At 43.2% G+C, this 72,089-nt stretch overlaps 1 long non-coding RNA gene across 1 annotated transcript; it reads right to left on the bottom strand.

The window, feature by feature from the left end:
• Nucleotides 1-53,379: 53,379 nt before the first annotated feature.
• LOC117520660 lies at nucleotides 53,380-69,946 on the bottom strand. Its single transcript, XR_004563723.1, has 3 exons — nucleotides 69,936-69,946; nucleotides 68,760-68,764; nucleotides 53,380-53,461 (listed from the first exon to the last, which is right to left on the bottom strand). It is a non-coding gene; the product is annotated as an uncharacterized LOC117520660 (long non-coding RNA).
• Nucleotides 69,947-72,089: the final 2,143 nt, after the last annotated feature.

Here is a 72,089-nt window from a genome sequence, read left to right as displayed (position 1 = left end):
TCGTCTTCGCACAACGTCCCATCATGTACGCGTCAGATGCTAGTAAAATAGCTTATGTGATTGCTCTGCTTCGGGGTAAAGCACGCGCCTGGGCTACGGCGCTCTGGGAACAGAACTCACGGTTGTTATCAGCATACACTGGGTTTGTGAGGGAGTTCAGAACAGTGTTTGATCACCCTAACAGAGGAGAGACCGCTTCAACTGTGCTGCTGTCAATGAGACAGGGACTTGAGAGCGCTGCCGCTTATGCAGTCAACTTCCGCATCGCGGCTGCGAGGTCCGGCTGGAATAGCGTTGCGCTCCGCGTCGCCTTCATAAACGGACTGTCATTGGTCCTGAAGGAGCAGCTGGTAGCTAAGGAGGAACCGCGGGATTTAGACGGGCTTATCGATCTCCTTATACGGTTAGACAATCGGTTGGAGGAACGCCGTTGGGAGTGAGGCGAAGGACGTGACCGGATACGCGCCGCCCTCCCTTCCGGGTTCGAAAAGGGGCCGCCCTCCCCACGCTCCACAGCGCAGCGCTCTGTGGGGCAACAGCTCCCCCTGCTGATGTTGTTAGGGAAACGCACAGGGCCAAAATGAGGAGGCTGATCCGCGGGAGTGTTTTCTCTGCAGCTCAAAGGAGCACACACAGAAAAACTGCCCCAAACGGCCAAAACAACAACCGCCCTCAGAGACTGGGCTAAGGGGGGGTCAAAACATTCACATGAGACACACACAGATTGCCACACAACTCCCAGTTAAAATTTAACCCTTCAAGCCCCAGCACTGGTGGACACGGGGTCAGAAGGGAGTCTGCTAGACAGCAGATGGGCAAGGGAGGTAGGGCTCCCTCTGGTGGCGCTTCCTTCGCCAGTGCAGGTGCGGGCACTAGATGGCACCCTCCTCCCTTTAATCACACACAAGACACAACCAGTAACTCTGGTGGTGTCTGGAAACCATCGGGAGGAGATTGAGTTTTTTGTAACTCCTTCTACCTCCCGCGTGATTTTGGGCTTCCCATGGATGTTGAAGCACAATCCCCGGATTGATTGGCCGTCTGGGGTGGTGGTTCAGTGGAGCGAGACCTGCCATCGGGTGTGTTTAGTTTCCTTCGTTCCTCCCGGTTTACATGCTAAGGAGGAGGTCAAAGTCCCTCCCAATCTGACAGCAGTGCCGGTTGAATACCACGATCTTGCTGACGTCTTCAGCAAGGATCTGGCACTCACCCTTCCCCCGCACCGTCCGTACGATTGTGCCATTGATTTGGTTCCAGGCGCTGAGTTCTCGTCCAGCAGGCTGTACAACCTCTCACGACCTGAGCGCGAATCAATGGAGACCTACATCCGGGACTCATTAGCTGCCGGGCTGATCCGGAACTCCACCTCCCCGATGGGGGCAGGTTTCTTTTTTGTGGGCAAGAAAGATGGCGGACTCCGTCCATGCATTGATTACAGGGGGCTGAATGAGATTACGGTTCGCAACCGATACCCGTTGCCATTGTTGGATTCCGTGTTCACCCCCCTGCTTGGAGCCAAAATCTTTACTAAGCTGGATCTTAGAAATGCGTATCACCTGGTTCGGATCCGGAAGGGAGACGAATGGAAGACGGCATTTAACACCCCATTAGGTCACTTTGAGTACCTGGTCATGCCGTTCGGCCTCACCAACGCCCCCGTGACGTTCCAAGCCTTGGTTAACGACGTGTTGCGGGACGTCCTGCACCGATTCGTCTTCGTATATCTGGACGATATTCTCATCTTTTCTCCGGATCCTGAGACCCATGTCCAGCATGTACATCAGGTCCTGCAGCGGTTATTAGAGAACCGACTGTTTGTGAAGGGCGAGAAGTGCGAGTTTCACCGCACGTCTTTGTCCTTCCTGGGGTTTATCATCTCCTCTAACTCCGTCGCCCCTGATCCGGCCAAGGTTGCAGCGGTGAGAGATTGGCCCCAACCAACAAGCCGTAGGAAGCTGCAACAGTTCCTCGGCTTCGCTAATTTCTATAGGAGGTTCGTTAAGGGCTACAGTCAGGTAGTTAGCCCCCTGACAGCCCTGACCTCTCCAAAAGTCCCCTTCACCTGGTCGGATCGGTGCGAAGCCGCGTTCAAGGAGTTGAAATGACGGTTCTCTACTGCGCCAGTTTTGGTGCAGCCCGACCCTAGCCGCCAGTTCGTGGTTGAAGTGGACGCCTCTGACTCAGGGATAGGAGCTGTGCTATCCCAGAGCGGAGAGACCGATAAGGTTCTTCACCCGTGTGCCTACTTTTCACGCAGGTTGACCCCGGCTGAACGGAACTATGACGTCGGCAATCGAGAACTCCTTGCGGTGAAAGAGGCTCTTGAGGAGTGGAGACACCTGTTGGAGGGAGCGTCTGTGCCATTCACGGTTTTCACTGACCATCGGAACCTGGAGTATATCAGGACCGCCAAGCGGCTGAACCCCAGGCAAGCCCGCTGGTCACTGTTCTTCGGACGTTTTGACTTCCGGATCACCTATCGCCCCGTGACCAAGAACCAGAGATCGGATGCCTTGTCCCGGGTACACGAAGATGAAGTCAAAACGGTGCTGTCGGATCCACCAGTGCCCATCATTCCAGAGTCCACTATCGTGGCCACCCTCACCTGGGATGTGGAGAAGACCATCCGGGAGGCCCTGGCACGGAGCCCGGACCCCAGAACCGGTCCGAAGAACCGCCTGTACGTCCCACCAGAGGCCAGAGCTGCAGTCTTGGACTTCTGTCACGGTTCCAAGCTCTCCTGTCATCCAGGGGTGCGAAGGACCGTGGCAGTTGTCCGGCAGTGCTTCTGGTGGGCGTCTATGGAGGCCGACGTCTGGGAATATATCCAGGCCTGCACCACCTGTGCCAGGGGCAAGGCAGTACATAAGAAGGTCCAAGGACTCCTCCAGCCGCTGCCGGTGCCTCATCGCCCCTGGTCCCACATCGGCCTGGATTTCGTCACGGGCCTCCCGCCGTCCCAGGGCAACACCACCATCTTCACGATAGTGGACCGATTCTCCAAGGCGGCCCACTTCGTGGCCCTCTCGAAGCTCCCAACAGCCCAGGAGACAGCAGACCTCCTGGTCCACCACGTCGTCCGTCTGCATGGGATACCCTCCGACATCGTCTCTGATCGTGGTCCCCAGTTCTCCTCACACGTCTGGAGGAGCTTCTGCAGGGAACTGGGGGCCACCGTGAGCCTCTCGTCCGGGTACCATCCACAGACGAACGGACAGGCAGAGCGGGCCAACCAAGAACTGGAGCAGACCCTCCGCTGCATCACATCTGCGCACCCGACGGCCTGGAGTACCCATCTGGCCTGGATCGAGTATGCGCATAACAGCCAGGTGTCTTCTGCCACCGGCCTCTCCCCATTTGAGGTGTGTTTGGGGTATCAGCCCCCGTTGTTTCCCGTGGTGGAGGGAGAGGTCGGTGTGCCCTCGGTCCAGGCCCACCTGCGGAAGTGCCGTCGGGTGTGGCGCTCCGCCCGTTCTGCTTTGTTGAAGGCCCGGACGAGGGCGAAGACCCATGCAGACCGCCGGCGATCCCCGGCCCCTGCTTACCAGCCTGGGCAGGAGGTGTGGCTTTCCACAAAGGACATCCCCCTCCAGGTGGACTCCCCGAAACTTCAGGACAGGTACATTGGCCCCTTCAAAATCCTCAAAGTCCTCAGTCCTGCCGCAGTGAAGCTCCAACTCCCGGCTTCACTGCGGATCCATCCGGTTTTCCACGTGTCCCGCATCAAACCTCACCACACCTCACCCCTCTGTGCTCCCGAACCGGCGCCGCCTCCTGCTCGGATCATCGATGGGGAGCTGGCTTGGACGGTGCGCCGGCTCCTGGACGTGCGTCGGATGGGCCGGGGGTTCCAGTACTTGGTGGACTGGGACGGGGTATGGACCCGAAGAACGCTCCTGGGTGAAGAGGAGCTTCATCCTGGATCCGGCACTCCTGGCCGACTTCTACCGTCGACACCCCAACAAGCCGGGTCAGGCGCCAGGAGGCACCCGTTGAGGGGGGGGTCCTGTTGTGTGTGGGCCGCCAGAAGAGGAGGTACTGCTGGCCCACCATCAGAGGGCGCCCTGCCTGAAGTGCGGGCTTCAGGCACGAGAGGGCGCTGCCGCCAAGAACGCAGCCGGGGGTGACAGCTGTCACTCATTACCTCTTGACAGCTGTCACCCATCTACTCAACGTCCTCTCACTCCATAAAGACCAGACGTCATCTCCACCTCGTTGCCGAGATATCATACTTCATTGGAGGTAATATCCTCAGCCATTTGTTTTACAATATATCTGTATATTGTGAGTGTTTGCAGGAGTACCGGTCCTAAGTTTGTGGAGGCTGTGCAGGACGGCACTCTTTTTCCTCTGAGGGATCGCTGCAGCACGTATTGAGTGAGAGGTGGAGGTGGCATTCCCACCGCTGTTGTTACTGGGTGTACACACAACCACACTTGACTGTCTTTGTTCTCGCCAGCAGTACCAGATCCGACAGTCAGGGAAGGTGATCACCTGGGAATTCGGGACTTGGCGGCTCCAGTATTCACCAGGTTCTGTGGAGGCGGAAATCGTGTGGTTCCGGCTCTTCTCAGGACAGACGTCTTCTATCCTCGAGCCTGCCCACACGTCACCTTGTGGATTGACTGTAATTATATTCTGAGATTGTCTGTATGTTCATTGTGCACATTTCACAACATTAAATTGTTACCTTTTGGCTCATCTATTGGCCGTTCATTTGCGCCCCCTGTTGTGGGTCCGTGTCACTACACTTTCATAACACCTTCTGTCTGATCATTTCTTAATAACATTTACATTTACTCTGATGGACCAGCCAGCAGTGGGGAATAAGTTTCATTACACTAGAAGTCTTTCAGAAAGCGCTGTTACTAGGTTTAAGGATATGATTCCTTCTTTATGTTCTCTAACGCCATATACCAACACAGTGCAGAGTAGCTACCTAAACTCTGTAAGTGAGATAGAGTATCTCGTCAATAGTTTTACATCCTCATTGAAGACAACTTTGGATGCTGTAGCTCCTCTGAAAAAGAGAGCTTTAAATCAGAAGTGCCTGACTCCGTGGTATAACTCACAAACTCGTAGCTTAAAGCAGATAACCCGTAAGTTGGAGAGGAAATGGCATCTCACTGATTTAGAAGATCTTCACTTAGCCTGGAAAAAGAGTCTGTTGCTCTATAAAAAAGCCCTCCGTAAAGCTAGGACATCTTTCTACTCATCAAAATAAGAACAACCCCAGGTTTCTTTTCAGCACTGTAGCCAGGCCGACAAAGAGTCAGAGCTCTATTGAGCTGAGTATTCCATTAACCTTAACTAGTAATGACTTCATGACTTTCTTTGCTAACAAAATTTTAACTATTAGAGAAAAAATTACTCATAACCATCCCAAAGACGTATCGTTATCTTTGGCTGCTTTCAGTGATGCCGGTATTTGGTTAGACTCTTTCTCTCCGATTGTCCTGTCTGAGTTATTTTCATTAGTTACTTCATCCAAACCATCAACATGTTTATTAGACCCCATTCCTACCAGGCTGCTCAAGGAAGCCCTACCATTATTTAATGCTTCGATCTTAAATATGATCAATCTATCTTTGTTAGTTGGCTATGTACCACAGGCTTTTAAGGTGGCAGTAATTAAACCATTACTTAAAAAGCCATCACTTGACCCAGCTATCTTAGCTAATTATAGGCCAATCTCCAACCTTCCTTTTCTCTCAAAAATTCTTGAAAGGGTAGTTGTAAAACAGCTAACTGATCATCTGCAGAGGAATGGTCTATTTGAAGAGTTTCAGTCAGGTTTTAGAATTCATCATAGTACAGAAACAGCATCAGTGAAGGTTGCAAATGATCTTCTTATGGCCTCGGACAGTGGACTCATCTCTGTGCTTGTTCTGTTAGACCTCAGTGCTGCTTTTGACACTGTTGACCATAAAATTTTATTACAGAGATTAGCGCATGCCATAGGTATTAAAGGCACTGCGCTGCGGTGGTTTGAATCATATTTGTCTAATAGATTACAATTTGTTCATGTAAATGGGGAATTTTCTTCACAGACTAAAGTTAATTATGGAGTTCCACAAGGTTCTGTGCTAGGACCAATTTTATTCACTTTATACATGCTTCCCTTAGGCAGTATTATTAGACGGTATTGCTTAAATTTTCATTGTTACACAGATGATACCCAGCTTTATCTATCCATGAAGCCAGAGGACACACACCAATTAGCTAAACTGCAGGATTGTCTTACAGACATAAAGACATGGATGACCTCTAATTTCCTGCTTTTAAACTCAGATAAAACTGAAGTTATTGTACTTGGCCCCACAAATCTTAGAAACATGGTGTCTAACCAGATCCTTACTCTGGATGGCATTACCCTGACCTCTAGTAATACTGTGAGAAATCTTGGAGTCATTTTTGATCAGGATATGTCATTCAAAGCGCATATTAAACAAATATGTAGGACTGCTTTTTTGCATTTACGCAATATCTCTAAAATTAGAAAGGTCTTGTCTCAGAGTGATGCTGAAAAACTAATTCATGCATTTATTTCCTCTAGGCTGGACTATTGTAATTCATTATTATCAGGTTGTCCTAAAAGTTCCCTGAAAAGCCTTCAGTTAATTCAAAATGCTGCAGCTAGAGTACTAACGGGGACTAGAAGGAGAGAGCATATTTCACCCATATTGGCCTCTCTTCATTGGCTTCCTGTTAATTCTAGAATAGAATTTAAAATTCTTCTTCTTACTTATAAGGTTTTGAATAATCAGGTCCCATCTTATCTTAGGGACCTCGTAGTACCATATCACCCCAATAGAGCGCTTCGCTCTCAGACTGCAGGCTTACTTGTAGTTCCTAGGGTTTGTAAGAGTAGAATGGGAGGCAGAGCCTTCAGCTTTCAGGCTCCTCTCCTGTGGAACCAGCTCCCAATTCAGATCAGGGAGACAGACACCCTCTCTACTTTTAAGATTAGGCTTAAAACTTTCCTTTTTGCTAAAGCTTATAGTTAGGGCTGGATCAGGTGACCCTGAACCATCCCTTAGTTATGCTGCTATAGACGTAGACTGCTGGGGGGTTCCCATGATGCACTGTTTCTTTCTCTTTTTGCTCTGTATGCACCACTCTGCATTTAATCATTAGTGATCGATCTCTGCTCCCCTCCACAGCATGTCTTTTTCCTGGTTCTCTCCCTCAGCCCCAACCAGTCCCAGCAGAAGACTGCCCCTCCCTGAGCCTGGTTCTGCTGGAGGTTTCTTCCTGTTAAAAGGGAGTTTTTCCTTCCCACTGTAGCCAAGTGCTTGCTCACAGGGGGTCGTTTTGACCGTTGGGGTTTTACATAATTATTGTATGGCCTTGCCTTACAATATAAAGCGCCTTGGGGCAACTGTTTGTTGTGATTTGGCGCTATATAAAAAAAAAAATTGATTGATTGATTGATATATCTTGTAAAAGCTAGCAGCTTTCATTATCTTGTTATTATGTAAAAAGATCCCTGCTTTCACGTCTTTAAAGTTTGACCTAGTTAGCCACATGGCCTAAACATGACATGGCATTTTTTGATCACGTAAGCACATGCACTTCTTTAGCAATGATGTCAATGGATGTCAATAAAAACCTTACTGTAAACTGTGTCCGGGTCTCATTCCTGAAGAAGCTGCGTGACCTCATGATGGTGAGAACCCCAGATCTGGTATAATTAACTTCACATAAAATGAATAAACTGTCCTTTTTGTAACAGAGTCTCATTGATCCGGGACAGACCCAAAGAATCCAGGGTCGAACACACACAAAATCAATCAAATCAAATCAATTTTATTTATATAGCGCCAAATCACAACAAACAGTTGCCCCAAGGCGCTTTATAGGCAGTCTTGTGCTGGGACTGGTTGGGGCTGAGGGAGAGAACCAGGAAAAAGACATGCTGTGGAGGGGAGCAGAGATCAATCACTAATGATTAAATGCAGAGTGGTGCATACAGAGCAAAAAGAGAAAGAAACACTCAGTGCATCATGGGAACCCCCCAGCAGTCTAAGTCTATAGCAGCATAACTAAGGGATGGTTCAGGGTCACCTGAGATAGGGTAAGAAGCACGGTCATCCATGGGGAGCTCGGAGTAGAGTCGCTGCTCCTTCACGTTGAAAGGAGCCAGTTGAGGTGGTTCGGGCATCTGGTAAGGATGCCCCCTGGGCGCCTCCCTAGGGAGGCATTCCAGGCACGTCCGTCTGGGAGGAGACCCCAGGGAAGACCCAGGCCTAGTTGGAGGGATTATATTTCCACACTGGCCTGGGAATGCCCTGGAGTCCCCCAGTCAGAAGTGGTCAATGTTGACCTGGGAAAGGGTAGTGTGGGGTCCCCTGCTAGAGCTGTTGCCCCCGCGACCCAATCCCGGATAAGCAGTTGAAGATGAGTAAGTGAGGGAGCATCGGTAAATGTACAAACTTCCGCATTTGCAAAAAAACAATGACAATCATAAAAGAAAGTTACTTTGGTATGAAAAGTATTTAACATACATAAATACTAAACTAAGCATACGCTGTGGATATGGCAATAGTGTGACTTAACTTGCTGACATGTAAAAAATGGTACACAAAGCAACTCAACTTTGCTATGATGAGATGATGATCTGAGACTTGTCTTCTGATTATCTTGTTCACGGACCCCACACTGAAGTATTTGCATGCCTGATGAGGTAGTTGCAGATGTCCATCTGCAAAAAATTCTGGACCTGAAAGACAGTCCACACACTGTTCACCATATCTATCCCTATAGACAGAAGGATTTCTCTTACATTGTGGAATTTTGGAACATTTAGCTGCTGTAAACATTTGATTTCTTTCCTCCATTTTCCACCCAACATGGACGTATACCAACCAACCAACTTTATTTGTTAAGCATGTGAAAACAGTCACAGTGGACCAAAGGGCTGTACAGAAGAATAAATAAAAAGCATCATAAAATACATAATTCACATAAAACTAAAATAATTAGAAGACATAAAACATGAGCAAAAATAACCATATGATATAAAGCAATAATATAAAATCAAATATATGAAGTCAACGTCTTAATTGGTGTCAAAGGCTAAGGAGAAGAAATGGGTTTTCAGAGGAGATGAGAATTATTTGACATTGATGAGGCCTTTCTAATTTCCATTACTTTGGAGCCGCAACAGTGAATGCACGGTCCCCTCTGAGGTTCCGCCTAGTTTTTGACCTGGTTATAAGGGTGTAGGAGTTCAGAGAGGTAGGATGGGGCAAGAGCATTCAGGCAGAGGTGTCATATCCAGCTTCAGAAAGTAAAAACCCTCCCATGTGTTGCATCTACCTGTGCACCTAAAACAGGTGATCTCAATAATTAGCTCATCCACCTGCCTGAAGAACTGAACTCATTACAATCAGCTGGTTTATTGGGAAGATGGAACAAATATGTGGCTGGACTTTTACTTTCTGAAGCTGGATTTAACACCTCTGCATTCAGGGATTGTCTAAATTATTTTTTGTTTGTTTGTTTGTTTGTTTTGGTACACTGCAAATTGTTTGTTTCCTACCAAGATAAAAAACAGAAATTTTACATATTTTTTTCTTATTTTAAGAGTTATTTTCATATTTTAAGTGTTCAACATGCTTATTTCTAGATTTAATCATGTTAATTCAAGGCATCTTGTCAAATGAAATTATCTGTTCATGCAGCAAGATAATTTCCCTTAGATGTAGTGTTTTTGTTGTTGTCGTTGCAGTATATCTGTAATCATATGGCTTTCTGAATTGCCATAACAGATAATTTAAGACATCTATGGTCCAGCTAGCTTGTTTGGCACATCTTAAGGTAGAGTGCTTGGGGTCCATTCATCCTGCCGAGGTCATACATTGTCTTCCCCAGGCTCCACCTCTTTCTCTAAATATGGGTTGGGCCTGACATCAAGATAGTAAGCATGGCTGACATGAAGACAACCCAAACAGCAACTATTGGTCTTCAAATTGACTCTTTATGGTCTCTGGAGAAAATTTGTGGATGAGATCACATAGGATGTCCAGTGTATATATGTATTATACAAATAATCAGTGATGCCGGTAACGCGTTACTGTAATCTAACCACTTTTTTTAGTAACAAGTAATCTAACGCGTTAATCTTTCCAAATCAGTAATCAGATTAAAGTTACTTCTCCAAGTCACTGTGCGTTACTATTATTTTTGCATTGTGGGTGGATAGCAGCATTAAACTTGGTCCGTGGGTAGGGGGTCGGGGTTCGACTGCACTGCCCACTTTAAGTGAGCTGTGAGCTTTTCATCCACGGTTTTTTGCAACAGGTATGACTCGTCCTCACCTCTTAAAGCACGGTGACAACAGCACACCTGCACTGAGCTTTACAAAGACATTTTTATGCTTTTTTTCTCCTTTATTTACAATTCTGAGCTGAAAACAGCTGATCCTCCACAACGCGTCAACAACTAACACTATTTTCCACTCAAATGCACCTAAACTCTCTTTCTGAGGACCACATGATGTGGAAACACAATAAAACTTTCTTACCTGTAAATCTGGTCATGTTTTCTGCATAAATAAATGTTATCCATTATTTGTGCTCAAACGCCAAAGCAGGGGCGAATCCAGATGGAATGGGGTTGTGGGGCAAAGATGTGCCCCCTCCCCCACAACACCCCTAGATTAAAGGTCCAGTGAAGCCTTTTTTTACTACAACTACTAATACTACTTATAATAATTTCAACAAGTAAAATGTTTAGAGAGAATTTAAATGTTAGAAAAATGTTAGAAAGAATTTAATAGTTACATTTATAAACAATGTAGGTTAGAAATTGCAAGTTTTACTGTTACAGTGCTGTCAACAGTTAAATATGAGGTCAAGAAAGAGGTCTTTATTTTACTTTTTATAAAACAAGTATTTATTTTCATTGAAGTCAAGAAAGGGTGACTATAAAGTGAGTTTTGGCAAAACAGGTATCATTGTCATGTTGATGTGGGTTGTTGTCGGCAGCTGGGGAAAGTAACTAAAAAAGTAACTGGTAATCTAACTTAGTTACTTTTACAATTGAGTAATCAGTAAAGTAACTAAGTAACTTTTTCAAGGAGTAATCAATAATTAGATTACTTTTTCAAGGTAACTGTGGCAACACTGCAAATGATGGATGATAAGGAGTCCAACATAGAGAAATATTGGATGAAGAAAAGTTATATTGGACTCAGCTACGCCTCGTCCAATATAACATTTCTGAATCCAACCAGCGTCTGTCAGCTAGTTCCTGACCTTCGTACACCGCTGGACTCATGGTATTGCACACCGGGCATTTGCCCACTGGCCTGATGGCCTACTGGCCTGCAGATTTTTTTTTTTTTTTACGAAGTAAAGCGAGCTGTGAGCTTTTCATCCGTGTTTTTTTTTTTTTTTGTAGCAGCTACGACTCATCGTCACCTCTTAAAGAGCGGTGATAACAGCACACCTGTACTGAGCTTTACAAAGACATTTTTATGCTTTTTTTCCTCCTTTATTTAGAATTCTGAGCTGAGCTGCTCCGTATCTGCACGTTAAAACAGTTGATCCTGCACAACGCGTCAACAACTAACACTATTTTCCACTCAAATGCACTTAAACTCTCTTTCTGAGGACCACATGATGTGAAAACGCAATAAAACTTTCTTACCTGTAAATCTGGTCATGTTTTCTGCATAAATAAATGTTATCCATTCTTTGTGCTCAAACGCCAAAGCAGGGGCGAATCCAGATGGAATGGGGTTGTGGGGCAGGGATGTGCCCCCTCCCCCACAACACCCCTAGATTAAAGGTCCAGTTTTGAAGCATTTTTTTTACTACAACTACTAATACTAGTTAAAATAATAATAATTTCGACAAGTAAAATGTTTAGAGAAAATTTAAATGTTAGAAAAATGTTAGATAGATTTTAATAGTTACATTTATTAACAATGTAGGTTAGAAATGACAAGTTTTACTGTTGCAGTGCTGTCAACAGTTAAATATGAGGTCAAGAAAGAGGTCTTTATTTTACTTTTATAAATCAAGTATATATTTTCATTGAAGTCAAGAAAGGGTGACTATAAAGTGATTTTTGGCAAAACAGGTATCATTGTCATGTTGAGGTGGCAGAGGGTTGTTGTGGGCAGCTGGGGAAAGTAACTAAAAAGTAACTAGTAATCTAACTTAGTTACTTTTACAATTGAGTAATCAGCAAAGTAACTAAGTTACTTTTTCAAGGAGTAATCAGTAATCAGTAATTGGATTACTTTTTCAAAGTAACTGTGGCAACACTGGATACCAGGTATATACAACCCCTGGCAAAAATGATGGAATCACCGGCCTCGGAGGATGTTCATTCAGTTGTTTAATTTTGTAGAAAAAAAGCAGATCACAGACATGACACAAAACTAAAGTCATTTCAAATGGCAACTTTCTGGCTTTAAGAAACACTATAAGAAATCAAGAAAAAAAGATTGTGGCAGTCAGTAACGGTTACTTTTTTAGACCAAACAAAGGAAAAAAATATGGAATCACTCAATTCTGAGGAATAAATTATGGAATCACCCTGTAAATTTTCATCCCCCAAATTAACACCTGCATCAAATCAGAACTGCTCATTGACATTGACCCTATGTGTCTTTTTGCAAGGAATGTTTTTGCAGTTTTTGCTCTATGGCAAGATGCATTATCATCTTGAAAAATGATTTCATCATCCCAAAACATCCTTTCAATTGTCCAAAATATCAACATAAACTTGTGCATTTATTGATGATGTAATGACAGCCATCTCCCCAGTGCCTTTACCTGACATGCAGCCCCATATCATCAATGACTGTGGAAATTTACATGTTCTCTTCAGGCAGTCATCTTTATAAATCTCATTGGAAAGGCACCAAACAAAAGTTCCAGCATCATCACCTTGCCCAATGCAGATTCGAGATTCATCACTGAATATGACTTTCATCCAGTCATCCACAGTCCACAATTGCTTTTCCTTAGCCCATTGTAACCTTGTTTTTTTCTGTTTAGGTGTTAATGATGCCTTTCGTTTAGCTTTTCTGTATGTAAATCCCATTTCCTTTAGGCGGTTTCTTACAGTTCGGTCACAGACGTTGACTCCAGTTTCCTCCCATTCGTTCCTCATTAGTTTTGTTGTGCATTTTCGATTTTTGAAACATATTGCTTTAAGTTTTCTGTCTTGACGCTTTGATGTCTTCCTTGGTCTACCAGTATGTTTGCCTTTAACAACCTTCTCATGTTGTTTGTATTTGGTCCAGAGTTTAGACAGCTGACTGTGAACAACCAACATATTTTGCAACATTGCGTGATGATTTACCCTCTTTTAAGAGTTTGATAATCCTCTCCTTTGTTTCAACTGACATCTCTCGTGTTGGAGCCATGATTCATGTCAGTCCACTTGGTGCAACAGCTCTCCAAGGTGTGATCACTCCTTTTTAGATGCAGACTAACGAGCAGATCTGATATGATGCAGGTGTTAGTTTTGGGGATGAAAATTTACAGGGTGATTCTATAATTTTTTCCTCAGAATTGAGTGATTCCATATTTTTTTCCTCTGCTTGGTCTAAAAAAGTAACCGTTACTGACTGCCACAATCTTTTTTTCTTGATTTCTTATAGTGTTTCTTAAAGCCAGAAAGTTGCCATTTGAAATGACTTTAGTTTTGTGTCATGTCTGTGATCTGCTTTTTTTCTACAAAATTAAACAACTGAATGAACATCCTCCGAGGCCGGTGATTCCATAATTTTTGCCAGGGGTTGTAAACCCTCCTATTGGTGGTTAAACTGGTAGATCGGCCCTTTAGTCATAATTGATTGTGGCCTGGACCAATGAGGTGAGGGGCAGGCTAATTACCCCTCCATTTCGGGCCTCGGTTGGGTTACACAGTGCGCCAGTGCAACAGAGCGATAACGAGCAATATGGATGGTGGCAAGAAGAGGAAAGGTGGCGCTGAAAGAGCCAGGGATCAGAAGAGAGTAGCCCTTCAGGCAGATGCAGCAAAATGTCTTAAAATAACAGACATGTTTGCTTCGGGTGGACGCGGAGCATCCACATCTGCGGCAGGCAGCCTCAGCAAGTGGCGGAGAAGAAGTTCAACAGGTGGACGAGGCGGGGACCACTACGGCCATGACGGCAAGTGAAGGTTAACTTCAGCTATTAATTGATGAACAGCAACCTAACTTGTTCATAAATCAGACATCTGTGTGTGAGAGAGACATTCTGATCTTCTGGTCTGAAGTAAAATGCTGTCTAACTGGGTCACTCAAATATGAATTAAGGTTGGATATAATTTTTGTTCGTGCTAACTCTGCCAGTCACATAACCTAGCCTAGCAATGTAACCTGTGCAAATGGTGTGCATGGCTAGCTACCATGCTGCCGCCGCCAGGTTGTTTCTTTATTCTTTATTCTACGAGGTCTATTAGAAAAGTATCCGACCTTATTAATTTTTTCAAAAACCATATGGATTTGAATCACGTGTGATTGCATCAGACAAGCTTGAACCTTCTTGCGCACGCGTAAGTTTTTTCACGCCTGTCGGTTGCGTCATTCGCCTGTGAGCAGGCTTTGAGTGAGGAGTGGTCCAGCCCTCTCGTCGGATTTTTCATTGTTTAGGAATGACTCAGAGACTGCCGCTTTGCTTGATCAAAATTTTTTCAGAAACTGTGAGGGACATCAAAGTGGACACCATTCGAGAAATTCAGATGGTTTTTGGTGAAAATTTTATGGGCTTCAAAGAGATTACAGAGTGTTACTGTAGATCGTACTTTTGATAAGCCTATGATAACTGTATTTTGGGAGAACTTTTCATAATGCTTCTTATAGTGTTAAAATGTATGTGTATCCTGGTGCACATTGATCGGTTAAGGGACCAAAAAAAAAAAAAAACACACTGTCACAGCAGGCTTAATTTTTTTCCCCTTCGATACCTGGTGGTGGCCTGGTCTTGGTTAAAAATGCCTGGCCTGAAAAATTTCCCCAGTCCAGCCCTGCCTTCGTATGCCACACTCTGATTGGCTAACTATTGGCAGTAAGCTCTAACGCTATTGGTCAGTGGGAACCGATCCAATACATCTTTTGGTCCTAGCCTTTTTGGATCCTTTTGGATCGAACATAACTACTTTATCACAACACACAGTGCAGACAGACTGAGTGGGCATGTCTCTGAGATCGACATCTGTTAAACAGTTCTACAGTTGGCTCCTAAGGATTTTGTTGCATGAACAAACAGAGAAATGAAGTGTAGCATCAGTTCTACCAGAAGACTCACTGTTCATTGTCTCACACAATCTGCTAATTAACTCACCAGAAAACAACAATATGCAGGCATGTCAAAACTTCACCGTCTCACCCACCTCTTGCTGTTTTCAGTTATCTGCTCAATGCTCCCTCCGCAGCCACACCACCACCAGCTGGTCCCTGTCTAGCTTGTTGCAGAAAAAAAAAAGGATGTGGACTCATATGCAGTGAGGCTGAGGTGAACAAATGACAAAGGTTTATTGATTGAGGTTAAATGGTACTGAATTACTGGTAGTGAAGGCACCAGAGCTGAAAATTGGTTGGAGCAGAGAGGAATATGACGCGCATGGACCAGCCAGGACCAGGTCGCTGCAGATGAAATGAACGGATGACTGGAACTGTGGGACAATGAGAACAAAGGGTCAAAAACAAACAAGGTGGAATAAACAGAGACTACAGAATCACAATTGACAACCACTGGGGCCAGGTTACCACAGAGCGGAACTGAAGTTTCTGACAAGTGTGTATCGATGCTGACTGGGTGATTGGTAGTCACAGGTGTGGATAATCAGCTCTGTTGCTCAGGCCCTGGAGAAAACAAATGGAGAGAGCGCAATCCATCAAGGCAGTACAAGACTATCGGTGGCATCACGGCTGGACTGGTTATCTGGCGTACCGGGCAAATCCCACCAGGCCTTCGCGCATTTTGGGCCCTCTCAGGTCTGTCATTAAAAAATATATGGATATAATTATATTTTTTATTGATTGCGACGGTAAAAAATGACACATGGTGGCCCATTGGATGCGTGTCCTGAGGCACATTGGGCTAGTCCAATGAAATTCCTTGGTTCTCGAAGGCCCGCCCCTCCCTACAGGCCCCCACCTGACCCAAGTCATCACTCAAAGTTTTGGCTATTCGGTCCGAGCTTGAATGGAGATTGGAGAGTTGTGCGCAAAATGGAGAAGCAAAAAAGTGGAGCTGAGAAGCGAAAGGAAAAAAGAAAACAGAAATTAAAAGACGACGCAGTAAAATGTGCCAAAATCACAGATATGTTTAAAACCACAAGCTCGACCTCGGGTTCGGGTAGTAGGGCTGCCGGTCTGTCATTTCAAACTAGCCCGGGACCGGCGTCGAGAGCACAGGTGGTGGAGAGTGAGCAGGAGGAGGAGACGGAGACAGAGAGAGACGTGACCCAGCAGGGAGAGATTGAGGTTAGAATTCATCTCAACACTTGCTAGCAGCTAGCCAATGCAGTGTAGCTATTCACCGCTTCGGCGTTTCGTTTCCCATTTATTGCCTGAAACTAAAACTAAGTCGTCATCCTGACTTTCTCAAATCAGTCACAAACAGGTACCCATTTGATTTATTTTCATACACTTTGACTTCTCTTGTATTGTTGCGCCAGCATATACGTAGAACTCTTCCATTTGTCTTGAGCTGTCACAAGGACGACCTGTGCTGTGTGTCTGAAGTAATTGCTAGTGCTTGTTAGTTATGGCATCCCCCCCTTTCACTTTCTAAAATCCAACTAATATCTTATTTCTACTCTTCTGCTTGTCGTGTGTTGTGCAACTATGATTTTATACAAATGTATTTTTGTAATCTTTTCCTTCTGTAATGGCATGCCATGTCATTATCAAGACATCTCGTATTAAGTATTAGCTGCCTCGTGGCATGGTAGATGGATAGGTAAGAAGCCGACTAGCTGTGCTAGGGGGTACTCAGGTCAAAGCAGTTTCAGTCTTTTGTTCATGGTAATGAGTCATTCACGTCATCAGCAGAGTCGTCAAGGGAGCCATCAGAAGAGGGACAGCTGCCCTGTCATTAGGAGGGTGCTAACTAGAGCACAATAGGTGCTAATTAGAGCTATTGTTTAGTCACTAGCCTATAGCAGTCTGCCTCTCGGTAGGAGGGGTCTGGTTTAAAACTCCAGTCAGACCACCAGAGCAAGAATTTTAGCTGAGGAAGCTTCTGCGATTTGAAGCGAAACGTCATCGTGTCAAGCAACTCAGTCCAGTCGAAGATTCAAGCTTCTCTACTAGCTGTGCTACTGTTTAGCAATCGCTGGTAGCCGTTCCAAGGTGGAGTAGCTACTGCCAGCCTGGTGAGAAGGGGCAGAAAGACGTGTGTGATACGCTGTGGAATTGGCATAAAATATTTTTGGTTGTTATTAACGTTCCATTCAGTAAGCTCACTGACAGTATCTCTCGACTGGAGCAATTGTAAGCTGAAAGTATGAAAATGTTTAACCTAGGAAATTATTACTAAGGGATTAATTTTATTCAGTAAGACTTAGAACATACAATAGCAGCCCAGATGGAGTTGTGCACAACACAGCCCTTTTCTTACTGTATATTAACAGAAATCATATTTACCTCATGGCCTATGCAGCACAATGTCCCTACTGTTTCCATGTTATTCATATGACCATTTATATTTAAGGACATAATACATTAGGGAATTAGGAGTTGGAACACCTGTGTGTGTGTGTGTGTGTGTGTGTGTGTGTGTGTGTGTGTGTGTGTGTGTGTGTGTGTGTGTGTGTGTGTGTGTGTGTGTGTGTGTGTGTGTGTGTGTGTGTGTGTGTGTGTGTGTGTGGTGCCTTAGCTTTGGTGTCAAATAATGCTCTGACTAGATTTGGTGTCCAACTTACAATGTTGTGTGTGTTAGTGAAATATTGCTTTGCTTAACCCTCATAAGGTGTTTGGGTCTGTGGGACCCTTTTTCAGTTTTTGCTTAAGGAAAATGGTATGAATATATATATGTATATATATATATATATATTTTTTTATTTTTTTTCACATTGAGATTCACTGGCCAGGGCTCATACCAGAGCCCATAATCAGGAAAAAAAAAGTTAGTGACCTTATCCTCCTCTCTCTATCTCTCACCCTAAAAAACATACATACACAGAACTTCACATACATTATTTTTTAGCATATGTTTCCAGACATCATATATAGGCCTATATATATATATATATATCGTATATATAACGGCGCTGGGCCCTCAGGTGATCAAAAAGTGCCCGGGTCCTTTTCAGATGCCAGTCCATCCCTGGGTGGCATCCAAGATCGTCTTGGCTCATCCCACCAGCATGATGGGGCCTGAGAACAAACCAAACTTACAATGTTCTATCCACCTCTGTAACAAATAATTTTCTTTAAGTAGTTGAATCTTCTGGTAGAACTGCATTTTCATCATGAAACACTGAACATATTTTAATGTAAATGCTCTATGAAAATCTGTTTGACCTATGACCTCATTAGAATTTTTACAAGGTTCGAATTTTGATTGATGACAATCATGGAGCTGAGGCTACATCCAGTGTGCTGGTTCTTCATTTTTTATTGAGTTTTCCAAATCAGTGACACTTTGACAAAGTTATGAAGACATCTGTTTTTGGCTTAGGTCGGGAATTTGTGTGAACATTTTGTTCCTTTTTCAAATTACCCATTATTTTACATTATGTTTAATATGGGGGCAGCAGAATTTTGACTGCAAACAGGAAACAACTTAGTCAGCTAGTTAAGAAGTCCAGGTAAGGCCTGGCAGGGCCCTCGACTAGATGGAGGGGGAGGATGAAGGAGAATGATGACTAAGATAAGATCTCTGATGTCTCATTCTGTGCAGGACCTTCATACAGGAAGGACTTCAATGGACTTCATGGATCTACTTCAAGGACAGGGCTTCACCTACGCTGTGTGTTGGACTGACCCCACTGGACCTTCCTCTTTGCTGCTGCAATACTTAAAAATCAACATCAATCAACCTCAAAACAATTGTTTTTACACGTCCCGGGAGGATGCAAGTGCCACATAGGCTACTGCTAATGGTGTCTCATGCTGACCCCTTCGGGTGTGACCCACTCTGGGGCCGGGGGCAGGTGGTGAGCTTGAAGGAGACGGGGCATCTGTCAAATAGTAGCGCAGGCATCCTCAGGTGAACTCAGGGAGGACAGAAACTGCCTGTGGAGCAGAAGGACAAATGCTCTCTTGATCTTGACGTTCAGTATGAATCAGACCATAAAAGCAGAACCTTCAGGCTTTTTGTGTTTGAAGTGAGCAGTGTTTGAGAAATTACCAGAGGGAAAACAGGCCTGTTTGCCCCTGCCATCATAGCAACATCAGATTTTGATTCTTCTATGTCAGCAATTCATGTCAATTTAAAGCAGAATTCAACAAGCATTGGATTGTTTACCCTCAAATAGTCTACATGCACTGCGTTGAGCCTGTCGTGAGATGTTAGTTTTACCCTCAGTCCACCACACACAGCAAAAGTGATACATTCATTTATTTGCATCAGTATTTGCTCAGTGCAGAAATGTGCAGCCAACCATGAGCTTGTTTACTTATTTATTATATCTGATCATTTTGTAATGGATGCTTCTTTCCAATGAGTTAAACCCCTTTGCTGCTGTAAACACTGTGGGATTAATAAAGGATTATGTTTTTATCTTATCTTGTTACAGGAAAAGAAGTGCAAATTGCAGGTGTTACCATGTTTTCCATTACAAAGGTAATCCAGATTCAATTTATGCATATGGAAAAGAACCTGAACACTCAAGAGCAGAATTGCTAAAGATTGGAGCAATTTTCCAACACAGACTGTGATGAAACCCAACACCTTTAAATTGACAACTCTCTTTGGACCATGTTTCATTTCAATTAGCCAGGAACAGAAAGTCCAAAAACTCATTAAGTTCCGTAAGTGTCCTGCTTTAATCACAGACTGATTTCCATTTGAATGTTTCAATTGCAAAATCCAATGTCTCCATTTTTAAAAAGAGAAAATGGAGGTTAAAACAGGGATTTAAAGGAAAATGCATGACAGATTTCCACAGATAAAAGGAAAATGGTTTGTTAAAATTCTTGAAAATGTTCCACAATGATAGTTACTGAATTAGGCAAGTGCATGGTGGCCTCAATGAAAAAAAAAAAAAAGTGGTTTTGGAGATACTGGAGTTTGCATTTGGAGCCTTCATTTGTCGACTTGCACAAGCATTAGTTTTAAAGATTTACAAGGTAATCCCAGAAATTTTTGCTCTGCTTTATCTGAGAAAAATGTCATTTAATTAAGGTTATCAAATTTGCTTCAGACAGCTGCAGCCGTGTGTATCCCTTTGGATCTCAGAAGTGAAGCACAGATGGTTCTGATTAGAACTTTGGTGGGACACTAGGGTGTGTGTGTGTGTGTGTGTGCCTCTCTGTGAAGAAATGGAATTGTGTCTGCAATTAACTATTAGAGAAAAAATTACTCATAACCATCCCAAAGACGTATCGTTATCTTTAGCTGCTTTCAGTGATGCTGGTATTTGGTTAGACTCTTTCTCTCCGATTGTTCTGTCTGAGTTATTTTCATTAGTTACTTCATCCAAACCATCAACATGTCTATTAGACCCCATTCCTACCAGGCTGCTCAAGGAAGCCCTACCATTATTTAATGCTTCGATCTTAAATATGATCAATCTATCTTTGTTAGTTGGCTATGTACCACAGGCTTTTAAGGTGGCAGTAATTAAACCATTACTTAAAAAGCCATCACTTCACCCAGCTATCTTAGCTAATTATAGGCCAATCTCCAACCTTCCTTTTCTCTCAAAAATTCTTGAAAGGGTAGTTGTAAAACAGCTAACTGATCATCTGCAGAGGAATGGTCTATTTGAAGAGTTTCAGTCAGGTTTTAGAATTCATCATAGTACAGAAACAGCATTAGTGAAGGTTACAAATGATCTTCTTATGGCCTCAGACAGTGGACTCATCTCTGTGCTTGTTCTGTTAGACCTCAGTGCTGCTTTTGATACTGTTAACCATAAAATTTTATTACAGAGATTAGAGCATGCCATAGGTATTAAAGGCACTGCGCTGCGGTGGTTTGAATCATATTTATCTAATAGATTACAATTTGTTCATGTAAATGGGGAATCTTCTTCACAGACTAAGGTTAATTATGGAGTTCCACAAGGTTCTGTGCTAGGACCAATTTATTCACTTTATACATGCTTCCCTTAGGCAGTATTATTAGACGGCATTGCTTACATTTTCATTGTTATGCAGATGATACCCAGCTTTATCTATCTATCTATCTATCTATCTATCTATCTATCTATCTATCTATCTATCTATCTATCTATCTATCTATCTATCTATCTATCTATCTATCTATCTATCTATCTATCTATCTATCTATCTATCTATCTATCTATCTATCTATCTATCTATCTATCTATCTATCTATCTATCTATCTATCTATCTATCACACACCAATTAGCTAAACTGCAGGATTGTCTTACAGACATAAAGACATGGATGACCTCTAATTTCCTGCTTTTAAACTCAGATAAAACTGAAGTTATTGTACTTGGCCCCACAAATCTTAGAAACATGGTGTCTAACCAGATCCTTACTCTGGATGGCATTACCCTGACCTCTAGTAATACTGTGAGAAATCTTGGAGTCATTTTTGATCAGGATATGTCATTCAAAGCGCATATTAAACAAATATGTAGGACTGCTTTTTTGCATTTGCGCAATATCTCTAAAATTAGAAAGGTCTTGTCTCAGAGTGATGCTGAAAAACTAATTCATGCATTTATTTCCTCTAGGCTGGACTATTGTAATTCATTCTTATCAGGTTGTCCTAAAAGTTCCCTGAAAAGCCTTCAGTTAATTCAAAATGCTGCAGCTAGAGTACTAACAGGGACTAGAAGGAGAGAGCATATCTCACCCATATTGGCCTCTCTTCATTGGCTTCCTGTTAATTCTAGAATAGAATTTAAAATTCTTCTTCTTACTTATAAGGTTTTGAGTAATCAGGTCCCATCTTATCTTAGGGACCTCATAGTACCATATCACCCCAAATAGAGCGCTTCGCTCTCAGACTGCAGGCTTACTTGTAGTTCCTAGGGTTTGTAAGAGTAGAATGGGAGGCAGAGCCTTCAGCTTTCATGCTCCTCTCCTGTGAAACCAGCTCCCAATTCGGATCAGGGAGACAGACACCCTTTCTACTTTTAAGATTAGGCTTAAAACTTTCCTTATTGCTAAAGCTTATAGTTAGGGCTGGATCAGGTGACCCTGAACCATCCCTTAGTTATGCTGCTATAGACTTAGACTGCTGGGGGGTTCCCATGATGCACTGAGTGTTTCTTTCTCTTTTTGCTCTGTATGCACCACTCTGCATTTAATCATTAGTGATTGATCTCTGCTCCCCTCCACAGCATGTCTTTTTCCTGGTTCTCTCCCTCAGCCCCAACCAGTCCCAGCAGAAGACTGCCCCTCCCTGAGCCTGGTTCTGCTGGAGGTTTCTTCCTGTTAAAAGGGAGTTTTTCCTTCCCACTGTAGCCAAGTGCTTGCTCACAGGGGGTCGTTTTGACCGTTGGGGTTTTTACATAATTATTGTATGGCCTTGCCTTACAATATAAAGCGCCTTGGGGCAACTGTTTGTTGTGATTTGGTGCTATATAAATAAAATTGATTGATTGATTGAAAAGGCATCCATGGTAAGAATGTGCCAAATTCCATTGCAGACCTGTATTGGATCTGCTGTGACAGCTGAAAGATACAGTACACGACAAGTTGAAGGAAGCTGTTCTGAATCAAGTCTGGGATAATGCGCTGGTGACTCGCTTTTCCCTCATCCACAAAACCCTGGGTTGCTGTTGGCAACCACCCAGCCAGACAACTGCTCCAGACAACCCTAAAATAACCATCTATCTGCCACAGCGAGGTGAAACATGGGCATCCTGATGGCCTTCTCCAGCTACCTTGGTCTTCAACACCGAGACACCTGTGTGTTGGACCACGCATAGAGAAATGTGACACATGGCCAAAATATTGGCACTGATGATCCACCACAATGCAAGGGATACTCCTCAAATTAGTCTCTCAAACCAATCATTTATACCTCTGCCAACAAAGCCTGTTGAAGGTTATGTTTTCGCCCATTTCTTTGTTTGTTTGTCTGTTTCTGAACAGCCTGTAACCCACACTTTTTCATATATCATTATGATTTTTTTTTTACAGAGGATTAAAGTCCTGATAGGCAAGAACTGATTCAGTTATCAAGGTCATAGTTCAAAGAGCAACTGAAAAAAATTGGTGATATGTTCAATAATTATTTTACCCGCTATATATATATATATATATACGAGGGCTGTCAATAAAGTAACGGTCCTTTTTATTTTTTTCAAAAACTATATGGATTTCATTCATATGTTTTTACGTCAGACATGCTTGAACCCTCGTGCGCATGCGTGAGTTTTTCCACGCCTGTCGGTGACGTCATTCGCCTGTGAGCACTCCTTGTGGGAGGAGTCGTCCAGCCCCTCGTCAGAATTCCTTTGTTTGAGAAGTTGCTGAGAGACTGGCGCGTTGTTTGATCAAAATTTTTTCTAAACCTGTGAGACACATCGAAGTGGACACGGTTCGAAAAATTAAGCTGGTTTTCAGTGAAAATTTTAACGGCTGATGAGAAATTTTGAGGTGATTCTGTCGCTTTAAGGACTTCCCACGGTGCGAGACGTCGCTCAGCGCTCTCAGCCGCCATCGTCAGCCTGTTCAAGCTGAAAACCTCCACATTTCAGGCTCTATTGATCCAGGACTTCGTGAGAGAACAGAGAAGTTTCAGAAGAAGTCGGTTTCAGCATTTTATCCGGATATTCCACTGTTAAAGGAGATTTTTTTTAATGAAAGACGTGCGGACGGATCCGCGCGTCGGGACGCAGCCGACACGGTGCGGCGGCACAGGAGAAACAGCTCCGTGTTGATAACCATTTGTAAAATCCAGGCGGCTTTTGATGGCTTTCAGTGGAGTGAGTATATGAGAAATTGTTTAACAGGCAGGACATGTTCCAACTTGTCCTTAAGGCTTTCAACAGAGGTGTTTTTCCTGTGGCGGAGCGTCGCGGCAGCTGCGTCCCGACGCGCGGACCCGTCCGCACGTCTTTCATTAAAAAAATCTCCTTTAACAGTGGAATATCCAGATAAAATGCTGAAACCGACTTCTTCTGAAACTTCTCTGTTCTCTCACGACGTCCTGGATCAATAGAGCCTGAAATGTGGAGGTTTTCAGCTTGAACAGGCTGACGACGGCGGCTGAGAGCGCTGAGCGACGTCTCGCACCATGGGAAGTCCTTAAAGCGACAGAATCACCTCAAAATCTCTCATCAGCCCTTAAAATTTTCACTGAAAACCAGCTTAATTTTTCGAACCGTGTCCACTTCGATGTGTCTCACAGGTTTAGAAAAAATTTTGATCAAACAAAGCGCCAGTCTCTCAGCAACTTCTCAGACAAAGGAATTCCGACGAGGGGCTGGACGACTCCTCCCACAAGGAGTGCTCACAGGCGAATGACGTCACCGACAGGCGTGGAAAAACTCACGCATGCGCATGAGGGTTCAAGCATGTCTGACGTAAAAACATATGAATGAAATCCATATAGTTTTTGAAAAAAATAAAAAGGACCGTTACTTTATTGACAGCCCTCGTATATATATATATATATATAATATATATATATATATATATATATATATATATATATATATATATATATATATATATATATATATATATATATATAAAAAATCACACCATGTATGTATTTAAAATCACGCCAACCCTGCTGCATTTATTTAAGACTTGGAACACCTCTATCTCTACCACCTGAAGTCTCTTGAGCAACTGCAGCAACACTGCCTTAGAAGTATCCTCTGCATTGTGTGTGAAGAGGATTGCACCAACATCAGCATCCTGGCTGAAACAAAGCTCTAGAGCATAGATTGTGTCATCATCAAGAACCAGCTTCAGTGGGTGTGTCACATTGTTCCAATGAATGACAGCAGACTTCCCAAGCAGATCTTCTACTAAGAGCTGAGTGAAGGAAAAATGTTCAGAGGAGGACAAGAGAAACACAACAAGGACATCCTGAAGCTCAACCTCAAGAATTGCTCCCTCAACTTGGAGACCTTGGGAATGAAACAAGGGAAGACAAGGGAATGAGACAGCTGTCACGCAATGATCTGCATGGGAGTGGAAGTCTTTGAAAAAAATGTGAATGAGCAACACAGAAGAGGAGGAAAAAGGAGGAACGAGAAAGAGCAAAAGCTGGCTTCCCGCAGCAACCATGCACAGGGGGAATATATATATATATATATATATATATATATATATATATATATATATATATATATATATATATATATATATATATATATATATATATATATATATATATATATATATATATATATATATATATATATGGAAATCAGGGCTGGGGGACCCTGAGTGCCCAGATGGAACCAGGCTATGTTCTCAACACCTGGGAGAAATGGCGTGTTGCGTGCTTGGTACAACTCTGTGGAGGATGTCAAAAATTAATTTATATTTGATTTTATCATAGGAGGGCTCGTACTTATTGGTTTATGTGCTGCCCTGACCTACCGGAGAATTGGCAAGACAGCTGCTACCAGATCCATGACCCCTCATCTCTCTGTCGTGATTAATGAGTTGGGCAAGGCGATACATTCTCAGACTTTGTTAAAACTTGAACTCAGATGTAAGTTGGATAACTTCTTGGAGCAAATGTACGCTTTGCAAAGGAAAAAATGTCGGAGATGTCGGAGACCAGGGAGTACTCATAAATTGGATTTGGTGGGTAGAGGAGCTGCAAATGTGCTGTCTCTGCTCAATTCTAAACATGGCAGGCGTATCAGCCTCCGAAAGTCAAAATGCCCTGTTATTTTCCTGCAGAAGAATTTCTATGGCCTTGGTGAACCATTGGGCTCCCTCTTATCTTCTGCCCTCCCCACCATCAGTCTGTTGTTGTCAAGACAACTTCAGACATTATGCACAGACTGACAGAAACTGATACAAACTCATATGACTGATACGAACTCATCTCATCTGCACTCTCAAAGATCTAAAACATTTTTTTATTTATACAAAGGACCTATTTTTCTCAAATATTGTTCACAAATCTGTCTAAATTTGTGTTAGTGAGCACTTCTCCTTTGTAGAGATAATACTGTTGGGAAGGTGTCGTAACACGGACCCGCAATAGGGGGCGCAAATGAACAGACAATGGATAAGACAAAGAGTAACAATTTAATGTTGTGAAACGCACAACTGGATACAGACAAAGATAATGCCAATTGAACACAAGGTGACGTGCGGGCAGGCTCGAAGATAGGAGACCTCTGGCGATCGGAGAGCCGGGACCCACACAGCTTCCACCACCAACGGCCTGAAGAACACTGGAGCCGCCAAGTCCTGAGTCCCCAGGTGGTCACCGTCTTCTGTTGCAGACCCTGGTACTGCTCCTGATACAATGTCACCCGTGCAGCTCCTGTTGGTCTTCTTCCTGGATGGAGTGAGAGACGAAGACCGTCGTTCTCTCACTGTCTGCCAATCCAGCCTTCAATAGACCTCGCAGGAACACGGCTGCACACAGACCTTCTGTTTTCAGACAACAATAATCACAGCAGAGAAGATTACCTTCACGGTAGTTGATTTCTCGGCGAGGAGGTGGAGTAATGATCCGGCTTTTGTAGAGATGCAGGTGATTGGTGACAGCTGGTGTAAATGAGTGACAGCTGTCACTCTCTGTCTCTGCGCCCTCTCATGCTTGAAGCCCGCACTCCAAGCAGGGCGCCGACTGGTGGTGGTGGGCCAGCAGTACCTCCTCTTCAGCGGCCTACACAACAAATACATCCGACTTCACAGGTCTGGCCTATATCATGATGCTGATTAGACAACATGATTAGTGCACAGGTGTGCCTTAGGCTGGCCACGATAAAAGACCACTCTAAAATGTTCAGTTTTATCACACAGCACAATGCCACAGATGTCACAAGTTTTGAGGGAGTGTGCAATTGCAATGCTGACTGCAGGAATGTCCACCAGAGCTGTTGCCTGTGAACTGAATGTCCATTCCTCTACCATAAGCCATCTCCATCTCCACCTCTCAAAAGTAGCCACTGATCTGCCATAAATGGTAATATGTGAAACATCCCCTCAGACTTTTCTAGGTGCTAGAGTCTTCAACATTGCAGCACCTGTGGACTGGAGAATGTACAGAGAAATGACTATCTATCGATATTATAATTCACCAAATGCTGGTCCGTCTATCTGCTCCTGTATCGTGCCAAAACGGCTCATCTGATTGTTGTGGTTTTTGTTCTGGGTCATCTCTGTAGACCTAGGAATAATATAGGGGTGTTCATTTCGTGTGCCCCTTAGAGGTACATAGACTTAGGTGTCATTATCTCAGACAAAAGTAATAGCAGGCTAACTCACCACAACTCTTCTTTTTTATGAAGTTTTATGGTGGTTGCCAGACTGACAAGTGCATTACCACCATGATCTGAACAGGAGTGAGAAATATCCATCTGTTCCACTGTTCCTGCATCGTGCCAAAATGGCTTCTCTGATTGTTTCATTCTGTGTTGTCTGTCTAGATCAGAGGACTTCAGCTCAAACCAGAAAGGACTGACAGGGTGTAGACTTTCTTTGAAACCACCCACTCCACCAGGAGATTTCACTGATTAACATCACTTTGAGCAGATGGAATCAGTAAATCAGCAAAATTACTTGGTGGAGTGGGTGGTTGCAACGAAAACCTGCATCCTCTAGGCCCTTTCTGGAATGAGTTGAAGACCTTTGATCGAGACACTGGGGTAACATGGGTGGGTGGAGAGGGGTAAATTTTTGCATGCCACCCATATGTATAAGGCATTAGGTACAATCCAAACACCAGGCATTTCAGTTAGAAGTGTTAATAGTTACTGAATCCAGACACCCAGCATTTTTGTCAGGAGTGTTAACCCTCTGGAGTCGAATGACGCACCCTTGTATCAAAAGTCACATGACCTAATTAAGCGGACATAGCACACAATCGGCTCCACTCTCAGTGTCCATTTGAATGTGTTTTGAACCTGGAGACTTCAACCTCCACACCACTTTTTAAATTTTGTTAATAGGCCAAGTATAACTTGAATATCATGATTAATAATTTACCTGAGTTTTTTGGGATAATAATTGCATATTTGCACACCCGCAGCTAAAACATCTCATTTCACCTTTCAGCTAGAGGAGAGAGAGGGTGGGAAGAAATATGACTCCCTTAACTACAGAAGGAGAGAGGGGTGTTACCATTGGTGGAAAACTGAGGACCTAACCACTCCCAATCCCCAACTTTATGTGGGTTTGATGACATCCTACAAACCCTGTGTGTGTGTGTGTGTGTGTGTGTGTGTGTGTGTGTGTGTGTGTGTGTGTGTGTGTGTGTGTGTGTGTGTGTGTGTGTGTGTGTGTGTGTGTGTGTGTGTGCATGTACACGTTTTGTGAATGGGACTTTTCTTCAGTCTCTTTCTGTCTGCGACAGCAAACAAGTAAAAAATCCATAAATTTTCTTTATCTAAAATATATTACCAAATAAACAATGATCCCCAATCCACATAATATGGTTGCTGAGAGAACACAATTGTGGTTTCGTGTGGAATGAAAAGCTGATGCAAACAGTTCTGAAAGCTGTGATATTTGCTATGCTTGGAGTGTATTTTAGTGGGTGTGGTGGAGTGTTTTAGCATGTGTAGTTAATGTGTGGTGTAGTTTTTTTATTTATTTAGTGCATCAAAATAATCAGGCATCTGGAACAGCACATCAAGTCTCTCTCTCTTTTTTTTTGAACTGCATGAAGACCGAAGCGCGGAGCGCATCAGTCTGAACTAGAGCATGATCAATCTAATGATGAAGTGGACTTTACTGTTCTGGTCTGGACGAATGAGACCAGGTGGATTCACAGATCCGTGCACACAGATCAAGTGAGTGGCTTGGACCGCATGCTTCTCATTCCATCGTCTCCAGGACTCATGCATTTCTGCTCCAGCACCAAGTAATGGAGCATATAGCAGGCTCCAGGGGCGGAGACCACAGGAGTACAGGTAGAGCGCCCCGCCTTTTCTATTGTTTTTTTTTGTTTTTGTTTTTGTTTTTGTTTTTTGCCACTAACACAGTCAGGACAGTCTGTACCAATACCAGTAAAAATGCTACAAAAACATGGAATTAGGGAAAAATACACATGGATATTGAAGTGGAATATCTGTACAAATTATTGGAGCTTCTGATGTGCATTCAACAGGAATTCTTTTTCTGAGTGGCACAAATATCATTTGTGTGGCATCTTATTGCGTGTAAATAGCCACAAAAAAACACCTGAAGCACAAAAGGTGCAGCAACCAGAAGAATGAAATGGGGAACCGCAAAACATTCCACCTGCTGTCGAGAGAGACACACGTTCGGACAGACGTACATGATACCGTAGCAATTGTTTTGTGCATGCCTTTTGTGGTAGGCATACTGCGTTGGGTCCACGGTGATGTCGATGCAGTCCTTGATGTCTTCCATGATCAGCCTTTCAAAGCACTTCATGACTATTGGGGTAATGACTACCAACTGATGGAGTGTGAGATTGATACATGGATTCGGGCTGCATCTAATGTTTGCAGACACTGTACTGGACCGTCTCTGTGTAAAAACAGCAGAGCCAGAATGCATGGCTCTTGATTTACCGGCCCATTTATGCTCCTTGCCTCACATATGGTCATGATCTTTAAGGAATGATTGGAAGAACAAGGAGAAATCATGTTTTCCCTATTGTAAATGCTCCAAGCAGAGAGAAGGAAAATTAGGAAATCCATCTGTACAGAGATGCACTAGCGCACACATCCCTGGTTAGAGCAATCACGCAGCTCAGAGATCGGCTTTGACTGTTCCTTTTCCTGCCAAATGTATTGGCTTTTCCACCAAAGGATAAAAGGGAAATCATGTTTGTTTCTTTTCCCATTGTCAATGCTCCAAGCATAGAGAAGAAACATAAGGAAATCCACTCATTTGCATGCACATGCGTGCACCACTGGTCAAAGCAATCAGCTCAGAGACTGGAGCGGCTTTGACTGAGTGTGCCTTTTCCTATCAAATGTATTGGCTTTTCCACCAAAGAATAAATACAAAATAATGTTCTATTCTGTTTTTAGGTTTTAGTGTGGATTTTGGTTCACTGTGTAAATACAGTATGTCAGAATCAAAGAAAAACTGTCAAGTCACATAGGTAAGGTTGTGCTGGAAAAAAAAAATGATACCAACCAAGGCAAAGTAAGCAGTTTTTTAAGATAAATTATGAAGGTAAAACCAAAAATAGTCAAAAACAGCCAATTATACCCTTGACTCCAGAGGATTAATACCAGGCATTGACCCCTTTAACATCAATGACAGGTAGAGTCTTCTGTGGTAGTTGTGGATCAGGCTCTCTGATGACAAAGCTGCCACCGAATATGTCTTAGACTTTATTTAAATCAGTTACAAAGAAATACAAACAGTATGGGACTTAATTGCCAGTTTTCTTCATACAAGTCAGAGGATGGATACATGAACATTTCATGTCATGTATCCAAGTCATGAAATATGTGTTGGAAATCAGTTATGAAGAAATGCAAACAGTATGGCACTCCATGGTAAATTAGCATGGAGAAGAAAGTTCTCAAAAACTGAGTTACTGTGCAAGAAGAGGAAGAGTGAGGAAAGCCACCAAGACACCCAGACAACCCAGAAGAAGTTATAGGCTGATCGGAGAAATTGTGCACAGTGCAAATCTTACAGTTTGCATCACCACTTTTACTTTTATAGTGGAGTAAAGCGGAGAAGGATATCTATCACCAAAACAGATCAAATCTGGGCTTGCATCTCAGATGCACCTTCTGGCAATTTGTAGCTAAACTTCCAAGTCTTCTTTTTAAGAAAATCCTCATCATGAAGCTCTATAACTTGAGATACAAAATGCAATCATGAGGTGGCTTGTGGAATTGCCCAGGTAAGGTCAAATTTGTCAACGTGCAATCTTTGGGATCAAGGTTACTGGTGTCAGAGGGGTTAAATTTGACAAAGGTCAGTTACTGATATGGTAAATGGACTGCATTTATATAGCACTTTTCCATCTGCATCAGACGCTCAAAGCAGTTTACACACTATTGCCTCACATTCACCTCGATGTGAGGGTGCTGCCATACAAGGTTCTCATTACACACTGGGATCAACTAGAGGATTAAGGACCTTGCCCAAGGGCTGTTAGTGATTTTCCGGTCAGGCTGGGATTTGAACCGAGGATCCTCTAGTCGCAAGCCCAATGCATAAACACTAGACCATCACCTCCCCTAAGTTACTGGTATCATAGTTACTGTATGTCTGTATGTTTGTTGATGTGCTCACTCCAGCTCCTTTGTATTATTTATGTCCAGATTGGTATCTGGATGAAGGTCAACCTCAGTATATTGCCTTTGAAAGGTATAATTTTTCAAAGGCCAAAGTGGTAAAGGTCAAGCAAACTGATTTCCAACCTGATCTGGAACAAACTTGACACATTGTTAGGTGAATTAGGGAATTATTCTGACAAGGTAAGCCAAATGGCAAAAATGAAAAGTTAAGGTAATTGAGGTCAAGGCCATATTGGTTAAATGTCCGATTTTGCCAAGCCAGTGAATTGCAAGGTTTACCAGTAAATTATGTCCTAAATAATCTGAACACATACATATCAATGCAATATATTTATTCTGCCTTAACTGCCAAATATGTTAGCATTTCCATGCCCTTTAGTACTATTGCCTTGTAAATATCATCCTTCTCATGCCTTTCATTTCACATATCACTGACCAGAATTGGCAGATGTCAGCTTGAACTCTTGAGGCTCTTCATGTGGCTGCACAGCACACAGTAGACAACATACACCTTCAGACAATTTAAAGTTTCCAATCCACCTAAACTGCATGTCTTTGGATGTGGGATGAAGCCGGAGCACCTGGAATGGGAACCCACCAAACACGGGAAGAACATGCAGACTCCACACAAAAAGGCATGAGGCAGGAATCGATCAAATCACCTTCTTACTGTGAAGCAACAGTACTAACCACTAAGCCACCATGCTGCTGCAGTTCCAAAGCACCAAAATATCTGAAAGGCAAAACGAACTGCAAATATAATCCCAACTGCCCGAGGAAAGATTAATTTAAATGGTGGACTTGTGATGGAATTCACTTTTACATGTTGGAGAGCCTATATAAACAACAATAATCAGTTATAACAACACTTTGTCTTCTTACTCAACACAATGTATACTTGAATGTGGGAAAATGGTTCAAAATCAACTGCTAAAGGTCTTCTGAAGATTTTGAAGCCACTAAGGAAGTTTAAGTGGAGCAGTATGTATCCATTTCTGAAGTCATATCGCCGGTCTGCAGAGACATGGAGGAACACATTTTCTAAGGCCAGAGGGACAATTAGAGGCCATATCGGTTAAAGTGAAAATTTTTGGGGCTCCTTCACACGAGCGTGCACCAGTCAAAGCTGACTGGTGCACAAAGGAGGAATCGCATGCCACTCGTGAAAAATCGGAGCCGCCTCAAGTGACTCGTACAACTGTCACCACAACCATTCGTGCACAGCACAAGCACTCTGCATTCGCTTGCTGCTCACGCATGTAACCCATTCCAATGGCGGGAAAGATGAGGTTGCATTGTTGCTGCGACTGATGCGAACACTGATCGTTTTTGCAATATTCTCATGGCATGTGGTAGACAGTTTGGACATATCAAGCATATCCTGCCACGGCACGATATGCTGCATGAAATCATGGCCCATGTCGCACCATGGCTGAATGACGTGATTGAAGCAGCCTTCACACCAGCAGCGAAAGCCGGCGAGTGGCCTGCAAGTGCCCATTTGACCCTCTATTGGCAGGTGTTGGCCAAAGTCCAGGTGCAGCTGAGTTAAAACTATCCACAAGACAGTCTACTGATTGGGCACTTTAACAAATGTGAAGCTAAGATGTTACACAGTCTAGCTTTGAGTTAAGTCGTAGTTGAGGAGTTGATGTGTCACCGGTTGTAAATATCTTATTTCAACGCAAAATATGCTTATTCTTAGACTGCTAAGAACTGCCTTCTTCCAGACAGTTTTTGTGCTAGAGAATGCCCCTTGTTTCACGAATTTTGTTCCTGATTTGTTGTCTTATTTTTTGTTGTCTTAAGTCTAGCTGTACTCAGCTTAAGTTACCTACCACATATCCTTATTTGAAGGTGATTGCACAAACATAATACTGAATTGAAGAACTTGAAAAATAATCATTTGAGAAAGTTATTTCCTTGATACCCACCTTGTTTTAAGTCAAAACACGTTATAAGATATTCATATAAATATATATTTTTTATTTTTTTAACTTTATTTTTTTGTGTTCTTTTAGCAGATAATTTTGCTAATTTTATGTGATATATCCCTTACATTATAACTCTTTTTTGTTTGTTTTTTAAAGCTGAGTTTTTGCAGTGTAAAGTACAAATATGCATGTTCTGTTGTTGATATTTTAATTCATTTGACTCATGGTCACATAATTTATATTTAGGCACAGTAGCTCTGTAAAATACTGGACTATTTTTACACTTTATCACGCAAACATTTTAAATTAGTTGTCCACACCTTTGCTTTTGTAATAAATGTATTATTATCCTCACCTCTAAAAGTGACAATTATTTAAAAAAAAAAGTCATTCAAGTCATACCCATCTTAGAAATGATCAGTATCAGTCATTGTTGATTGGTGAGCACTTGTTTGCGTTTCTGTTTGGGCAGTAGCATATGAGCAACACACACTATATTGAACCAAACTGCGCTCCAAATATTTTCTGTTTGTCTTTATTTATGCTGCGTTTACACATAGCGACAACAAGCCACAAATGCCATGAAGTACACATTCTTGGCCGCTGATCACGAATGTGATTATTCGGGGCAGAGCGTCAGGTGTCCTCAGGAACTGCTGCAACCTGTTACCACGCATTACAATTAATGACACATGTTGCTGGAGAATTATCAGGAACCATTACACAGAGAGGAAGATGGAGGAGACGGACAGAGCCAGATGTGTGGCTTCATGTGGCTCTCGTCTGGCGCATTTTCCCAATCATCAGGCACATGCAGCAGGTGGAACACCTGCAGGAGCGCACTGAAGAGCACTGAAATTTGACTTTTAGCCGACTTGGTGTCAGCAATCAAACTAAATGTTGTGCAGCAGGGTTTAACTGTGTGCGCGCTTCTTCCTCTGCCGGACTGGAGGAGGTGCAGAGATGTCGGGCTGCACGTGAGTCTCCTCCTGCTCCTCTGGTTCCAGAGGGTCAGACTCGTTCTCCCCCTCATTGGTTATAACAGCAGGTGGAACACCTGCAGGAGCATCCTGAGGCGCTTCAGCAGGAACTGTGGACCGACATTTGGAGCCGAGTTTAATTGTGCACACGTGACAGAAATCTGATTCGCTGTGGCACGCAGTGAAATGTGACGCCGCGTTACAAGTCGTGTCAAAACTTGATAGGTTCCGTGTCACTTCGTAATAATGCGTGACAGTTTGGGCTCCAAGAACCATCACAGGAACCACGACAAACGTTGTCACGTTCTATTAAGGATCACTACTCATCAAAACGGATCAACATGCTCAGTTGCGACCTCCACGACATGAGACGAAATGAGGGTGGTGTGTGACATTCTTGGAAGATTTTTTGACAGGCAAAAACATGCTCCACGAATATCAAGAATATCACGCAGCAACGCGCACTATTAAGAAACCTATTCAGATGCATTAAGTCACATTAAGAATGTCAGGAATGTGTCATGAATGACAGAAAAAATGACATTCGTAACGCGTCTTGGTTATGTGTAAACGCACCCTTAGGGTCTGCTCCTTTCTCTGCCTCTGACCAAGACAGTGTCACTACATCTGGAGTTGGTCCCTGGGTGCTGGACTGTGGCTGCCCACTGCCCCTAGTGGTTGGATTGTGTCTAACTGTAATTAGGATGAGTTAAATGCAGAGGAAACATTTTGTTAAATGTATGTATGTATGTATGCATGTATGTACAATGACAATAAAGGACTTGTTCTATTCTATTCTATCAGCTTTGCTAACATTGTCACAAAAAATGAGTATCATATTAAATTTAAAAAGTTTAGATTAACCCATCCATTGTGACAAATTCATAGACCCAATTGCTTTTTTAGCGCAACACACAAGTAAAGTCTCCACCTCAGTTATCACAGAAATATGAGAGGTGGCTGAGAAGTTCTGTCTCCTCCATGATGATTATTTCAGTAACAGTGGTGAAGAAATCTGGAATCTTCTCTCCACACCGGTGTTGCACAGCTCTTCCTGCAGATGTTCTTTTGGCATCATCTTTATTTTGCTTTTTTACTTCAACATTATGCAGTAAAATTTGTACAATACTGTTATTTCAAAAGTTTCACTCACACAATAATTAATATCACCCAAAGTTCTCAGTTAAAATGTGCATGTTAAGTATGTACATGTGATGGCATTTTATCCCCTCAAATACACCTGCTGCACACAGGACATAGGAGGATTAGTACAGCAGTGCACCCACATACTGCACACATCTGTTCCTGGCAGACGCAAAACATAAATCAGAATTCACAAATAAAAATTAATGCTGCCCGTCCGTCATGCTGCAAGGTCATCTTCACAATTTCATATCAATCTCAGCACGGACTGTGCATTTCTGAACAGGCATCCAGTCATGTGCAGTGCCTGGCCGCTACCAGCTATGACGACGCAGCAGTTGTATCAATTTAGTGTGATATCAAATGCCGCCAATATTCCTTTATAAACTGATAATAGCCATTTCAAATTATCATAATGTAACAATTAAGCTTAAAGGTGATCAGCATGTGAGTGAGAAACCAAAGCAGTTGCATGGGAGTGGTTGTATGGGTGTACAGGTGCTGGTCATATAATTAGAATATCATGAAAAAGTTGATTTATTTCAGTAATTCCTTTCAAAAAGTGAAACTTGTATATTGTAGTCATTCATTACACACAGACTCATATATTTCAAATGTTTATTTCTTTTAATTTTGATGATTATAACTGACAACTAATGAAAACCCCAAATTCATGGAAGCGTCAGATGCGTCAGTTAACGCCCCCCAATGCGTCATTAATGTCAGATGCCTCGCGTCGGACAAGGGGCCGGAGATTTCTACATCACACTCTGACTTTTTGAGGGTGCAGACGACAAACCCGACAGTTACCATCACGGATTTGCTGCAAGAGAAAGCTTTAGTGCTTGTTCTGCTGAGAAGAAGAAGACGTTCAGTTAGGGGACTGTGGGTTCATGAGACCCTCAGGTTGAGGGCACAGCTTGGGGAATTCCGACTTGTGAAGGAACCCCGGTTTCATGACGACCACGTCCAGGTCTATTTTCACCCGAGCAGGGAGCAGTTTGACCAGCTGCTGGGGAGAGTCGGACCTCAGAGTACCAGGATCCAGACAAATTTCAGAGCTGCAATCACTCTGGCAGAGCATCCAGCAATTTGTCTGAGGTGGGTATGATATTTTAAAAGGTCATGAGTATGTTAGTGAGCACTTGTTTGCGTTTCTGTTTGGGCAATAGCATATGAGCAACACATGCTATCTTGAGCCAAACTGTGCTCCAAATATTTTCTGTTTGTCTTTAAGTCTGATACTTCTTTGTTTGCAACGTTTTGTTAAGACTTGTAAATATTTAACAGGCTGTAACCGATTTGAAAACGACACATCTGTTGGCTTGATTGGATATTTTGCGATAGTATCTGTTTTTTGTTTTAATCAGAACGGGCCAAAATGGGCTTTTTTTTTGAGAGCGATGCACAAAGCTCGCTCATGGTACACTGTGGCCCAAACAGGAAGTGCCAAATTTTTGAGTCCACAGTGAAACAGGAAATGTCAAATGTCAAACACTTCCTGGATTGACACTTCCTGGATTGACAGACAAGATCCCATGGAATTTCGTGGGAACTCAGTGGCAAGCTCACACTATAACAATTGGCGCTATTTAATCACTCTGTAAGTCTGATGCGTAGAAACCGATGACGTCCCAACACATCCCTCTTATATATTAAAAGTATTTTCATTAGGGGGATTTTCGGGGGTGGGGGGGCAGTAAATATTTGAAAAACATAATCTGTCTCTGATATGTGAGGGGAAAAATGCCCATAAAAGTTTGCCAAATATCCGCATCAGACTTACAGAGTTGTTAATTAGTGCTAACCCACTGAAACAGGAAATGCCAAATTTTGATTCACAGTGAAACTATCAGGCTGAGCGGAGGCGAGGCACAGACAGAGGCTGGACACAAATGCAGGCTCACAAACAGGACATATGAGTAAAAAGGATCGTTTTTAATTCAGGCAAAAAGAGGCAGGAGAAACATAATAAGGCCCAAAAAACTGGAGACCCCAAGGATGACTGACAGACCCCAAAACAGGCAGGGGAAAACCTAAGCAGAAAAAATCCGGCAGCCCACCATGGGATTCACCATAGTGCATAGTCAAGTTAGGGAATAGATCAGGAGGGTGAACATGCGGTGTGACACAGTGTCTGGGCACGTAAGGGAACCGATTAATCCTTGGGTCAGGAGGACGAACCTGAGATGCAACATCATGCAAGGACAAGTCAGGGAATTGACTATGGGAATGACTGACCTCCAGGTCGGTGCCAGAGGGACAACCTGGGTTAGACTTGGGACGGACTAACCAGAAACAACCTTGTGAAGGAACCAACCACCTAAGGAGGAGTCCTACAAAAGGGAGAAGCTGCTGAGAAAAAAATGGGAAGCACAATGCTTAGCAGTCCATAAATTGAAAAACAAAGTGCTTCTAAATTCCCTGAACTGACTGCATCAAACCGGTGTAAGACTCCATAACACATGAGATCCAGGTAAATGTATAACCCTCTAAGAAAATAACTAAAGAGAGACCAAAAAGGACACTTGTATGCAGAATAAATGCATTTGAACAAAAACCATAAAAACAAAGAACCCACTTAAATGAGCTATAATGCAGACAGAAAAAATAAAAAAACAGACCAACAAAAGAACCAATCAGAAAAACCTGTGCATTGTCAGAGTGCCAAATGTAATACAAGAAATGTTTAAATAAATTCGTAATCAGGGACCAGAGAGAGGATTTTAACACAGGTTGGGTGGAACTGATTCCCAGAAAACCACAACCAAACCCTGGAGAAGACCCAAGGAACAAAATGATTTTATCAAGTATCAAAGTCATGAACTTCAATAATTGTGTGTCAAGGTTATGCATGACCCACCCCAGGCATGGGCAGAAGGCTTCCAACACATTACACCATGAGGTACATGAAGAGAGCATGAAATAACACCATAAAAACGTTCAAATGAAAAGTCACTAACCATCCCACGGTTTGTGTCCACGACTAATGCTGGAGCCGGACGAGGAGGCTCAGGAGAGGAAGGTTCAGCTGCCATTTCAGACAGCGTGCATACGATCGATGCACCGACAGGAGTTGAGACTGGCTGTGGTGCGGCACGCACTGAGGTCATTCCACCAAGCGCCGCTGGTGGTGCTGAAGCAACGTGCACTGAGACCATTCCGACAGCTGCTGCAACCGACACGGGGTGCACCAAAACTGGTCCAGGGCCCGATGTCACTGACGCGGTGTTCTCTACTGCTGGTCCGGCTGCAGGTGATGAAGGCGCGTTGCGCACAGAGACCAGTACGGCTGGAGGTGATGAAGGTGTGTTGCACGCAGAGACCAGTCTGGCTGGAGGTGACGAAGGCATGCTGCGCACAGAGACCGGTCTGGCTGGAGGTGATGAAGGCGCGTTGTGCACAGCGCAGAGACAGGTCCGACTGGAGATGACGAAGGCGCGTTGCGCACAGAGACTGTTCCGGCTGGAGGTGACGAAGGCACGTTGTGAGTAGAGACCGGTCTGGCTGGAGGCGCTGAAGGCGCATTGCAAACAGAGACTGGTCCGGCTGGAGGTCCCGATGGCAACTCCACAGATGTGAGTGCCAGGGAAGTTGAGGCCAGAGTCGCTGAGCGCTGAGAGGAAGTGCACATTCCTGATGGCTCTACCGGATTGAACACCGGAAGGCAGTCAGGTAAAGTCGATGGTTCGGCTTCCATCGGTGTGATTTTTGGAGGTGCAGGTGCGTGAGACTTCCAAGGGGCTGGTACAGGAGGTAGGTGTGGAACAGCCGCTGTTAGTTTGGTGAAATGCAGAGGAGGCAGGAATGGGGAAGTCCCAGACGTGTGCTCGGTCAGGGCTTCCTGGTACCGCTGCGCTGGTGCCGTCAAAACAGTGGAGGCTGGTTTTGCTTTGCCCCCCTGGGGGTGCTGATGCCACATGATGCTTACGTGGCGCCGGCTTAGGTGGCACCTGTGAAGGAGCCAGAATGGGTGGCCAGCGTGGCTGTGATCCCAGTTTTTTCTGGCTGACATGGTGCGGCTGGTTTTTGCACTGATGCGCACCAGGCTGCATCTGAAATAGTTATGTACTATGGTTCGGCTGAACAGGCGGCGGTGATGTCCGATTCAAACAAAAAATCAATTGGATCCTCAATGCAAGGAGGTACATGGCCCTGCTTAAAAAGAGTCTTGTAAAAGCTGATAAAGGGTTGACAGAACGTGACGTTGGTTCTGTCGACTTGGATTGTACCGGTTTTCAAAAAAGTAAGTCCTAGCACAGTAACGTGTCCTGAAGTGCTAACTGCTCTGCCTCTGAAAAATCATCATCATTATCATCATCATCACAGCGCTCCACTCAGAGTCATCATCAGTGGTCAGGTGTTCAGAACACAGATGGGCCTCAGGATGTTTTATCCAGTCAGGAAGTCATCTGCCAGAAAAAAAAAATTGCATCCAGGTCCTGCAGATCTGGAAAGACTTCATAAAATCAAACATTACCTTCCAAAAGTTCCCTTGCCTGCTCTAGAAAATCAAACTTCTCTTTCAGAGAGTAGCAGTCCCGAAACACACAAAAAAGAACTTAATGTCATCAAAATCCTTTTGATGGCATCGACGTCCTGGTTCCTGGTGACAGTTCAAGCCCGCTGCGTCCATGTCTGGCTTGTTTGTTCTATCAGGCTGAGCAGAGGCGAGGCACAGACAGAGGCTGGACAAAAACACGGCTTGGCATAAACAGGACAGAGATGAGGTGCTGGTAAGTGATAAACATCAACAAACGAGCAGGGAGGAAGTAAACAGAAGCAGTTAAAGTAAGAACAGGTGGTAATTGGATAACGAGGTGCATGTGGTGGAGGAAGGACCTGGAACGGGGCGTGGTCAGGTGAATCTAAGAGGGGAAAGAGATGCAAAAAGGACGTGACAACTGGGCAAGGATATGACAGACAAATGGGGCGTGGCCAACAGTGATGAGAAAGTGCAGGTACAGAACAAGAGAGTGCAGTGAGCAGAAGAAGACTGTGATACAAATGAAACTGGGCATGAATACAAGAAAAATGAGAGGAGAGCAGAAGAAGACAGGATGACAGGCAGGTGCAAGTGAACAGTGAAGAGAATTACCGACATGGCAACTAATGATCAATACAAACTCGAACAGAACAGCAAAGCAAACCAAAAGATAAAAACAGAAGAAAAACTAGATAAAAACTGATCAGAAAATAATAGGAATTAAATACTGAGACAAAACTAAACTGAACCAACTGAGAAATAAAACAATAAGTAAAACAGACTGAAAGATAACCAGACATCAAGGTACTACAGAAAACAGAAATGTTAACAGCAAAAATAGGCAGATGATAACTAAATGTTAAACAATGAAAACACAGACTGGCTGAACAAAACTAGAATGGAACTGAAACATGGCTAAAGTATAAAAGTAACAAAGAAAGAACGTGATAAAACAAAAATAGAACATAGAATAAACATGATGAAAATAACAATTAATAAAACAAAGCTGGGGAAGATGGAGATCAATCAATCAATTTTTTTATATAGCGCCAAATCACAACAAACAGTTGCCCCAAGGCGCTTTATATTGTAAGGCAAGGCCATACAATAATTATGTAAAACCCCAACGGTCAAAACGACCCCCTGTGAGCAAGCACTTGGCTACAGTGGGAAGGAAAAACTCCCTTTTAACAGGAAGAAACCTCCAGCAGAACCAGGCTCAGGGAGATGAACTATAAGAGCCTAGATTAGGGTGGGGCATGACAGAAACAGGAAATGTCAAATGTTGAATACTTCCTGTCATGGGTGCAACTAGAGTGGAGGCAAGAGTTACACTGGACTCCCCTGAAATGTGACTGGACACAGATGATTGACAGGCAAATAAAGAAAAATGATCATTAATACTTGCAAATGCACAGAGGGTGATTCACAAATATCCCTTGATTTGTACAAGTGCTTTGTGATCCACAAACACAAATTTCTGATTTCTAACTTGTATGTTGGGTTTTACAAATAAATGTCTATTTGTTAATATATCAGGGTTTTTTTATTTGTAAAAAAATAATTAAATAAAAAAGTATTTGCAAAACTGAAAATTCTGTTTGTGAAGTGTGATTCAGCATTTGAGGATCACTGAACACATGCATTCATCGTGTTGCTCACTTATGCAATACTGAGACATTCTCAGTTCAAAACTGCACAAATCCAAAAACAAACCACTTGCAATTCACACAAAGCAACACTGTCATACCTGCAAATGAACAGAGGGTGATTTACAAATGTTCCTCGATTTGTATACGTGTTTTGTGATCCACAAACACAAATTTCTGATTTGTAACTTGTGTTGGTGTCTACAGATAAATGTCTATTTGTAAATATATTGTTTTTTTTCATTTGTTAAAAAAAAAAAAATACAAAACTGAAAATTCTGTTTGTGAAGTGAGATTTAGCATTTGTGGATCACTGAACACACAAATTCAAGTTTGCCTGTGGAAATGCGAACGATTACAGCAGTTTCTTCTTGCAAGGGGTTTACCAGTGATGGGAAGAGTGGAGGAACTTCAGTGTTTTGGTAAAACCCACAGAAAAAGTGGATCACCGAACACACGCATTCATGTTGCTCACTTACGCAATACTGAGACATTCTCAGCGCAAAACTGCATTTCAGATCCACAAATATATAAGTCGCTATTTACACTCCCATCGAGTCAATGGCAGTGTTGCAGTTTGAGTTTTCAGCACCGCAGTGGCTGCTGGGTAAGTTCAATGCATATAAACACAGGATCATCACGGCGAATTATGGACAAGTTTGCCTGTGGAAATGGGAACGATTACAGCAGTTTCTTCTTGCAAGAGGTTTACCAGTGACGGGGAGAGTGGAGGAGCTTCAGTGTTTTGGTAAAAGTGGATCACTGAACACACGCATTCATCGTGTTGCTCACTTACGCAATATTGAGACATTCTCAGCGCAAAACTGCATTTCAGATCCACAATTTTATGAGTCGCTATTTACACTCCCATCCAACAGATGGCAGTGTTGCTGGCTATAGTGGGCGCTCTACAGCACTTAAGGTCTCGCAGTGAAATCATGGCCGAAGGAGAGCACCAGCAGCAGCTACCATCATCTGCAAGTCCAAATAATTTTCCTTGCCATACATTAAGATAAACATAGTATATCTCACATGAAATTAAACCAGTGGGGTTCACCACAAATGTAGGTCTGATTTAAAGAAAAGGGTTGGGTTGACCCATAGCCAGGTGAGACTTGTTTATCCCTTGAGGTTTGAGTTGATTATGGAAAAACAAAACAAAACAAAATGAAACAGAAGTTTAAGAAAGTGTAATGTTTTTGATTTTTTTCCTCCTCAGAAATGATGATTTGTGCAGTAAAAGGATGTGGCAAAGGGGACTAGAAGCTGAACATATGGAAATCAAATGCATGTGATCTACATCCAGGAACAAATAAGGGATGTGGAAGCTATGTTTGCCTACTCCCTTTATATGTGACACAAAACACATTCATTAAAAATGGTCTTTTCTCACAAAGTTTTGTCTATTTGCTACATTTCATACTTACTAGGCACACTGAATGTGAGAGTTAGTGGTTTCTAGTCCAAGAGATATTTTGGGGCCCCTTTTCAATGCAATTCTTGAGTTAATGCTTTCTTATTAGCACCGTACACAAAGTTGGAAGCATTTAATTCTCAGGAGTTTTTTTTCCCAGAACTACACAGAGGGACCTGATGAATGACCTGCAGAGAGCTGGGACCAAAGTAACAAAGGCTACACACTACGCAGAGATGGACTCAAATCCTGCAGTGCCATGCGTGTCCCCCTGCTTAAGCCAGTACATGTCCAGGCCCGTCTGAATTTTGCCAGAGAGCATATGGATAATCCAGAGGAGGATTGGGAGAATTTTATGTGGCCCCACTGTATATAAGACCTGTTTGTGCAGTCTCACAGCTTTGGGTTGACCATGTTGACTATGTTGAGTGGAGACTGATACAGGATCTGTGTATTCCTCAGGATGATGTGAAGACCAAAGTGACTGAAAGCTTTCAAGGATTTCTTGAAGACTTTCTTCCCTTAGGGTGCTATGTCACTGGGCTGTGACTGTTTATAAATGGCATTAGTGAGATATTTTGGAAGGTTCTGTGAAATGTTTGTGAGATGTAACGATACCCTCACGTGACTCACAGTACGTCGCTCATGTGAAGTTTGAATTTTGAACAAACCAAAAATGCCAATGTAAAAAATGTCCTTGTCAAATACTCATAGAGCAATTGCAGGTGTCACGAAGCCCTATGAATGTATTCTCTGCTGCTTATAATGTGCAAGAAATGTGAGAGAACTTCGTGAGGGGTTGGCGACCGCATGAAACTACATGTCTGTAAAGCCTGGGAAAGAAGGCAACATGTGTTGTACCCTGTTGTATCTTGAAATTGTGGAACTTGTGACATGTATGTGGTTATCTTGTTTTGTATATGGAGTGTCTTATAAGTCCATGCAGGCTGGGCACCAGTGGTGCATGACACTTTAATAAAAAACAATCAATCAATCAATCAATCCAAACCCTCAAGGCTCCAACATCAGAGTCTGTGCCATGTGTGATGAAGGCCAGCAGGAGTCACTGTGCATATGGCAGCCAATAGGACTCACTCCCCTGACAGCTAAAGGATGCTCTCATCACTCACGCCAGAGCCTGGGTTTTGGCGTACTGGACAAAGCATCTACCTCTCATGCCAGAGATCATGACTTTGCGTTCTGAGGGGAGGCTGTGGGAGGAGTCAAAAACACAACAATGCAGAGTAGCCACTACACATTGGCACCTGCATCTATGTAGCTAGCTAGGTAGATAGAGACTTTACTTGCACACAAGGTCTGGGTACACTGGGATTCTTGTGCAGAGCTCACAAGTAAAAATATAAAAGTACAAAAGTGTAAAGGATATAACAGTATAAAAAGGATACCCAACGCACAGTGGTGGGCACAGTTCAGCTAATCTGACAGCAAAAATGATTGAAGCTAATGTTTTTGCTGTTTCGGTTTTCAGATAAGTTTTGAAACCATCATCGGACCAATTATCTTCCGATAAATTTAGTTTGGATAACTTTCAGTCCGATTACATAACATTTTGTTTTTGTTTTTTTGCTGGTAAAGTGAGCAAAGTTTAACTGTAAAAAAATTGTAAAGCCTAAAATCAAAAATTTTAGTCCATCTGTTGTGTGTTTGTAGCAGACTGGCTGCCTGTTGCATGCTTATGATGTCATCATTAAGCGCAAAACGTGATTGGCCAGTCGATGCAGGGAGCATTGTGGGTAGTGTAGTTCAGGTTCACTTTGGACGTTACAGTGAGTCATCCACTCTACACAAAAACAAAACAGACTAATTTTAACATTATTTTATTTTATTTCTTTGTGGCTGTAATTTTACTCGGTGGGGGAGAGCAGCTCTCAAGGCGCAGCTGTGTGTAGAGGGAGGGACTTTTCTTCACGTTTAGACACTGTTTTGGATTAAAAAAAGGACACTTTATGTGGATTATTTATTCAGATGAATCCTACTGAAACTAACAGGTAAGAATTTATATTTACTACGTGTATTCTACTCTGCCAATCAATGCATTAACGGATGTATTTTGGTTGTTTAAGGCGTAGGGTTCAAAGCATGCGAAAAAAGCGGCAGCTTTTAGCTCGTAAATGACGATGTATCTAATACCGAGATAAACTGTGACTTCTATTACTGTGTTTTACTGCTTTTGAAAGATGTTGACAGTGTTTGGGGTTTTATTTTTTTATTTATTCATTTTTTCGTGTGTTCTTTGTGTTTGTGATCCTTGAATTTACCCAGCAGCCCGTGTGCCGCTTAAAGTGAAACTGGTTTATCAGAAGCCGACAGTGTAATCTGATGTGGCCGTGTCTGAATCAATATTAATAGTTATGGGTTATCTGTAATAAAGATACATTTTTTAGCAGTTTAATGGTTTATCATCATAAAAGATAACTTTTCAGTTATTTGATTAATGGTTATTGAAGCTAACTTTTTGGTTAGCTGTGCCCACCACTGCCAACACGCCTGATAAAAGAAATGTATTATAAAGTGCCAGGTTAGTGGAGGTAAAGAACAGTGTTATTGCACACTTGTATTCCAACACAGTGGATATTGCAGTTGTGGATCAAACAGATATTGTTATGTGCAGACGCGGGTTGAGGAGCGGACCTGCGTCTGACTGAACCCAGCGCTAAATAACCAGAAAGCGGTTCCAAAAACAAAACAATTTAATTTTTCTCCTGTGCAATAATTGGTGTACAACATAAATGTGCGTTTGTCTGGCGAGGTGAAGGACGGCGCGCTCTCCAGCTCCCAAATGGATCAAAGCTCGGCGCTTCTGGACCCAGACTCACCGCCGAACACCCCCCAGGTGGATACGACAAACTGACTCTGAAGGATGGAAAAGGTGAGGTAAGTCAACAGCTACAACAAATATTCTTCAGAGGCACACACTATCAGCAACACATTCAGGTCTGAATTTAAGCTTTATGTAAATGAGCAGCTTCTCACAACAGGTGGAGGATCATCAGTCCGTACGCCACAGCAGTGAGAAGCAAACTGCACAATTCTCATCAATGTTCAAATATACTGCGTAACAAAATGCCAAATTACTATTAATGATCATTCAGACAATAATCACCTCTGATGTGTGCTGACAGCATGTGTCCCTCACCCGTCCTCCTTCACAGGCACGATGTGTCAAACCCAGGCGCGGTCCTCAGCGTCTCACAAAGAAATGTCACAAGGTCGAGTTCCCGGCAATTCTGCTTGAATCACACATGGCTTAAATGCAGAACGCCATCTCATTATCTGCTTCAGCTGAAAGTCCTCAAGTCTGCACGTGAGCATCATCCACAGGTGCTGCAAATCATGCTGATGAGGGTGAAGGACTCTTCTGCCAGCACCTTCTCCACAGACAAAAACCAGTTTGCATACCACCTGGAGAGCAAAGAAAAGAAAACAACACCAAAATGTCCAGCCAAACCCCCCAACACACAACAGATATTGCACCAATGACTGTTATTCCAAAAGGAATAAAGTAAATTATCATATACCTAGAAATGATATGCCAATATGATTGGATAAAACAGTAAAGAATAAATAGCAATACACCCTTTTCGCGGACGGGTAATATTTTTCATACCACCCGAGTAATGAGCCAATCTGGACAGCGGAGCGGCGCCATGATGAAGAGGCGCGGTCAGAGGAACTGTGAAATACTGGTGAGTCACTATTAATAATGTCTTATGTGTCCAACCTCGTAGGTTGATCATTAAAATTAAATTTGTTAGTTCTAAAAGCCATCATAATTATTTATAGGAAAACATTCTATTTTTTTTTTTCTACAACTGGGTGTTGTGCATTTTGAAATTACATTAAACATTATTAATGTGATTCCATGTGTTGTGTATCTCAGTAAGTGATAATAATGCAAATAACATGCAGTTGTCGTGTGGTATGCATTTTCTGAGTCCTCCTCATACCACCCTCCAAAAGCATGTTATTGTATTATTAGGTTACAGTTAAGTGATTAATATTGCCCAATGGCTTTTGATTACAAACAGTCCATTACTCTGAGTTCAGGGATGCCATCAGTCTGACTGGCTGAAAAAAAAAAGAAAAAAAAAAAACTTTTATGGAATCAAGTCCTATGTGTAATGATGCTGTGTGCTCTCCTCTTCCTCAGGCTGTAAGCTGTGTGTTTGGGCCTGAGGAGATAATGAGCAGAGTGGTGAGTGTCCCTCACAATGTGCTGTGCTGTCTTTTTGTATTGTTGACTATAAATGGAATCTATAGATGGAAGTTAAGGCCTGATCATTTTTTTTTTAGCTGTTTTTACGACTCTCTGGAGAGCCTTCCTCTCTGCCTGAGTGGTATTGCTGTACCACACGGAGATCCCAGTGGTAAGGATCCTCTCTACCAGGCCTGGGTATGCTATTGTGAGGGGTGGCAGCTCAGCCTGGCCTTCCTGAGCAGTCTGATGAAGTGCAACTGTTTCTGAGCATTTTTTACAGTAGCCACGTTTACATGGACACTTTATTTCTGATCTGATTGAATTCTATCTGATTGGTGGCTCAGATTGTCCTGTTTACATGAACATGCCATAAAGTGATCCTCTTGCTGTGCATGTTTACATGCACCATGATCACAATCCGATTCAGTCAGTAGAGCAATCCCATAATGCTTTGCGTTGTGACGTCTGCCGTTTGTGACATACGCAAACACCCTGCTCAGAGTGCCGCTCTCATTGGACCGACAATTTTAGCTTGTCATAAGCTAATCTAGTGGCGCTAGTGAGTGTGTGATATGCAAATGAGTTGTACCGGGAAGCCCACCTGCATAAACTATGGATTTGTTTTCTGGAGTAATCAAGACTATAGTTATTATTTGTGCATTTCTTTTGAAACTGCAGCATCGGAGGAACATGCTTCTTCTTCAGGACTTGTTCAGAAAGAGACAAGCGTGGTGGAATGTGTTTTTATGCGATGTAGCACAGAGCACGGTTATACAGTAGTGTTCAGAATAATAGTAGTGCTATGTGACTAAAAAGATTAATCCAGGTTTTGAGTATATTTCTTATTGTTACATGGGAAACAAGGTACCAGTAGATTCAGTAGATTCTCACAAATCCAACAAGACCAAGCATTCATGATATGCACACTCTTAAGGCTATGAAATTGGGCTATTAGTAAAAAAAGTAGAAAAGGGGGTGTTCACAATAAAAGTAGCATCTGCTGTTGATGCTACAAACTCAAAACTATTATGTTCAAACTGCTTTTTTTTTTAGCAATCCTGTGAATCACTAAACTAGTATTTAGTTGTATAACCACAGTTTTTCATGATTTCTTCACATCTGCGAGGCATTAATTTTGTTGGTTTGGAACCAAGATTTTGCTCATTTACTAGTGTGCTTGGGGTCATTGTCTTGTTGAAACACCCATTTCAAGGGCATGTCCTCTTCAGCATAAGGCAACATGACCTCTTCAAGTATTTTGACATATCCGAACCGATCCATGATACCTGGTATGTGATATATAGGCCCAACACCATAGTAGGAGAAACATGCCCATATCGTGATGCTTGTGCCACCATGCTTCACTGTCTTCACTTTGAACTGTGGCTTGAATTCAGAGTTTGGGGTTGTCTCACAAACTGTCTGTGGCCCTTGGACCCAAAAAGAACAATTTTACTCTCATCAGTCCACAAAATATTCCTTCATTTCTCTTTAGGCCAGTTGATGTGTTCTTCGGAAAATTGTAGCCTCTTCTGCACGTTTTTTATTTAACAGAGGGACTTGGCGGGGGATTCTTGCAACTAAATTAGCTTCACACAGGCGTCTTCTAACTGTCACAGCACTTACAGGTAACTCCAGACTGTCTTTGATCATCCTGGAGCTGATCAATGGGTGAGCCTTTGCCATTCTGGTTATTCTTGTATTCATTTTGATGGTTGTTTTCCATTTTCGTCCACGTGTCTGTTTTTTTTTTTTTTTTGTCCATTTTAAAGCATTGGAAATCATTGTAGATGAACAGCCTATAATTTTTTGCACCTGCGTATAGGTTTTCCCCCCTCCAATCAACTTTTTAAACAAACTACGCTGTTCTTCTGAACAATGTCTTGAACGTCCCATTTTCCTCAGGTTTTCAAAGAGAAAAGCATGTTCAACAGGTGCTGGCTTCATCCTTAAATAGAGGACACCTGATTCACACCTTTTTGTTCCACAAAATTGACGAACTCACTGACTGAATGTCACACTACTATTATTGTGAACACCACCTTTTCTACTTTTTTTTACTAAAAGCCCAATTTCATAGCCTTAAGAGTGTGCATATCATGAATGCTTGGTCTTGGATTTGTGAGAATCTACTGAATATACTGGTACCTTGTTTCCCATGTAACAATAAGAAATATACTCAAAACCTGGATTAATCCTTTTAGTCACATAGCACTACTATTATTCTGAACACTACTGTATGCACATGTTTTGTAAGGGCCCTGTCCCACTGGCGTTTAGGAGGATTTGCGTATGGATTGCACACAAAATTGGCCCATATTCACCAAACATCCGCAATATCCGTGTAACATGCCTGTATGAGTCGGGCGTCATCCTAACACGCCTGTGATCATCCGCAGAGGCACGCATGTCCGCAGCCAGGATTTTTGAGTAGCTCAAAAATCTGGATGCGGATAATATCCCCCTTACATACTCCATACATACTCAATTCACACAGAATACATACTGACTGTATGCTTTGCATATGTGCCGTTAACTGCTGATATCCGTAACTGACGAGGATTTGCGGCTTGACAGCGGACTGGGACAGTGTGTAAAACAGATATATATTGTGCCTATCATGTCCACATCACAAATTAAAATATGTTGTAGCGAATGCATACAGATTGGCCACGGTTACAGGGTTTTTATTACATCTGCTTTGCAGCTGATTTTCTGACAATGTGAATGCATAACAAAGACGTCACGTAAACCCAAAGTACTATATGTGGCAGAAACTTTCCTTTTTGCTAAAGCTTATAGTTAGGGCTGGATCAGGTGACCCTGAACCATCCCTTAGTTATGCTGCTATAGACGTAGACTGCTGGGGGGTTCCCATGATGCACTGTTTCTTTCTCTTTTTGCTCTGTATGCACCACTCTGCATTTAATCATTAGTGATCGATCTCTGCTCCCCTCCACAGCATGTCTTTTTCCTGGTTCTCTCCCTCAGCCCCAACCAGTCCCAGCAGAAGACTGCCCCTCCCTGAGCCTGGTTCTGCTGGAGGTTTCTTCCTGTTAAAAGGGAGTTTTTCCTTCCCACTGTAGCCAAGTGCTTGCTCACAGGGGGTCGTTTTGACCGTTGGGGTTTTACATAATTATTGTATGGCCTTGCCTTACAATATAAAGCACCTTGGGGCAACTGTTTGTTGTGATTTGGCGCTATAAAAAAAAATTGATTGATTGATTGATTGATTGATTGAGAAAGCGACATACCTGCCAGTCAGTGCCGGTCCTGCTGTGTAGATCCACAAAGACGTAGCTGCTGCAATCGCGTTTCCTCCAGGACTTTTATTTAACACCAACAAAAGGAAGAGTTGCTGTTTACCCACAACTCATGCTGAAGTCTGTTTTCTGTGACACTCAAAAAAAAAAAAAAACACTGTCTCACACCCTGAGCGGCTTCCCCCCTCCCGCTCCCCAAACTCATGAACAGTTAACCCTGGCAGAACAACACTCTTGTTGTGTGGGCCGCTGAAGAGGAGGTACTGCTGGCCCACCACCACTAGAGGGCGCCCTGCCTGGAGTGCGGGCTCCAGGCACCGGAGGGCGCTGCCGCCTTACAGGAGCAGCCAGGATGACAGCTGTCACCCATCACTGGAGACAGCTGATCCCAATCAACAGGGAGGTATATCAGCAGGATGGCATCTCCACCTCATTTGCCGAGATATCGCCTTATCAAAGAGGTAACAATCTCCGCCCAAACATACGTGTGACTATAGTTGTAATTCTTGTTGATTATTTGTAGGACAGCTGACTACCGGACAACATTTGGATAAGTACTCACCTTCCTACACTTCTTGATTGTTGTTGACGAGAGGTGGAGGTGGACTCTCCACCCTCCGTGTTGCTGGGTGCAGCCGCATCCACACCTGACTGTTTCTGTTCCTTGCCAGCAGTACCGGATCCGACGAGCGGAGGCAGTGGCCACCTGGGAATTCGGGACTTGGCAGCTCCAGTATTCCCGGGGTTCGGTGGCAGAGGAAATCGGGTTGGTTCCGGTTCGACTTGGACAGACGTCTCCTATAGTCGAGCCTGCCCACACGACACCGTTGTAATTGAACTCAGTCTCAATATTGTAATCGGTTGTGTTTGTTGTGCCTGTTTCACAACAGTAAAAACAGTGTTATTTGACTCCTCCATTGTCCGTTCATTTGCGCCCCCTGTTGTGGGTCCGTGTTCCTACACTTTCACAACAACTCTGTGATCAACTTGCCAAGTCCAGCAAATGCTCCAGAGGCTGTATTGTTGGTGTGAATAGTGATGCCGAAAGGAGCAAGTGCATTTCTTGTATGACCGCAATGCAGATGGTGTGCACGTGCAACACGTGTGCGATGCATTCATAATACACCCGTAATACTGCTGTGATAATCTCAATGTGTTGGATCAGTTTCCTCACTACATGCATTATATAACCGTGATTGTTCATCATATATTCGCTATATAATATTAATATATCTGTAATTCATACTGGGACATTTGTCATTTTTGGCCATTTTTGTTGCGGATGACAAAGAACACAAACAACAATTTGTATACTCAATTCATGCGCAATTAATCCTCTCCCCAGTGGGACAGGGCCCTAAAGCCGTAATGAAAACACAGACGGGATAAACAGCTGATTTACAAGCCAAATGAAAATGAAGCCTTGGAGATCAGATGGAGCTTTGAGGAAACGCATCATATCCCTCAAATAACTGACGGGACTCACAGACACATGCAGGAAGGTTATTTTTGAATGTGTCGTTTTCACTGACCCGCAATCAATAACTCCATATCTACCACTTTTATGATTTCTGCTAACTTTTTTCTGTGGCTTTGAGGTAGAGCCCACTATGAAATCTCAATTTATTTTAAACAATGAACTATTTCAAAATATGACAATGAAGCAGTTTAATGAATACATGAAACAAACCTTGAGGTCTTTTTACATTTCCTACTTACTTGACTCAACTAAAACAAGTTGATTTTAGATTTTGGAGCATCAGTTGCAAAATGCCTGAAAACACCCAAGATTCCAATGTTTTGTGCCATTTAGACCTTTTTCGGACCACATCTCCTGCCAAAGGTACCTTCAAACTTTTAAGAGAAAAAAGTTATATCCACTGCACCGTGCTTTTTTCCCCCCAATTTATTCTTAAGGATATAATTACTCAAACAAAAAAACAAACATTTTCTGTTTCAGGGTGTGAAAAACACAGAGTGAAGACATATGACAACAAATAAGTCCATGCAGATCCACTCCTCGACTGGTTGCTGAAAGGCCACATAAATTCTCCACATCTGACCCCAGAGGATAAATCTGTTAATATGAATCTCAGCTCACTCTGTGTGACAGTAGAAAACACTTTAGGGATTTTGAAGTTGAGGTGGAGGGTGCTACTAAAGAGAAGCGATTTTCACTTCACCTTTACACCAGTTGTGATAGCAACCTGCTTTGCACATCAGAATTACTGTCAAAATGAAAGGAACAATGCAAGCAACAACTGGTTTGAGAACACTAGTCACTTTGATGGCATCTTTCCTCAGCCTGGATCACAGGTCTCAATGTAGAGCAGTTCTGGTGGTAGCAGGACAAGGACGGCATTGAAGGAATACATGTTCAATCACTTCCCTCTCTGAAATGGTCATCTCCATTAACAAAATAATAATTAAAAAAATCTGACAAACATATTTTCTCTTTTTTATTAAAGTGAATACAACTTTCTTCCATACACATATACGTATAAAATAAAAACCTGGCAGGACCACAACAGTCTGGTTAAAAATAAAATATAGTGCTAAAAACTTTTATTCGCTTCCATCAGAGCTTGGCATTACTTCTGAAAGTGGCATTACTGTGATGTCAGATTATAAAACCAATCCCTAAATGCGGCTCTTTGAACTGTCTTCTGTCAAAAAATGCTGAGAGGCACCTGCTTGGCCACGTAACCCAGTAGGGTCAAGGTCGCTGTGATTGGTGATGAAATATTGAACTTAGTAGAGGACCTAGCTGAGATGTGTGCACATCATTTAGGAGATCTTAACTCACCTGTTAAAGACTAATATGACCCTAATGAACAGCTTGGGATATGTGCCAAAATCTCTATCCAGGACAAACAGCCCAAAATACCCACACCCTTTATCATTCCAAGTGTTACTTCAAATACAGATGTATTTTCTAAACAGCAGCAGCTAGAGATTTTCCAAGGTGTTGAAAATGACCAGTACATCTTTGGGAGGGTCGAAGAAAAGTGTAAAATTTCTATTTTGATATTTTAAGAGAAAATGGCTAAAATAAGTGGGTCAACGTATTACCACACATCCAAAGAAAATGAACATTTTCCAAATATGAAATGTTTTATTTTCAGTCCTACTGTTATCAAAGGAATATGCATTTGAAGTGGAAAATACAAAACAAACCTTGTATCTTTGGCAGACAGCAGTATCTAGAGGTCTTAAATGTTTTAAAGATTATCAGGGAACATCCACAACAGAAAGTTTAAGATACTAAATATGTCAATTCCAGACTGTATGTAGGTTGTTTGACCTAATTTTTTTTTCTTAAAATATCAAAATTAGAAATTTTACACACTCTTCTATGACCTTTCTAAACATGTACTGTTGATTCTGAGCATATTGAGTACTTTGGAAAATCTATAGCTGCTGCAGTTTAGAAAATCCAGCTGTATTTGAAGTAACACTCGGGACAAATGGTCATTTTCAGGCTGTTACATTCTTGTCTCAGCGAGGTCCCAGACTAACTTTGTTCATGTAAATGTGGAGCTCATGAGTAGGATTGAGGAAGGAGAGCCCGAAGACCATCAAACAATTGCCCTAAAACACGTTCAGTTGAGCGGGTACTTTCTTCCATAAACCTGGAAAGAAGCCTCTCTTCTCTTTCCAGAGTCCTCTTGTGCTGCTGTTACATATTGTCCAGGAAGGATCTCTGCTGGGCTGACCGATCACCCAGGAGCTTGGCATCACCAGATGATGGCTTTTGTTCTAGACAGAATGTATAATTTCAGTTAGCAAAGAAAAAAAAAAAAAAAATTCTTGTTTTTCTCTCTGTGGTTCTCTCTCAGTCTTGTATTATATCAAAGAATCATCCTGCTTCTGTATTCAAATATCTTGTAACTCATCCATACGGCTTTTAACTTCACAAAGGTCAAAACAGGAAAACAAAATTGACAGAATGATGCATTCGCACGATTTTATCAGGACTTACCTCCAGGCTTTCCGGTGAACTTTCCTCCGGTGGAAAAATGACTTCGCGAAGGAGGTTATGTTTTCAGTCGAGTTTGTTTGTCTGTCTGTAGGATAAATCAAAAAGTTTTGAACGGATTTTAATTAAATTTTGTGGAGTGGTTGGAAATGACAAGAGGAACAAGTGATTAAATTTTAGTGGTAATCTGGATCACAATCCGGATTTTTTTAAAGGATTCTTCACCATTGCGGGATAGGGGGAATTTTGACATTCTAGTTTCTAACTCCACAAAAACAAGGCAGAAAGGCTTGAAAAAAAAATTAGGGTGTAACATAGTCAAATGTTCTATCAAACAACAAAGTTTGGTGATGATCGGATCCGGATTCTGGATCTGGTGATCCAGAATATGCAAAAATATAGGGAAAATAGAAAATGTGTCAGTGTGAGGTGACAATGAAGCTAGAGATGCACAACTAACACCAAATTGTAGCTGAATCTGTACTGATTCAGTAAGGTGCCATCAGATTTGATGTAGCTTCAAATGTTATGGAGCTAGATCCAGAAGAAAACCGCCATTACCGAAAAATCGTTTTTATACAATAACTTTTGAACTAATAAAGAAATAAAAGCGATTCCAAGTTCTAGTGGTATATTTTCATGGTCAAGGATGTCAAATATAAAGGAAAGAAAAGTGTATGTATCATAGTTTTGGTTGTAACACTGAATTGTTGAATAGATCACTGTGCCAAGGAGGGAATCTCTTTAGGGTCAGTGACCCTATGGCCTTGTTAGTAAACAATGTTAAATACAACACACTGCAAAGAGGAAATCCCTCATGACAAACTATACAGGGCTGGGGAGCACAATGAATTTATTAGATGAAGGACTATCATTCAGCATTATTATATTTTAGTGGCAATGAATATCACTATCCAGATTACTTCACTTAGCAAAAGCAAAGTGATGAGTCAGCAGTATATTCAGCAGTGGTTAAGTTCTGGTTCAGAGCACATCATTGAACAAAGTACACAAGGTGCAAAACCCACTCCCAGGTGTTGATGAATCACACCGAGGATCCAGAAAACCCAGAGGCTGACATCAGCACCTTACTGTCACATATATTCTGCTTTGGTGCACTTCACTGAATATATAGAAGGTGCACTTCATTATGTAGCACATGCAACACTTAAAAAATAGTTCTATTTCAGAATTTACTGTTATTTATTTAGAGAAGTGTTTCATAAATGTTAAAAATTCATATATTTGCAGTTTAGTTGAATGATAAATTGAATTTTGTCTCTTATTTGTTTTTGTCTATAAGCACATGCAATATCAATATCAGTGCTCAGATGACCTCCCCCTCTAGCTGCCACCTTATCGTGGTGGGGGAGTTTGCGTACCCGGATGATCCTAGGAGCTATGTTGGGGGCCATGGGGCCCGGCCGGGCTCAGCCCGAAAGAGCGACGTGGGCCCGCCCTCCTGTGGGTTCACCACCTGCAGAGGGGGCCATAGGGGTCAGGTGCAGAGAGGACTGGGTGGCGGTCGAGGGTGGGTGGCCTGGCGGCCAGGTCCATGCTCACAGCCCCTGGCTGTTGGGACATGGAATGTCACCTCGCTGGGGGGAAAGGAGCCTGAGCTTGTGTGGGAGGTTGAGAGATACCGACTAGAGATAGTCAGGCTCGCCTCCACGCACAGCTTGGGCTCTGGTACCCAACTCCTGGAGAGGGGCTGGATGCTTCATTTTTCTGGCATTGCCCACGGGGAGAGGCGGAGAGCTGGGGTCACATTGCTTATTGCTCCCAAGCTCAGTCACCATGTGTTGGAGTTTACTCCGGTGAACGAGAGGGTCGCGTCCCTACACCTTCGGGTCAGGGACAGGTCTCTCACCATTGTCTCGGCCTACGGGCCAAGCAGCAGTGCAGAGTACCCGACCTACCTGGAGTCCCTGGGAGGGGTACTAGATAGCGCTCCGACTGGGGACTCCATTGTTTTCCTGGGGGATTTCAACGCCCACTTGGGCAGCGAAAGTGAGACCTGGAGGGGGGTGATCAGGAAGCACGGCCTCCCCAATCTGAATCCGAGTGGTGTTCAGTTGTTGGACTTCTGTGCTAGTCACAGTTTGTCCATCACGAACACCATGTTTGAGCACAAGGGTGTCCATAAGTGCACGTGGCACCAAGACACCCTGAGCCGGAGGTCGATGATTGACTTTGTAGTCATATCATCTCACCTTCGGCCATGTGTCTCGGACACTCGAGTGAAGAGGGGGCAGAGCTGTCGACCGATCACCACCTGGTGGTGAGTTGGATCCGCTGGAAGGGGAGGAAGCCGGTCAGACCTGGCAGGCCCAAACGTATCGTGAGGGTCTGCTGGGAATGTCTGGCGGAACCCTCTGTCAGCGAGGTCTTCAACTCCCACCTCCGGGAGAGCTTCTCCCAGATCCCAGGGGAGGTTGGAGACATGGACTCCAAGAGGACCATGTTCTCCACCTCCATTGTTGATGCGGCCGCTCGTATCTGTGGTCGCAAGGTCTCTGGTGCCTGTTGCGGTGGCAATCCCCGAACCCGGTGGTGGACACCGGAAGTAAAGGATGCTGTCAAGCTGAAGAAGGAGTCCTACTTATCTTTGTTGGTAGGTGGGACCCCAGAGGCAGCTGACAGGTACCAGCAGGCCAAGCATGCCACAGCCCATGCTGTCGCAGAGGCAAAAACGCGGGTCTGGGAGGAGTTAGGGGAGGCCATGGAGGAGGACTATCGCTCGGCCTCGAAGAGATTCTGGCAAACTGTCCGATGCCTCAGGAGGTTGAAGCAGCTCTCCGCCAGCACTGTTTACGGTGCAGGTGGAAGAGCTGTTGACCCTGACTGGGGATGTTGTTGGGTGGTGGAAGAGCTGTTGACCCTGACTGGGGATGTTGTTGGGCAGTGGAAGGAGTACTTCGAGGATCTCCTCAATCCCATTCCGAAGAGGAAGCAGAGACTGGGGACTCAGAGGCAGACTCATCCATTACCCAGACCAAAGTCACTGAGGTGGTTAGAAAGCTCCTCGGTGGCAAGGTTCCTGGGCTGGATGAAATCCGTCCTTAGTACCTTAAGTCTCTGGATGTTGTGGGACTGTCTTGGCTGACAAGCCTCTGCAACATCGCGTGGCGATCGGGGACAGTGCCTCTGGATTGGCAGACCGGGGTGGTGGTCCCTCTGTTTAAGAAGGGGGACCGGAGGGTGTGTTCCAACTATAGGGGGGATCACACTCCTCAGTCTCCCTGGTAAGGTCTATTCCAGAGTACTGGAGAGGAGAATTCGATGGTCGAACCTCGGATTCAGGAGGAGCAGTGTGGTTTTCGTTCTGGTCACGGCACACTGGACCAGCTCTACACACTCCATCGGGTGCTCAAGGGTTCATGGGAGTTCGCCCAACCAGTCCACATGTGTTTTGTGGATCTGGACAAGGCGTTCAACTGTGTCCCTCGGGGCACCCTGTGGGGGTGCTCCAGGAGTCCATGGTCCTTTGCTAAGGGCTATCCGGTCCCTGTACGACCGCAGAAGGAGCTTGGTTCGCATTGCCGGTAGTAAGTCAAACCTGTTTCCACTGCACGTTGGCCTCCACCAGGGCTGCCCTTTGTCACCGGTTCTGTTCATTATTTTTATGGACAGAATTTCTAGGCGCAGCCAGGGTGTAGAGGGGGTCTGGTTTGGGAACCACAGCATCTCGTCTCTGCTGTTTGCGGACGATGTAGTTCTGTTGGCTTCGTCAAATCAGGACCTTCAGCATACACTGAGGCGGTTTGCCACCGAGTGTGAAGCGTCCGGGATGAAAATCAGCACCTCCAAATCCGAGGCCATGGTTCTCGACCGGAAAAAGGTGCTTTGCCCTCTTCAGGTCGGTGGAGTGTCCTTTCCTCAAGTGGAGGAGTTTAAGTATCTCGGGGTCTTGTTCACGAGTGAGGGACGGATGGAGCGTGAGATCAATAGACAGATCGGTGCAGCATCTGCAGTGATGCAATCGCTGTATCGGACCGTCGTGGTGAAGAGAGAGCTGAGTAGGGGGAAAAGCTCTCGATTTACCGATCGATCTACGTTCCGATCCTCACCTATGGTCATGAGATTTGGCTCATGACCGAAAGAACGAGTTCGCGAGTACAAGCGGCCGAGATGAGTTTCCTCCGCAGGGTGGCTGGGCGCTCCCTTAGAGATAGTGTGAGGAGCTCGGTCACTCGGGAGGAGCTCGGAGTCCAGCTGCTGCTCCTCCACGTCGAAAGGAGTCAGTTGAGGTGGCTCGGGCATCTTTTCCGGATGCCCCCTGGATGCCTCGCTGGAGAGGCGTTCCAGGCACGTCCCATTGGGAGGAGGTCCCGGGGAAGACCCAGGACACGCTGGAGGGACTACATCCAGGCGGGTGGCAGGAGGCGAGTGACTCCATCTGGCTACTGGGAGATTCCGGGCTGTCATATCTGTTAATATCCACACCCTAACTGAAAGGTACAAGAGTTTTTAGAAACCCTACTGGGTCACATGGCCAGGCAGGTGCCTCTCAGTATTCAAAAAGCATTTCGACAAAAGACAGTTCAAAGCCCAAGGAAGGGCTATGACCACCTTTCTTGCTCTGTCCAGCCAGTCCTTAGCTCTCTTTCCATGCAAGCTATGAAAAGTATGAAAACAAATATTGAACTGTTCTCCAAAAGTTACAAAAACTGTTTGGCTGGGATAACTGCCTGCACGTTGGCTGATCCATTCTGTTATGGTTTGAAGCCAGGACTTAACAGAGTCAGACATTCACCAAGATGCAAGTCAGTAAACACAGGTGGATTTCAAAAGAGCCAAAGTTTAATTACAGTTGGTTAGTAAGGGCACAAAAAATTTGTGTTAGTGCCTTCTACCTGGTAGAAAGTGTAAAAATACACTTTCTACCCACTTCGAGTGAAAGGAATCCGGGACGTGAGGAGGCAAGGAAAAACTAAGGCAGTCAGTCTTCCAGTGAGTGCAAAAACCAGAACTGATTACTTACAAAGGTGGAGTGGTGGAGAACACAGGACATCAGAAAAGTTTGAACAGTAAACTATTAACAACTGAATATTAACGCAATACTGCAAGACAAACAGCTACAATGGACTCGCAAGGAACATGAACACAGGTGAGACATAAATATAGATTGGCTGACGAAACAATGGATTGCAGGTGGGAACCTAACGGAGGGGATGTGATGGTCAAATGTGAACACAAAAGGGCAGCAGAGAACAGAACATACCAGAACGTGACATGGAGGACAGACATAAAGTGACAACTCAGACACAAGTGGACAGCAGACAACAGAACATAAGACACACAGTGACACAGAAACTACAAAGAATTATGATAAGTGGCAGAACCCTAGGGTGCAAAGATAGAGGATGGTGCCAAGATTGGAGGGCAGATGAGACTGGAGGGTACAGTGAGAAAGACAAGATGGACACGACCAGGAAATACAACAAGAGCCATAAGGCGGGACCTAACCATGACAGACAGAACACAGCATGAGTATGTGCTGGGAATAGACACAGGGAGACGGCAGTGGAAAATACAGAAATGGGGACCGGCACCCGGACAACTGACTCGGAGCAGAGAGAGACACAGGTAAGAGACGTGGGAGTAGCGCCCGAGACAAGACTGTTAGCATACATGCTCCATGTCTCCTCACACACACACACACAATTCCAACTCATGCACACACCTAGCACTCATTCATCCATACAACATGCCCACAAACACACACACAGATGCTCACAGACAGGGCAGATGAACAGAGAGAGAACTAAGACTTACCACAGGAAGACAAGACAGACAGATGAACAGAGACAGAAAACTAATACTGACTACAGGAAGACAAAACAGGGCAGATGAACAAAGACAGACATTGGACACATTGAACTAATATAACAGAACTTGGACACTGACCACTCAGAACACAAGACAGGATAAACCAGATTGAGACCCTACACATAGAGATCTAATACATCAGAGAACTAGGACACAGAACTAATGTGCAACCCCAAAAACAACACGATCGAACCCTAACACCACACTCAAGAAATAAATTTTCAGTCATGTGATTTTCTCTCCAATTGTCAGAACAAGATACATGGGGCCTCATTTATAAAATCTGTGTAGGTTTGAAAAATAGAATTTAACTAAGTCCCTTGGCTGCTCCCTTCTTTTCATTCAGGATTGCCACAACAGATTTGAGGTGGATGTGCATGTTGATTTGGCACAGGTTTTGTGCTCAGTGACCTTACTGATGCAACTCCATATTTCATGGAAATGGGGCAGGGATGGGTTTTGAACCAGAAACCTTCTGCACTGACAACAAGAGCAGTTAACAGCTTGAAGTGTACAATAATATCAAAGTTCATGACTATAGATGAGGATGTGAGCATAAATCAAGTAAATTGAGATTCTTGCCTTCTGCTTCAGCTCTGTCTTCACCATGGCAGTCCGGTACAGTATTTGCAGAAACTCAGCCCCAATTCATCTTTCAAACTCAACCTTACCTCCAGTGATTAGACCCTATGATATTTGAACGCTTTCCAAATGGGAAACTGCCCTCTCTGGGTAAGGAGAACTCTCCCCTTACCCAGAGAGGGCAATCCATTTTCTGAGAGAGGACCATAGTCTTAGTTTTGGAGGTGCTGATCCTAATCCCAGAAGCTTCACACTAATCCTCAAACCTACCCAGTGCCCATCTGAGATCACTGAAGAAAACAGAAGCACATCATCCACAAAAACCAGGGATGAAAGTTTGAGATCTCCAAACTTGATGGCCTCTGATATCTGACCATGCCTCAAGGCAAAACACCTCATGAATATTTAAGTCCACAAATTAAGCCTGATAAACATTTATCAACCCAGAATAAGTGCAAAAAAAGAAGGTTTTCCAAAACATAAATTGAGATGTTAATGGGTAAAGTGGAGAATGGGGAAAAATACTTTGGTGACAGCAGTGGGGTGACAAAATTATAATATTAGTTATAATGATAAATAAACAGACTGATTAATTCAGACCTTGTCCCAGTGATGGTGATGTAGCATATTGAATTACATCACATGGGGCACCAGAAAATGTAATTCATTCAGCTGCTCCCGTTTTGTTGCTTGGGGTCCCCACAGTGGATACAGCCAGATCTGCATTGGTATTTGGCACGTTTTACGCCCGATGCCCTTCCTGACACAACTCCAGTGTAACCCAGAGAAACACACACAGCCGCTGGTGTTCCAAAGAGGTCTCCCATCCAAGTACTAATCATGTCCCACACTGCTTAGCTTCAGAGATCTGACAGGGTCAGGCTTATGCAGAGCAGATTGGCTGCTGGGCACCACAAAATGTAATGGACATAAATTTAAAAAAATATTGGTTCACTTCTGGGTCTGTTGGATCGAGTGAGCCCCTTCTTTGATTTTCCAGCGTTGAGGTAAGCCCACGGTCTTCCAAGATGACTACAGACATAGATAATTTTCCCTGAATGTGATATTGCAATGGTTCCATCAAAGCTTGGACCGACCCAGGATGAAGGTTTCAGTGTTGGCTGTAAAAATGCTCCGGTAGCTTCCAAAACATGTGGATGGTCGATTGAAACTGTTAAAAAAAAAAAATTCAAAAACGTTCATGGCTTTGCAAAGAAAGGTCTGAAGAAAAATTAAAGTAAACAAAAACACTTTTGGCATTAAGCGGAAAAATTATGAATTTGGAGACTTGCAAATTTGCTCTGAATTTGAAAATTTTATCTAGGAAGTTGTCTTCAAAATAAAGGCAACTTGACACTATCAGGCTGTATGGTCAGGAATTGCAGGACACAAATAGCTCTGGTTTTTAGAAGACTTTACTGTTGAGGATAGCAGAGGTCACTACTCGAGTAAGCACTCCAGGAAAAGCAGCAGTACAAAAATCATCAGGCAATTAGGTGTGGTCAAAGCAACAGGCTGGAGGTCAGGTACACATAAAGAGGCAGGCAGGAGAAGGACTATGGAACGCAGGAACAGAGTTGGAATGAAGGCACAACAAACTGGTGAGGGACAAACACACACAGTGAGCTTATATAACCCCAGGTGGTAATCAGCAAATCAGAAACAGCTGTGCATGGAAAGCACCAGAACATGGGATGGCCAGTGAGAGAGAAAAACACCCATCACCAAGAACCAAGAGAGAGGCAAGAGAAGTACATACAGACAGACCCAAGCAGAAAAGCCCAGCAAGAGAATAAACAAACCAAAACCAATGAAATGCAAAAATAAACAGAACAAAAGAACAAAATAAAACAGAAAACCAAAAAAAAAAATACAAAATAAAAAACCTCAAACCCTAACAGACTTGTGCCTTAAAAGTTATTAAGAACTGGTGCAACAAACAATGAGTTATGGATCAAAAAAATGCACCAAGAAACAATGAACAATGCAACAAAAGCCACAAGCTAAGACTTAGAAAGTGAGTGTGTCAAAAACAGCAGAAGAGAAACAGGTGGCAATTAGAAAAACAAGAGTTAAGACGAGGGTTCCTTTGTCTCAGGGTAATTTTAAAGAGACTATGCACATGGTCATAAGCTCTGCCCACTTGGTGTCACAATAAAGTTATTTGACATACACAGATACAATAAATGGACTGCATTTATATAGTGCTTTTCCATCTGCATCAGATGCTCAAAGCGCTTTACAATTATGCCTCACATTCACCCTGATGTCAGGGATGAATAAATTACAATTATAAACAAATAAACAATAAATTACATTACGTACTTTCTTCTTTCGCTAACATAAGCTGACTGGCTCATTTAAACCATACTAGAAAAGGAAAGTGATTACAGCAATAGTGTTTTCACAATGACAATCCATTAATAATATTTAACATGCACCCAGTGTTACAAAAACAATACTCACAACATCACATAAAGAAAACGTGTGACAGATTAAATTAGAATACAAATTTGCTTAATTTATAATAACAGGAACAGAAATTACAATTTCTCTCTTTTGTTATACTCAACAAAAATATAAACGCAACACTTTTGGTTTTGCTCCCATTTTGTATGAGATGAACTCAAAGATCTAAAACTTTTTCCACATACACAATATCACCATTTCCCTCAAATATTGTTCACAAACCAGTCTAAATCTGTGATAGTGAGCACTTCTTCTTTGCTGAGATAATCCATCCCACCTCACAGGTGTGCCATACCAAGATGCTGATTAGACACCATGATTAGTGCACAGGTGTGCCTTAGACTGCCCACAATAAAAGACCAATCTGAAAGGTGCAGTTTTATCACACAGCACAATGCCACAGATGTCGCAAGATTTGAGGGAGCGTGCAATTGGCATGCTGATAGCAGGAATGTCAACCAGAGCTGTTGCTCGTGTATCGAATGTTCATTTCTCTACCATAAGCCGTCTCCAAAGGTGTTTCAGAGAATTTGGCAGTACATCCAACCAGCCTCACAACCACAGACCACGTGTAACCACACCAGCCCAGGACCTCCACATCCAGCATGTTCACCTCCAAGATCGTCTGAGACCAGCCACTCGGACAGCTGCTGACACAATCGGTTTGCATAACCAAAGAATTTCTGCACAAACTGTCAGAAACCGTCTCAGGGAAGCTCATCTGCATGCTCGTCGTCCTCATCGGGGTCTCGACCTGACTCCAGTTCGTCGTCGTAACCAACTTGAGTGGGCAAATGATCACATTCACTGGCATTTGGCACATTGGAGAGGTGTTCTCTTCACGGATGAATCCCGGTTCACACTGTCCAGGGCAGATGGCAGACAGCGTGTGTGGCATCGTGTGGATGAGCGGTTTTCTGATGTCAATGTTGTGGATCGAGTGGCCCATGGTGGCGGTGGGGTTATGGTATGGGCAGGCATCTGTTATGGATGAAGAACACAGATGCATTTTATTGATGGCATTTTGAATGCACAGAGATACCGTGACGAGATCCTGAGGCCCATTGTTGTGCCATACATCCAAGAACATCACCTCATGTTGCAGCAGGATAATGCACGGCCCCATGTTGCAAGGATCTGTACACAATTCTTGGAAGCTGAAAATGTCCCAGTTCTTGCATGGCCGGCATACTCACCGGACATGTCACCCATTGAGCATGTTTGGGATGCTCTGGACCGGTGTATACGACAGCGTGTACCAGTTCCTGCCAATATCCAGCAACTTCGCACAGCCATTGAAGAGGAGTGGACCAACATTCCACAGGCCACAATTGACAACCTGATCAACTCTATGAGTGGCCTTTTATTGTGGGCAGTCTAAGGCACACCTGTGCACTAATCATGGTGTCTAATCAGCATCTTGATATGGCACACCTGTGAGGTGGGATGGATTATCTCAGCAAAGGAGAAGTGCTCACTATCACAGATTTCGACTGGTTTGTGAACAATATTTGAGGGAAATGGTGATATTGTGTATGTGGAAAAAGTTTTAGATCTTTGAGTTCATCTCATACAAAATGGGAGCAAAACCAAAAGTGTTGCGTTTATATTTTTGTTGAGTGTAGAAACTACATTCGTGTATTGAAGGGTATGTGTTATTCCCAACCTGATCCAAAAGGAGGCACTGTTGGGTGTTTTTATTGCCTTTGATCTTTTGTGTTTGCACTAAAAAAAAAAAAATGACACATTGAATGAACTCAATTATGAGCAGGATTTCCATGTACTAAATAAATGTAGTTCCAACTCAAACAAAGCACATTTATGCAAGATAACTTCATTTAATTTAGTTGGGCCTACATATATTTATTAGATGGAAATCCAATCCAGTGAGTCAAATTTTTGAGTGTGGCTGCTTCAGATTCTAGGTTTATTGAGTTGTCTGGAAAGAAAATCCTCTGACTTTGGATGGGTTCATTGAGTAAGTCCCTTCAGCTGTTCCCTTGTTTGCACGTAAGCTTGCCACTGCAAATCCAAGGTGGTTCTGCATGTTGAATTGGCATAAGTTAGCTGTCTAATAAATTTGATTTGAACTGGGTTAACTTGGACCCGTTTCAACAAGTATCTTTGATCCACTGGGATTGTTCATTGAAGCTCATCTGAGATATCATAAATCTGGCTAGAAAGTGTTTGAAAGACTGTTCACTTTGTGAGAAGGGAGGCTTTCGGTGCAGGGTGATGACATTGAGTCACCTCACCAAGTGGGCTGCTGATGAGCTTCTCCTCTGCACATAAACACCTGGTCATCAATGAAATCACCTGCTGAGACACCTGAACATTAATGAAATCACCCGCGAAGGTGACTGGTAGCAAGGAAAACCTGCAATGTCTCGGCCCTTTATGGCACATGATTGCCCACCCCTGGTCTACAGAGTCACTTTGTTAAAAGTGGAAAATTAATGCAATTTTTGATTCTGTAAAGATATGTCTATGGCCCTTTTCGCTACAGTCATAATTCAGTCATGTCCACCATTAATGTATTTGCATTTCAGCAGCTGCAGTGCATGACAGTACTGATAAAATATTAAGTGCCATTTGACTTAGCATCTGAGTCAGTTTTTATATTTTACAATTTAAAAGGCCTTTATTGAATAGTTATGGCTCACTATCCAAATAAAACCTTTTTTTTTTGACAGAGTACATGTATAGTGTCTCACTGGTGTGAGACAATTAAATGTGTAATGACACAACTCACATTTTTCCTCCAATCTGGCTTCAGTTGAATAAGAGATAATCAGAATAAAATAGGAAGGGGAGAAAAAAGGAAGACAATGGTAAGTGGAGCAGATAATTGCATTATGCTGCAATTGAAAGTTGAATTTAGGCTATTCTATTTGATAAGATGAAAGCATTTTAAATTGACATTAATAATGCCTTACTGTTACAAGTACAATAGGATATGGTGTTTCTATTGTACTACATAATTTTCCCCTGCATATAAACATAAGTGCACGTTCACTTTAACAAGAGACAAATGCTCCATTGCACACCTTGGACACATTGCACTTCACCAGAAACACCCTTGAATCTAAGCTTGGCAATAATTTTGAAGCGTTATGAAAATGAGGGCCAAATGTGTGTATTACTCTCACTGTGATCATTCACACCAGCTGTGCCCTGCCCAAAGGTACCCGCTTGTGCAGTCCTCAGCTCTGTCTGTTTTTCATCTGCTCACAGAGAGAGTACAGGTGCATAGCTCGATAGGCGAAGGGACAAAAAGGCCACCTGTTGTGTCACTATCTGTTTATGGGGTTTTATCCGTTTTTGTGTTATATCTGTCTCTCCAGGAACCATCACCTTATCATGGTGGAGAGGATTGTGTGCCACTATGAACCTGAGAACTGTGTTGTCTGGAGCCTTTGTGATCCTTGTAGGGTCTTCCATGGCCAATTGGTCTCAGGCAAGGGGCCAGACTAAGAATGGTTCACAAGAAAGCATGAAAAAAACGTGGGAGAGGAAATGTGACCTGGCTCAGAGGAAGCCTCGGGCTCCCATCTGGAGCCAGGTTTGGATGTAGGGGCCATCAGCGAGTGTCTGGTGGCTGGGCTTGCCATGGAGCCCAGTCGGGTACAGCCCAAAAAGGCAATGTGGACCTTGCATCTCCACCCTATGGGCTCACCACCTGCAGGGGTAACTGCTGGTGTCAGGTTCACTGTCTCATGGGTGGCAGTGAAAGTCGAAGGCCTCGGTGGACTAGACTCAGGTGGCAAGGGTTAGCTTTGGGGGCATGGAACATCACCTCAGTGTAGGGGAAGGAGCCGGAACTTGTGCAGGAGGTGAAGCGATACCAGTTAGATCTGGTGGGCCTTGCTTCCATGCACAGCGTCGTCTCTGGAACTACTGTCCTTGATAGAGGTTGGACTTTATTCTTCTCTGGAGTTGCCAAGGGTGTGAAGCACCAGGCGGGTGTGGGGATACTCACAAGTCCCCTACTGAGCACCGCTACGTTGGAGTTTACACTGGTAGATGAGGGGGGTCACCTCCCTGTGCCTTGAGGGTGGCCAGGGGGAAAATTCTGACTGTTGGTATAGTCAGACAGCAGTTTGGAGTATGCTGCCTTCTTGGAGTCCCTGAATGGAGTCCTGTATGGGGCTCCAGTGAGGAACTCCATTGTTCTGCTGGGGGACTTCAACGCACATGTGGGCAGTGACAGAGACACCTGGAGGGGTGTGATTGGGAAGAACAGCCTCCCCAATCTAAACCCGAACGGTCATTTATTATTGGACTTCTGTGCTAGTTTTGGACATAAGGATGCTCATACAGTAGTGTTCAGAATAATAGTAGTGCTATGTGACTTAAAAGATTAATCCAGGTTTTGAGTATATTTCTTATTGTTACATGGGAAACAAGGTACCAGTAGACCAACAAGACCAAGCATTCATGATATGCACACTGTTAAGGCTATGAAATTGGGCTATTAGTAAAAAAAAGTAGAAAAGGGGGTGTTCACAATAATAGTGTGGCATTCAGTCAGTGAGTTCATCAATTATGTGGAACAAACAGGTGTGAATCAGGTGTCCCCTATTTAAGGATGAAGGTAGCACCTGTTGAACATGCTTTTCTCTTTGAAAGCCTGAGGAAAATGGGACGTTCAAGACATTGTTCACAAGAACAGCGTAGTTTGATTAAAAAGTTGATTGGAGAGGGAAAAACTTATATGCAGGTGCAAAAAAGTATAGGCTGTTCATCTACAATGATCTCCAATGCTTTAAAATGGACAACAAAACCAAAGGAAGAAAACGGAAAACAACCATCAAAATGGATAGAAGAATAACCAGAATGGCAAAGGCTCACCCTTTGATCAGCTCCAGGATGATCAAAGACAGTCTGGAGTTACCTGTAAGTGCTGTGACAGTTAGAAGACGCCTGTGTGAAGCTAATTTATTTGCAAGAATCCCCTGCAAAGTCCCTCTGTTAAATAAAAGACGTGCAGAAGAGGTTACAATTTGCCAAAGAACACATCAACTGGCCTAAAGAGAAATGGAGGAATATTTTTTGGACTGATGAGAATAAAATTGTTCTTTTTGGGTCCAAGGGCTGCAGACAGTTTGAGAGACGACACACAAACTCTAAATTCAAGCCACAGTTCACAGTGAAGCATGGTGGTGCAAGCATCATGATATGGTCATGTTTCTCTTACTATGGTGTTGGGCCTATATATCATATACCAGGTATCATGGATCAGTTTGGATATGTCATAATACTTGAAGAGGTCATGTTGCCTTATGCTGAAGAGGACATACCCTTGAAATGGGTGTTTCAACAAGACAATGATCCCAAGCACACTAGTAAACCAGCAAAATCTTGGTTCCAAACCAACAAAATTAATGCCTCGCAGATGTGAAGAAATCATGAAAAACTGTGGTTATACAACTAAATACTGGTTTAGTGATTTACAGGATTGCTAAAAAGCACTTTTAACATAATAGTTTTGAGTTTGTAGCGTCAACAGCAGATGCTACTACGTATTATTGTAAACACCCCATTTTCTACCTTTTTTTTTAAGATAAGATGGGACCTGATTATTCAAAACCTTATAAGTAAGAAGAAGAATTTTAAATTCTATTCTAGAATTAACAGGAAGCCAATGAAGAGAGGCCAATATGGGTGAGATATGCTCTCTCCTTCTAGTCCCCGTCAGTACTCTAGCTGCAGCATTTTGAATTAACTGAAGGCTTTTTAGGGAACTTTTAGGACAACCTGATAATAATGAATTACAACAGTCCAGCCTAGAGGAAATAAATGCATGAATTAGTTTTTCAGCATCACTCTGAGACAAGACCTTTCTGATTTTAGAGATATTGCGTAAATGCAAAAAGCAGTCCTACATATTTGTTTAATATGCGCTTTTGAATGACATATCCTGATCAAAAATGACTCCAAGATTTCTCACAGTATTACTAGAGGTCAGGTAATTTCATCCAGAGTAAGGATCTGGTTAGACACCATGTTTCTAAGATTTGTGGGGCCAAGTACAATAACTTCAGTTTTATCTGAGTTTAAAAGCAGGAAATTAGAGGTCATCCATGTCTTTATGTCTGTAAGACAATCCTGCAGTTTAGCTAATTGGTGTGTGTCCTCTGGCTTCATGGATAGATAAAGCTGGGTATCATCTGCGTAACAATGAAAATTTAAGCAATACCGTCTAATAATACTGCCTAAGGGAAGCATGTATGAAGTGAATAAAATTGGTCCTAGCACAGAACCTTGTGGAACTCCATAATTAACTTTAGTCTGTGAAGAAGATTCCCCATTTACATGAACAAATTGTAATCTATTAGACAAATATAATTCAAACCACCTTGTCAATGACAAGGCAGCTGTCCCTCCTAATGATGGGACGGTCGCCTCTCCTGATGGCTCCCTTGATGACTCTCCTGATGATGTGAATGACTCATTACCATGAACAAAAGACTGAAACTGCTTTGATATGAGTACCCCAATGTAAACAGGGGACAAAACGTGTCTCAGACCCCCTCCCCGGTTAATGCTGGGTTTCAACTGTTTCACATAGAATGCCTCTTTCACCCCTCTCAAACCATTTCTTCTCTCTGGCTAAGATTTTAATTTCCTTGTCCTCAAACATGTGGTTAGTGACTTTAAGGTGGAGATTAACTGCAGACTGAGGTCCACTGGTGCCCTCTCTGCGGTGCTGGTATAGCCTTTTGTGTAAAGGTTGCTTAGTCTCACCTATGTAGTGTTCATTACAGTTTTCCTGACATCTGATAGAATACACTACATTGCTCTGTTTGTAACTACTCTGGATGTGGTTGCAAGGTACCGACAGGTCCGAAGCAGCGTGTGTGGGAGGGGTTCAGAACAACCATGGAGGACAGGACAGAATCCCTAGTCACCTTGGTTCAATGGTTATTTGCGTGACCTCAGGCAGAAGGCTAGAGGTTTGGAATGGAAATGGCTTGTTCCAAATTAGAGGTGTTCCGCCTTGTGTGGCGGGATGCTATTTTAGATTATAAGCATGCACTACTGGCCCCGAAGCGGGCCTATTACTCTGATTTGATCAGTAAAAACAAACATAACTCAAAGTTTTTGTTTGACACGGTCGCATTTCTTATTCACGGGCAGCCACCTGTTAGTTGTTCTCCCTTTTCAGCACAGGATTTCTTGGATTTTTGGGAAGAAAATAGAAGATATTAGGCTGAGCATATCTCAGCATGCCTCGGCCCAGCCATTAAAACCTGCTATGGAGGTGGGTGCTACCATTGAGGTGTTACCAAGATTGACAGAATTTAATAGTATTTCATTGGGCGTGCTGATGAAACTTGTGGCGTCTACAAAAAGCACAACCTGTTTATTTGATCCCATACCAACAAAATTATTTAAGGTCCTGTGGCCCACTCTTGGGCTGACTGTGCTGGAAATTATTGATCTGTCATTAAACCCTGGATCTGTTCCAAAATGTTTTAAATCTGCAGTGATTAAACCATTACTTAAGAAATCTAATCTTGACCCTAGTGTATTGAAAATTACAGGCCGATATCAAATGTATCATTCTGTTCCAAAATTTTAGAAAAAGTGGTTTCAATGCAGCTTGTAGACCACCTCACTGAGAATGAGCTTTCTGAGCTGCTGCAGTCTGCTTTTAGGAAATATCACTCCACAGAGACAGCACTCACTAAAGTAGTGAATGATCTTCTGCCAGCAATGGACTCAGACACCACTATGGTTTTGGTGTTGTTAGATCTCAGTGCTGCGTTTGATACTGTGGATCATCATATTTTGCTCGATAGGTTGGAGAATTTTATTGGGATTACTGGAAGTGCACTTGCCTGGTTGACGTCATATCTGTTCAGTCGTTCTCAATGTGTCTTGTATAATGGCACTACCTCTGTGTTACACCCTGGCTCTTGGAGTGCAACATAACGGAAGACAAAACTAACCAAAAGGGTTAAGCAAATTTATTGTCGCAAACATCTAGGGAAATTAATAACAAACAATGCAGGTAAAAAGAAGAAAAAGATTTGAGCTGCTGCTGTCTTGCTGCCAGGTGGAGTGTGAGCAACCAAGGGCGGGTTCAAGGCGGGCTTTTATATGCTCCAGGACTCAGCAGGCGGGAAAACCTGGAAACTGGAACAAACAATTACTCACCCCCATAACACCCCCTCCCATAAGCACGTTGATTTTTATCAACATGCAACATCATGCAAACAAACTTACGACCTGGATAAAGCATCAGCCAAGATGTTATCACGTCCTCTGATGTAACGGATGTCCAGTGAGAAGCCATGCAAAAACAGGCTCCATCTCATGAGGCGCTGGTTCATGTTCTTCATACGTCCCAGAGCCACCAGTGGATTGTGGTCAGTATAAATCACAACAGGCCAACTGGAAGAGACATATAGTTCAAAATGCTCCAGTGCAAGGATCAGAGCTAAGGCCTCCTTTTCTATAGTGGAGTATCTGCACTGATGGACATTAAATTTTCTTGAAAAATAGCAGACAGGATGTTCTACTCCAGCTCTATCCTGTAGGAGGACAGCTCCAGCACCAAACTCACTAGCATCCACCGCTAGTTTAAAGGGCTGACTAAAGTCAGAAGCAACCAAGACTG

Source organism: Thalassophryne amazonica, chromosome 11 (genome assembly GCF_902500255.1).
Source record: "Thalassophryne amazonica chromosome 11, fThaAma1.1, whole genome shotgun sequence".
Classification (NCBI taxonomy): domain Eukaryota; kingdom Metazoa; phylum Chordata; class Actinopteri; order Batrachoidiformes; family Batrachoididae; genus Thalassophryne; species Thalassophryne amazonica.
Note: the sequence above shows the minus strand (reverse complement) of the source record. Positions and strands in the feature narration are given on the sequence as shown.